This window comes from Prosopis cineraria, unplaced genomic scaffold (assembly GCF_029017545.1).
Source record: "Prosopis cineraria cultivar Desert tree isolate PC_DT_omini unplaced genomic scaffold, ASM2901754v1 PC7, whole genome shotgun sequence".
Lineage (NCBI taxonomy): Eukaryota > Viridiplantae > Streptophyta > Magnoliopsida > Fabales > Fabaceae > Prosopis > Prosopis cineraria.
In genome coordinates, this window is record NW_026555338.1 from 17,488,722 (window position 1) to 17,541,252 (window position 52,531).

Sequence of the window (52,531 nt, forward strand, 5' to 3'; positions counted from 1 at the left end):
ACTGGGTTGTGTTGGGCCTCTATATACACTCGAGGTGATTGAGGTATCTCTAGTAAGTGATCATAGATTTTTTAGGTATACACATATTACTTTATTCTATCGTATTCGATCATATATGAATTGAGATACTAAATCTAACACGTGGCATCAAAGCACAGGTAACGAATATTAATTTTGTAGTATCTCATTATTGTGATAAATTGGATAGAAGATCTTTTCACCTAATATGCTTGATTTCATGAACATGCTTATATATATATATATATATTATATGCTCGATTGTTTCTTTTCCTTGTTATTAAATAGCATTAATTTTTGGGTTGAGAGCTGAGATTATTGCCTTTGCAAAGATATGTCATGCAATCGTTTCTGTGAATCTCTCTCCCTACCTTTGTTCTCGATTTCATGATGGATTCTTTAGATCACAACGTTCAAGATTAAGTACTATTTGGAGGGATTTAGTGCTACCCTTCAGTTATCAAAATCGCCGGAGACGGCACTGTTTGGAGGTTGTAAAAGACTCTGCAAATCGCCGCATCATACACAAGTCACCGTTGTAGGTGACTACGGCATCGTCTGGAGCTAATGTGGAAGGGGTTCTGGAGTCGCCGAAGAAAGGGACAGCGTCGTGGTCTTCACGTCTGACCTCAGTCATCGATGTCGTCTCCCCTGTTCACGATGACGGCGTCTTTTTAGGTTTCCAACTCACGACTAGAGAAGACCTAAGAACAAGGTTAGGAATCGGATCATAAGGATCCAGTTCCACAAGTTCTGGGCCCATTTTCATATGGGCCCAGGTCTTAGATTATTAAAAAAAAGGAAAAGGGGAAGACAATTGGACTGAGTGGGAATTTGTAAGGTTTTTGGGCCGAAATTCCTTAGGCCCAGATATATATATATATATATATATTAAAAAAATAGTTTTTGTTAATTACATTTCAGCCCTAGTTTAAATTACATCACTTGGCCCATAATTTCTAGGATTTACAACGTGACCCCAAGATATTTCTAGAAATTACAGTTTAGTCCCTTAACTTCTAGAATTACATTTTGGACCCAAATCTCTTCCAGAATTATCAATTTACCCTAGAAACCTTTTAAAATTTTTCTTAAGTCCTAAATCTGTTCTCTAATTCTCAAAAGATCCCAAGAACTTTTGAAATTATTTTGTTTTATTCTAAAGTCATAAAATTTGTGATTTTATGAATTATTGATGATGCTTAGGATCTTGTAATATTGATAATGGACATATCCCATAGGTGTGACATTATTAATGTGATTTTGATGGTTAGTTTTGAGGAAAGGCTAATAACGCTCTTTTAATGTATTAGATATTTGTTGTACCCTATAAGTATAAAAATATTTAATGCATTATTTTGTATAGACTTTTGTATAAGCTAAATCTTTATGGTATTTGAGCCTTCTTGGTGCATGATTATAGTTGCATAATTGATAATCGCTTGTTGGGGAATTCTGGTTTATAATTATGTTGTGCACGCATAATTAATATTTTCCATTTTCTGTTTTGTGATTTCAATTTCTGCTTTTGCGCAACTATCATTTGTGAAGACTCTCAATGGGACTAACTATGATGACTGAAAAGAGTCCCTGAATATGTATCTTACCATTTCTAAGACAGATTTAGCTCTGAGAGAACCCAAGCCTATGGATCTCTCTTCTGAATCCAGTGCTTCTGAAATGTACTTCCATAAACAATAGAGTGAGTCCAACTGAATCTGTCTAGCAATCATCAAGTACACAATTGAAAAGGAAATTAGGGACAACATTCTTGAAAAGGATACTGCAGTGAAATACTTGAAAGCTGTTAGTAACAAATATAAGAAGCTCGACAAGACTCAAAAGAACTACTATTTGTCACTTCTTGATAATACTCGATATGACAGAGTTTTTGGTATCAAGGAGCACATTCTGAAGCTTGTTCATTACTATAACAAGTTTAAATCATATGGAATTGACTTAGGTGAAAGTACCTTAGTTTACCATATTCTTCAATCACTGCTATTAGAGTACGCATTCTTGAGGACTTTATACAACCCACAAGAAGCTAAATAGTCTGTTGACTAGATGATATCAATAGTCACTCAAGAAGAGGAAGCTATAAAGAAGAATTCCTCTCACTCAATAAAATATGTTTCTCATGGCTCTAGCAGCAAATTTGGAGGTTCGTATAAGAAAAAGGGGAAGAAGCATGAGGCCCCAAAGCCTAATAATCCAACTTTTAAGAAGGATGGTAATAAGAGTGAGAAGCTGAGAAAGAAACCCTTCATGAGGTTATGCAATTATTGCAAGAACTGGGTTATATTAAATCTAATTGCTTCAAACTGAAAAACAAACAAGAAAGTGAAGGTATAATTCTTCAAACTGCCCCTCTAGCTCTAGTTTATTTTGAATCTAACACCATTGAAACTTCCTTTGACTTATGGTGGCTGGATTCTGGTGCCACTATACATATTGTGAATTATCTACAGGGACTAAGAAACTAGAAGGTTCCAAGTAAGGCACAAAGGTCAATCTTTAGCATAGCAGGGGGCAAGGCATCAGTTGAATGCATTGTAAGTATTTCTTTATATTTAAATTCTAGTCATGTTTTAAATCAGAACAATGTTGTTTATGTATATTCAACTTCTACATTGGATGTTTGTGGCTATTCATTCTTCCAAAGAAATGAAAAAATTGATATTTGTTTTGATTCCATTAATGTTGGTTGTGCTTCCTGAATATATAGTTTATATCAATTGAATGATTGGTCACTTGAACTTCCAAATCTCCATATCAATGCTGGCATTGGGCATAAACATCAAAGGCCTAACAATAATTCCTCTATGTTATAGCATCGTCATTTGGGTTATATCTCTAGAGAGAGATTGGAGTGCATAGCCAAGCAAGGTGCCTTACAAGACCTTAATTTTTCAGATTTTAAGACTTGTGTTGACTATATAAAGGAAAAATTCCCTACTAGAGCTAGAATTAAAGGAGCAAAGAGGTCTGAAATCACTTTAGACCTTATCCATAGTGATATTTGTGGACTTATCACATCTCTAGCTATGGGTGGTTTCAAATATTTCATCACATTCATAAATGATTACTCTTGTCATGAATGGATTGAACTCTTACATGAAAAGGGCAAGTCCCTTAATGCATTTAAGACCTTTAAGGCAGTAGTCGAATTAAAATATGGCAAGTTGATCAAATGTGTGAGATCTAATAAAAGAGGAGAATTTTATGGGAGATATACTAAGACTGGTAGGAACCCTGAGCCATTCACTTTGTGCCTTCAAGAGCATGGTATTGAAGCTCAGTATACTATGCCCGGCACCCCATAGTAGAATGGGGTTGCAAAAAGGTGAAATTATACTCTCATGGATATGGTTAGAAGCATGATCAGTTACTCCTCACTATCAAAATTCTTGTAGGGTGATGCACTTAAAACTACTGCTTATATTTTGAATCAAGTTCCTAGCAAGTCAGTTTCAAAGAGTCTATATAAGTTGTATTTTGAAAGGACTCCTGCGCTGAAGCATATGCGAGTTTAGGGGTTGTAAAGCACAGGTAAAACCTTACAATCCACAACAGATGAAGCTTGATGCTAAAACTATTGATGGTTTCTTTATTAGCTATTACATCGGATCTCGTGGGTGCAGATTATATTGTCCAAATCACACTACCAAGGTTAGTGAATCTGATCGAGCTTATTTCTTTGAAAATGCCTTAGATAGTGGGAGCTCTGTGCTTAGGCATATCACTTTACATGATGAAAGCAGTATTTTTCTTATGCCTATCGTGACAACCCCTCATGTTAATAGAAATAATACCGTGGATCAAGATGAAGCTGAAGATGAACCACCTTTAGAAGGTGATGAGGATCTAGTTGTTGAACCAAGACGGTCCCAAAGGATTCACAGGTATACTATTCTAAATGATTACATGGTATATTTGCAAGAATTTGATTCAAATACTATTGATAGTTTAGACCCGATATCTTATCAAGAGGCTATTTTTAACTCGCATTCTTCTGAATGGTTGGAGGCTATGAGTGAAAAAATTGCCTCTATGTACCGCAATCATATATGGGAGCTTGTAGAACTACTAAAGGGTTTTAAGCCAGTGGGTTGCAAGTAGGTCTTTAAAACAAAACAAGGAATTATAGGTGAAATTGATAGATACAAAGCCAGACTTATAGCTAAGGGCTATAACAAAAAAGAAGGTATTGATTACACAAACACTTTCTCTCCACTATCCACCAAAGATGCTTTTAGAGTGGTAATGGCTTTAGTTGCACAGTTTGATCTTGATCTTCACCAGATAGATGTCAAGACTACATTCTTGAATGGTGATTTGTATGAAGAAGTCTACATGACATAACCTAATGGTTTTGTTGAATCTGGTAAAGAACATTTAGTGTGCAAATTGAAGAGATCCATCTATGGGTTAAAACAGGCCTCTAGGTAATGGTATTTGAAGTTTGATGAAGTTATCACCTTACTCGATTTTGTTGAGAATGTCTCACATAAATGTATCTATCAGAAGTTTAATGGGAACAATTTTACCATTCTTGTCCCCTATGTTGATGATATCTTGCTAGCCAGCAATTCAATAGATTTCCTCAATGAGATAAAACACCTATTGTCTAGCCACTTTGATATAAAGGACATGGGTGAAGCCTCCTTTATTCTTGGGATGCAGATTCATCGTGATAGATCTGGTGGTATTCTTGATTTATCACAGACCACCTATATTGAGCGAGTACTTAAGAAATTCAGAATGGATTCATGTTCTCCCTCATATGCTCCTATACAGAAAGGTGAGCTATTGTCAGAGTTATAGTATTCCAAGAATGATAAGAAGAGGGCTGAAATGAGAAAGATACCATATGCTTCCGCTGTTAACAGCCTTATATATGTTCAAGTGTGTATTCGACCAGATATAGCCTTTGCTATTGGAGTGCTGGGTCGATACTTAAATGATCCAGGTCCAGATTATTGAAAAGTTGCTAAGAAAGTTATGAGGTATCTTCAAGGTACAAAAAATTATATGTTGACCTACAAAAGGTCAAATTCTCTTAAGGTTGTTAGGTATTCTGATTATGACTTTAAGGGATCGAAAGATCTTGAAATTGTTGGCTTTTCAGGTTCAGATTTTGCCTCTTGTCTAGATGATCGTAAATCCATGACCAACTACATTTTTATGTTATCTAGAGGAGCTATTTCTCGAAAAAGTGTGAAACAGACACTTACAGCAGTTTCATCTATGGAAGCTGAGTATATTACTTGTTTTGACAAATATTTGACATGCGCCTAGTTGAGTTAATATCATGTCCTCTAACCATTTACTGTGATAACAAATATGCAATATACTATGCTAATAACCATAGAAATTCAAGTCGTACAAAGCATTTTGATATCAAACTTATGTTTATGAAAGAGAAAATTGTTGAGCCTCAGACTTGTGTGGTACACATTCTTGGCATGCAGATGCTTGCAGATCCACTAACTAAGGGCTTACCTGTAAAAGTTTTTCAAAATCATATAACTTGTATGGGTATTGTGAATTCTTTTAATGCCCTGGTTTAGTGGGAGTCTAAGAATCTTTTATGTTGCAATTTCTCTTTAGGCTTTGTTTTCTTTTGTGAGTTATGTTCAGTTCAGTTAGATGCATCTATATCATTTGTATCCCCATAGGATTCAATGATTCTGTTGTGGTACACTATGCATGTCACTTGTTTCCCCATAGAAATCAGTGATTTATGTTGTTATCTTACTAAGCTGTGTTTGAAATAGAATTTCATATTTTATTCAGATTATGAGACATTATATCACTTGTTTCCCCATAAGATCCAGTGATTTTGTGGAGTTTTATTTTTTGAATTTTGTTGTGGCTTGTTTATACTACTTGCTTAATTAATGTAATCTAAATGGGAGATTGTTGGAATATTTATTTATGGATTAACATTAGTTAATAAGCCCAAACAGATTAGTCTTTTTGATTTTGTGTGGACTGTGATAGGTAGACCACACAAGTAGGCCTAATGGGCAGAAGCCCAACCCACAACTCAGTAGCTGTTAGTTATTCGTTATCTCTTAACTGACTGAATCAGAGATAATGAAATATAATTATTTAATTATTTAATAAAGCAATTACTGATCTAATCCTTATAAGTCGATCAGTTGGTAACCACAAGACACACAATACATTTTCTTCCACTTCATTATCTCTGCATTCTCTGAAGACTCAGGGGTCTAATGGGTTATGCATCTGTTTACACTCGAGGTGATCGAGGTCTCTCTAGTAAATGGTCATGAATTCTTCAGATACGCACATATTACTTTATTCTATCATATTTGATCATATATGAATTGAAATACTAAATCTAACAGATTCCTCATGGTAGTGTTTGCATCAAATAAAATAAAAAATTATGTATCAAAAAATATCTATTTTAAGGTCTTCACCTTCTTTAAGTCTTCTTTTCTATCTCTCATCAAATAATGTGTGACCACAAATATCATTTTTATTAAAACATATTGACTCCTTTCAGTTTTATTAAAACTTTAAAAAATTTCAACTTGTTTCCATAACATTAACTTTAATGTAATTTTTAAAAATAAAAAATTAAAGTGTGTTAAAGGAGTATTCGGAATATTAAGCATCTTAAATTTATTTTATGATATAATATGTTTCTTTGAACATTTGAAAACGATGCAAACTCCAACATTAATTTTACAGTAACGTCCACCATTTAGTCATTGACTTATTGTAGGTCCCATACTTTTAGATTGATGATATGTAGTTGGTTTCCTCCTGCCATTTGAATGTAAAGGAATTGAGGTGTAAAGCGAAATTATTTAAAAAGCCCAATTTAATATTTAATTTTGTAGCTCGAAAAATTTAAAAGTACTCTCTTCATTTAAGATATTTTTAATCAAATCATATAAATTAATAAAAGTTAGTTATTTAATTAAAAATATAAAAATATTTTAATTTTTCCTCTAATTATTATAAATAAAAAATGAACTTTTTTTTAAGTAAATCAATGAGAGTACTTATCTTTTTCTCTTTCTAATTTAATAAGGGTATAATAGTTCATTCATTAAAAAATATGCTAACAACCTCTTATATTTAGAGACAAAAAATGTTTTAAAAAATCTCTTATATATAGGGATGGAGGGAGTAATATAAAGATATATAAATAATATTATTTTATAACATGGTTTATCTTAAGTAATATTTATGTAATTTTAGTTTTGAAGAACTTCTTTCAGCAATAGCAGTTGTTACTGATATTGTCAATAATATTTTATAGGGTAAATGGGCAAAAATACTTAGGAAATTGTTGGTCAAGAGCATCCAATAACTTAAAATGAGAAAAGGGATGAAAATACCTATAACGTTACCTAATCTTGTGCAAAAGTAATCAATCCATTAAATTCTTTAAATGTTAACCATTTAGCTAACACCTAAATAGAGGTTAAACATTTTTTTGGCTGACATCCATCATTGGAACCAAGAAACTTTAATTTTCTCCAAAAGGCTAACGCAATCGAACGCTTATTCACCTCTTCTCTAACAAGATTACTTTGAATGTTTCATATTCTAGGTGAAGTAGAAGGGGGATTTGGAGATATAGTATATTTGGAAAATGAGTAATATATTTATTTTAGACATAATTATTATAATTATCTAACTTTCTTAAATTATGTAAATTTGTTAAAATTACTTATATCTAAAAATGAGAGAAGTGTCTTTTTTTATTGTTTATAAGTGTCCTTATATTGGAGATAATCATATTTGAGGTACAATCAAGTACTAAATATGAATACATCTCTCAACAAAGGTTTGAACTTTAGTTTGCTATGTTATGAGGAACTAGTCCCTAAAATGAATAAAATGAAAGAAGTATTGAAACATAGTTAAAAATACACTTTTACATGTATAAATTTTTTGCTTGTGGACATTTTAATTAGTTCTCATGTGAAATGATGACTACTACCATTTATGATTAAACAAAAAATCAACTATTAAGAGGCTTCTTGAATGGATCATACAAACGTTAAATACAAGGTGGGGAATAATTTTAAAGAGCTAAAAGATTGATAATAAACTTATATACAAATAAAAAAAATTGGAAATAAAAATAAGGATAAAAGGTCCTTTAATAAATTATTCTAAACGTTTGCTACTTTTATTTCCTGATTTATAAACATCAAAGTAAAAATTTTCAAGTAAAATTAATTAATTTATAAAGAAAAAATTTGTTAAGTTTAACATTGTTATCGGTGATTTGCTACTTTCATGCACTGATTTACAACTCCAATAACACAAATGTACAAATGAGATTCAGGCCTATATAAAGCATTATCAAATTGGATTGGGCCTGTAGAGTAATTTTTCTTCTTTTGAGGACCTCATATGCTATTCTCCCATATATATTTTGGAACGTAGAAACATGGTTGGTAAACCTTTTCCACATATGGGATGGATTGTCCATTGATCAAAATGCGTTTATGAATGATTACATAAAGCATCTTTCATCACTGATTGTGGAAGCGGTGCTATAAAGTGATATTATCACTTTTCCAAAAAAAAGGAATCAACTACATGAAATATATGAGGAAGTTTCCTTGATCCATCCTCTCTAAATTTCTAAAAGTCTTTTCAATTTAATAGAATTTTTTTTCATGTTAGAAAAATAAAATGTCCTTATCTCACAATATTCTTAACCTCAAATAAAATGAAAACATATATATAATTTTTTTCTTTTCAACAAATTATTTTAAAAATAAAAATAACTTAAATGAATAGTACTATTTTTAAATATTATCAAAAAAATATTCTTACGTGTATAATCTCTTGTTTTTTTAAGGCCAAATATGATATCTTATATCAGAGATGACTATTACAAGTACAACTAAAAACAAAATAATATTCAATAAATGAAATTTTCTTATTCATTGACCTCTTGCCAAATGTCTTTTCAATTAATGAGCAAATTTTTCCACATAGGAAAAGTAAAAGATTTCGTGTGCTAACGTTCGCTTCAAATAAAATAAAAATTTATGTATCTTTTTTTTTTTTTTGGTCAACAATAAAAATTTATGTATCACTGTCACGACGATTCCTCATATCTCGGGTTCATTTTAAGATCTTTGTGTGTTAAAGTCTGCACCTTTTTGTATTTTTTAAAAATATGCAGATGAGAATGAAATCTTACAAAATATTATAATTTTTATCAAATCCTTAGAATTGAATAAGATATCTCTAGTTTAAAATAAAAAAGTAAATATTAATGAACACTTTAATTTAAACAATGATTTTTTTTTTGATAATAATTAGAATAGAATAAGCAATTATATTTTTTTTTGTGCAAATTACAATTTTAATGAATAAAAAACTTGCACAAAAAAAAAAAGTTGTGATTGCTAGTTTTATTCCAATCATTACTGAAAGAAAAGTAATCATTACTTAAACTAAAATAATCATAAATAGTTATAATTTTTGGATTTCAGTGAATCAAAAAATTGTACAGGAAAAGTTTTAATTGCTTGTTTCTTTTTAGTCATTGCTAAAAGAAAAATAGTCATTGTTTAAATTAAAATAGTATTAATATTTATTTTTTATTTTAAAGGTAAATGTGTAAATTTAGCCTTGAATCATTTTTTGAAAAGCCTCTATTAGCTTGTCTTATGTGATGGTGCAAAATAAATCATGAATTACAAAAACCAGAGCATTAGAGAGCCACATGTCTCCTCTTGATTTGATCCCCATTTGTGACTTTAATTTCACCCAAAAACCCCCCCCCCCCTTTCTTGCCGTCTCTTTGAAATAGAAGAGGATGAGGTTAAGATAAAAAAATTAGCACCCCATTACTAATAATAAAACACTAATATGATAGTGGTAATTAAGGATTCTAAATATTCACCAAAAAAAAAACGTAAGGTTTCTAAATATTCTCTCTCGTCACTTTTTTTAGTCTATATATCTAAATAATCCACGTATTTCTTTTTCCCCTTGGTCTCTAAACACACCCATTTTGTTACAAATTTTTATTTTTGTTTTCTGCTATTTCAATATCTATTCAATTGTTCTAAGCATATAATATTGAATTTTTTTTTTTTCACTTTCACTCCACTATTCCAGGTTTTTTATCCTAAATAATCCTGCTGGCAGCTTGCGTGCACCTTTTCGAGGGACATGTCTCCCACCAAAAATTTAGTTGTTTTTTTTTAATAATTTATTAAGCATCAGCCCAAACTAACAATTTTATGAATTGTTTCTTCAAGCCAAAAACTTGTTCGAGGTCTCTGTAGGGCAATATATATGTACATACATATAGCGAATTAGTTTGTATCGTTAATCCAACTATAAATGACAAATTCAATATTATTATAGATTTCACGAGAGATTATTTAATTTTGGTATGACGAATTAATTAAAGGACTAAAACGTGAGGCCATATATCTTTGAGAAATAAAATTATACATTTTAGACTGAAATAACATAAAAAAGGGGGATATCGAAGAATCACTAAACTGATTTAATATTAGACAAGAACCTGTGATCAAATGCTTGTCAAAACTTAAACTTTACTTGTTAGTTATTAATGTTTACTTTCTAGAAGTTCCTGTCTAATATTAAAGAGGTTTTTTTTTATTAATATTCTCCCTAAAAAGTACTTGTCCTACACTCCAACTATGCAACATCCTTTGACCATCAACTGAAATCAACATTTTTGTTTAAAGGGGAAAAAGAATATTACACATTGCGAAGTCCAAGTTCAATACATTTTGGAGACGAGAGTACCTATTGAAGTTTAATTAATAATTAAACTTCTATGAGAAAGTTTTGCAACAATCTTATGATTTTTTTTTTTAACGAAACCAAATAAAATAGTTATTCATCTTTCAAGAAAAACAACACTGATCTTAAAGAGAAATTCCGTATAACAAATTGATTCCAGTTTGATTTTGGTGGGCTCAGAAGATTGGTTAAATTAAAAATGATCCAAATAAATTTATCGAAAAAAGGAGGCAAAGAACTGAATTTTTTTTTTTTTTTTCACATTACAAAATTTGAACATTTAACACGCTCCACGCTTCACCCCACTCTTATCATTTTTATCATTTGAATGGATCTCATGTGACTAAACAATTTTAATTTAATTTAACGTAGATTTTCTAAGGAATAGTTATTTGAATTCTCATAAATAAACTTACTTAAAAATACATATATTTGATGATGTTAACTGATTATAAATTCTGGAATGTAGAAATATAGATGGCAAACTTTTTCCGCATATGACAGACTCATTGAACAAAACAGGACAAGTGACTTAAAGATTTCTCCGTCCGCGTGGAGTTTATAGGATTTTTTTAGAGACAAATTATTGAAATTTTCATAAAAAAATTTACTTAATAAGTATTTGTATATATTTTGATAATGTTAGATGACTATAAAACCTGGAAAGAAAAAATATAGTTGGCAAAATTTTTCCACATATCACTTTCTATAAAAGAGGAGTGAAATACACGAAATATGGTGTGGAGGTTTCTCAGTCCATCCTCTCAATTTCCAAATGTCATTTTCAATTTAATGGAAAACTTTTTCAACTTAAAAGAAAATAAAAGTTTCCTCATCTCACAATTTTCATCTCAAATAAAATAAAAACATATATATAATTTATCTTTTCAACTTATCTTATCTTAAAAATAATAATTTAAATTAATAGTATTTCAAACAATATCATAAAAATATTTTTACGTGTATAATCTCTTGCTTGCTTCTGATTTTTTTTGTCAAAAATAATCTTTATGGAATCTTGATTTATTATAATGTCAGAGAGATAGAGATAACTGCTATAAATAAAAACAAAATAATATTCAATATATATAGATATACTAGACACATGGCTCAAACAAATTAAATGGAAATTCTCTTCTCCATCCCACTCTTGCCAAATGCCCTTTCAATTTATGAGCAAATTTTTCCACATAAGAAAAGTAAAAGATTCCTTACAGTGATGTTTACTTCAGATAAAAAAAAATTCTATCCATAAAAAATAACAAATTCAATATTATTATAAATTTCAAAAGATTATTTAATTTTGGTATCGTGAATTAAATAAAGGACTAATACGTAAGGAAATATATCTTTGATTTTGGTTTGGCTCAGAGATTGGTTTAGTTAAAAATGAGCCAAATAAATTTATCAAAAAAAAAAAAAAAAGAAGAGCCAAATAACGAAAAGCGTTTTGATTTTTTTTTTCACATCAAAAAATTTTGAACATTTAATACGCTCCCCACTTTTATCATTTTTATCATTTCAATTGATCTCATATGACTAAACAATTTAAATGTTATTGAAATTTTAAAAGCACACATTTTAATAAAAAGGAAGAAGGAAAACAGAAAAATTTAACCTGGATTTTCTAAAGAATAATTATTTAAATTTTTATTAATAAGCTTACTTAAAATATTTATATTTGACTCTGTTAATTATAAATTCTACAATTTAGAAATATAGTTGGCAAACTTTTTCCACATATATAGACTCATTGAACAAAGAGTGAACTACACGAAATTGATTGTGGTTTTCTGGTCAATCCTCTCTTGATTTCTAAAGATCTTTTCAAGAAATCTTTTTCATGTTAAAAAAATTCATCATCTCACAATATTTTCTCCGCAAATAAAATGCAAAGGTATATATAGCTTTTTTCTTCAAAACTAAAATATTTCAGAAAAAAATAATAACAATAATTTAAATGAATAGTATTTATAAATATCATCAGAAAAAATATTTTTATGCATTTAATCTCTTTTTTTTTCTTGTTTTCCTTTTTTCCAATAATGTAAATCTTGGAAATGCTTCATGTCGTTATGTAAGAGATAACTGTTATAACTAATAAAAACAAACTAATATTCAACATATATATATATATATATATAGGACATTTTTTGAATCTTAGACAAATTAAATGGAAATTTTCTTCTCCAATCACGGTATGATAGTACTAATTGATCGAGACACTACAAGAATCATGGAAATTTCTACTCCATCTCTCTCTTTCCTAATGCCTTTTCAATTTATGAGCAAATTTTTCCACATGAGAAAAGTAAAATATTCTTTATAATAGTGTTTACTTTGCATAAAAGAACAAACTATAGATCAAATTAAGTCCATTTTGAAGTCTTCACATTAACAATTCACGTTTTTACAAGTCTTATTTTCTATCAAATGTGTGATTGTCAATATCACTATTTTTTTTTGGTAAAATACATTTAAATTCCTTTAAGTTACAAGAAGCTTAAACTTGTTTTCACAACCTTAACTTTAATCTAATTTTTAACAGGGTTATTTTTAAAAATATTTTGGTAAAAATTCTAAAATGATTTTTACTAATTAAATTTTATGTTAAAACATTTAAATTAAGTATTGTAACATTTAAATAAAAAATTTAAAAAATAATATATTAAAAATTAGTAAAATTAACGTAATCTATATTAACAAATTTAACCCTTATTTTAATTCCTAATTCATTGAGTTCTATTTTACTTGCATGTTTGAAAGATTTTATAGCCAACATGTGGGAGTTTAGGATAATTAGAAGCAAATATTGAGAGGTTAAGATGAAAAATCAACATTAACAAAATATCATTTCTTTTTTTTTTTCTCTTGTCTCAAAAAACACCTTTTTCATTACAATTTCTTTTCTATTTGGATTGACTTCTGCGTCATGTTTCTTTTTTTTTTTTCCACACAAATATCATTCTATTAGAAGCAATTCTAATTGAGACAATATCGAGTATTAAATGTGCCACCTCTCCTAGCAATGATTCGAATCTTGATTCTCCACATTATAAGGAACTAACTCATTTTACTAGACCCAACCCTATTGGTTTTGTTGTTGATTTTATTGGTTGAATTGTTCTTAGCATCTACCCCATTCTATTGATTGTTTTAAGTAAACTGACATACTTTGGAATTATTTCTTCAAGCCCAAAATTAACTTGTGCAGTTTGCAACATCCTTTCTGGAAGGAAATGTTCACGTATAGTAAATTTGTTTTAATTTTTTTTTACCTGCAAATTAGTTTTTAGTCATCACTAAGTCCAACAATAAATAACTAATTCGATATTTATGTATAGTCAATAGCCCCTTTAACAATTATATTTTTACTAAAGTCTTCACATGCGACCCAAAATGTTTGAGTAATAAATTGTGAGGCTTTATGAAAGTGTTTGAGTAATAATTTTAACACGTCCTCAATAAACAGGAAAATTTTAAAATAATGTTACGATTTAAATGAATATTATACTTCAATTATACATATGTTCACAAGTACATTAATTATACTTAATAAGTTTGAACCCTATACTTAAATTAACCCTATACATATACATATACATACATACATATATATATATATATATGTATGTATTTTGATTCTGCTAAGGCCAGAAGATATTGGAAGAGAAATCAAGAGATAAATATTTTGAGGCTTCTATATGTTTGGGTAGTATAATATATTTTAACATGTGTTCATTTAATAGATAAAATAATGAAAATATTTAAATGAATATTATATTTGATCGTCATTTTAAAAATTAATATGTATGCATATTGTTTCTCATAATAGACTCGTTTTCAAATTTCATGAAATATGAGTCAATTATATTGCATGAAGTTTTCTACTGTCCATCAAATTTTTGTGTTCCACTTCCACTTCACTTCCATGTTCACTTTCCCATCTCCAATTCCCTACTATCAAACAGGCCAATACAGTTTTTCTTGGATTCAGAGATTTCTCCATATATGTGTTGGACTTTATAGGATTCTCTACAGACAAATTATTGAAATTTTCATAAATAAATTTACTTGATAAGTATTTAAATTTGATAATGTTAGATGATTATAAATTCTGGAAAGAAAAAAATTAGTTGGCAAACTTTTTCCACATATCACTTTCCGTAAAAGATGAGTGAAATACACGAAATATGTGTGGAGGCTTCTTGGTCCATTCTCTCTTAATTTCCAAAGGTCTTTTTCAATTCAACTGAAAAATTTTCTACCTTAAAAGAAATAAAATTTCCTCATCTCACAATTTTCATCTGAAATAAACTGAAAACATATATATATATATATATATATAATTTTTTTTTCTTTTCAACTTTTATTATTTTAGAAAGATTAAAATATACAAAAATTTCCCTACATATTGAAAAAAAAAGATACATTTCTACTGTTATTTTTTTATTAGTCATAAACTAAAAAAAAGGATACATAGCAGCTAATATATGTGGCATTCAGTGTAAGTTAAAAATATCAATATTTATCTTTGTTATTATTAGCTTAAATTGAATGTCACATAAACTGTTGTCTTTTTAAAATGACATGATAACTTCTATTAGTATGATAACTAAAAAATAACATTAGGTAAAATTATGGTTAAAAAAAAAAAGTTAGCAAGGTTATTTTTGAACTTTTAAAGATAAAGAAGGTTCTGTACAATTACCTCAAAGTTCAGGGGAATGTTGTTTATTTTAGCCTTTTAAAATAATAATAATAATTTAAATTCATATTATTTTTAAATATTATAATAAAAATATTTTTACGTATGTAATCTCTTGCATGCTTTTGTTTTGTCTTGGCCAGCAATAATCTCTGCAAATGCTTGATTTATTATGATGTCATAGATAACTACTATAAATAAAAATAAAAAATTCAATATATATAGATATACTAGACATTTTGAGTCTCAAACAAATTAGATGAACATTTTCTTCTCCAATCAATGTATGATAATGCTAATTGATGAAGACACTACAAGAATCATGGAATTTTCTTCTCAATCCCTTTCTTTTTTAATGCCTTGTCAATTTATCAGCAAATTTTTCTACATAAGAAAAGTAAAAGATTCTTTATAGTGTGTATACTTTGAATAAAATAACAAACTCTATATCAAATCATGTCCATTTCCAAGTCTTCGGAGAAAATGTCTTCAACTTTTTATGAATCTTCTTTTCTATTTGTCATCAAATTAGTGTGTGATCGTTAGTATCAGTTTTTTTTTATGGTTAAAATACATTAAATTCCTTTAGTTTTTCAAAAATCACAAAAGCCTTGAACTAATTGCTTCCTTAAATTTAATCTAATGTTTAACATTCTTAATAATATTTTGGTAATAATACTAAAATAAATTTTGTTAATTAAAGTCTATGTTAAAAATTTAAATTAAGTATTGAAATATTTAAATAAAAAATTTAAAAAAGTTATATATTAAAAATTAGTAAAAATTAAAATAAACTACATAACAAATTTAACCCTTATTTTAATTCTTAATTCATTAAGTTCTGTTTAACTTGCATGTTTGAAAGATTTTTTAGCCAACATGTGGGAGTTTAAGATAATTAGAAGTACATATTGTGAGGTTAAGATGAAAAATTGACATTAACAAAATGTTAATTAGGATAAAATACCAACTTGATAGTGGGGTGGGTGGGTGGATGTGTGTATATAAGTGATGACAATTACAACACTGCTTTTCAGCGGGAAGCACGCGCAGAGTCGAGGCAGTGTTGGCTAATTCTCTTGTTCATCTTCTTCAACCTAATTAAGTCTATACATATCAAGAACCTAATATAAACATTTCAACCTATATATTCATATTCAATTTTACATATATATATATATATATATATTTTAAATTGTGCTCATTAATTTTTTATAGTGTAAGAATAATTAATTATCATGTTTATAATAAATTTTTTTGAAATTTCTTTCTCAATATAAACTATCATTAAATTGGCAAAAACTTCATCTTCCCCATAGGTATTGGATAATATAAATGTATCCTTGAAATTTAAAGTTCTAGTCAATCTAAAAAACTCTATTATTTGCTTATTGAATTTACTATTTAATTCTTTCAATTAGATAATTATAATGAATAAATATATCAACATGGTAATGATGCTCAGTTATCACAAATTCTTTATGTAGATGAGATCTAAGTATATCATAGTAAAAACTATTCATATAATCAATTTTAATAGCTTGGTTATTATAGAAAAGAGTGATTTTTTAAAGAAGAACTTATCTTAACCATAACCTCTTAACTTTTGAATAAATAATTTTATGATAGATATTAAGCACATAGCATTCAATATATCTTGAGATTTTTGTGGCAATGCTTTACAAAACTTGTTAGTAATAATTTTTATAATTTCTTTCATTAAATATAAAATGAAAGCAAAATCAAATGACATTAATGTTTTAAGAATAACTATAATATTATCTTATTAAAAATAAATAGATATTATGACAATAATATCTTTAAACTACTGAAATAGATGGTCTATACATGTATAAAAGACTATTATAGAATTGAAATTTTCTTCTCCAATCACTGTATGATAATAGCAATAGATGAAGACACTACAACAATCATGGAATTTTCTTATCCATTCCTCTCTTTCCTATGGCCTTTTCAATTTATGAGAAAATTCTCCACATAAGAAAAGTAAAAGATTCTTTATGGTAATGTTTACTTTGAATAAAAATAAAAATAAAAACGATTTTAAAATCTTCATCACCTTTTATAAGTCTTCTTTTCTATTTGTCATCAACTGAACGTGTAACTGTTAATATCAATTTTTTTTAGTAAAACACTTTATCTCCATTCGATTTTTATAATTAAATTTACAAAATCTTCAGTGCGTTTTCACAACCTTAATTTTAATCTATTTCTTAACATTTTTGATAATAATTTGGTAAAAATTATAAAATACTTTTTATGCATTGAATTTTATATATGTTAAAAAATTTCAAAGTTTAATTTACTTTCATAATATAATTATTTACTCCATCTGTCCCTACCAAATTTAATGAATCAAAATAAATTATGTATCATATTTAAATAAATATTTTAAAATTATTATATAAGAACTATATTATACCCATTATGTTAAATTTCTAAAATTAAAATAAAAAATTAACATAAAGTACAACAGACATTTCGGAGACAAGTATCTATTAAAGTTTAAATTAATAACTAAACTTGGCTAAATGGTAATTTTATATGAGGTTTTAATTTTACTGCTTAATTTTATAAAATATCTTTTCATTTTTCTAACTCTAAGATTATTAGTTTTAAATGATTATTTTTTGTGCTAATCATTAATATTTAAAAAATTAAATTTAAGATGTTGACATTTGAAAATATTTTATCAATATTTAAAAGTTTAATGTAAAAATTTTTTTACAATAAAACTAATAGTGTTAAGATTAAAGGATAAGAAATGCTTTAAAAAATTAATAAAATCTCGCGTAAATTTAAAGAACTAAAGATATATTTTAGCCATTAAACTTTTATAATAAAGTTTTAGAACAATCTTATCATTTTATTTTCTCAACAAAACCAAATAAATGTTTACATTCAACTTTCAATACAAACAATACTGATCTTCAAGAGAAATTTTGGAATGTACAGGAGCAGTCATTTTAGTGTGAGACTTCGCTAATATTGAATAATAGTGCCCACTATTTTTTTTTTTTTGCAATTATTTTAGTCTAGAAGGATTAGTAATTAGACATATCTAATCATTAATAACTTTTAGTTGGTTAAAAATTAAGTTTTTTATTATTTTTTGTACAGGTAGTTTTTTTTTCTAATTTCTCATTTCTGAATTTTTTTTAAATCCAAAATAACGACATTTTAGATTTTTCACGGAAAAAAATAATCTAACCAACCCGTAAACCCATTGGGTTAGTCTGGTTACGGCGGGTCAATCTCAAGTTGACTAGGTTGGCTCAAAAATATTTTTACGTTGATAATCTATTACTTGCTTTTGTTTTGTCTTGGCCAAATATAATCTCTGCAAATGCTTGATGTATCATGATGTCACAGATAACTATTACAAGTAAAAAAATATTCAATATATTTAGATATACTACACATTTTGAGTGTCAAACAAATTAGATGGAAATTTTCTTCTCCAATCACTGTATGATAATGCTAATTGATGAAGACACTGCAAGAATCATGGATTTTTTTTCTCCATCCCTTTCTTTCCTAATGCCCTGTCAATTTATCAGCAAATTTTTCTACATAAGAAAAGTAAAAGATTCTTTATAGTATGTATACTTTGAATAAAATAACAAACTATATATCAAATCATGTTCATTTTAAAGTCTTTGTATTTTGGAGAAAGAGGTCGGTTCACTAGTTGAACTAGTCAATTTGATTCACTTTTGCATTTCATGAAATTAACAAATTGATTCCTTTTGATTTTGGTTGGCTCAGAAGATTGATTGAATTAAAAATGAGCCAAATAAATATATATAAAAAGTTCAAATAACTAAAAGGACTTTGAATGTTTTTCACATTAAAAAAATTTAAACATTTAACACACTTCACCTCATACACTCTTATAATTTATCATTTGAATTTATCTCATGTCTCTAAAAAATTTTAATTTTATTCAAATTTTAAAAGAACACATAGTAATAAAATAGAAGGAGGAAAAAATGAAAAATTTAACATAGAATTTCCACAAAATAATTATTTATACTTGATGATGTTAAATGATTATAAATTCTGGAATGTAGAAATATAGTTGGCAAACTTTTTCTATATATGTAGACTCATAGTACAAAAATGAGTGAACTACACGAATTTGATGGGGGTTTCTTGGTCTATCCTCTCTTAATTTTCAAAGATCTTTTCAAGAAACCTTTTTCACTTTAAAATAATAATAAAACTTTCATCTCACAATTTTTCTCCACAAATAAAATGAAAGCGTATATATAAATTTCTTCTTCAAAACTAAAATATTTTAAAAATAAAAATAACAATCGTTTAAATTAATAGTATTTTTAAATACAATCATCGGAAAAATATTTTTATGTACTCCCTTTAGTTCAAAATATAAGTAGTTTTTAGAAAAAAATTGCATACCAATAAAGTCCTCATTCCTATAAAAATGTATATTGTTTTTCTCTTTTTACCCATAGTTTCAATTACCAAAGCATTCCATAATGAGTGAGAGATATACTCCCACAAATATCTAAATTAATAAATACAAAGGGTAAAATAAAAAAAATTTACATGTATTAGGTTGCTTATATTTTGAACCAAAGTTAGCTAAAAAAAAAATGCTTATATTTTGGACCCGAGGGAGTATATAATCTCTTGCTTTTCTTTTTTCTTCTAACCAAATATAATATCTTGTAAATGCTTCATCTGTTATTTAAGAGATAAGTGTTATAATTAAAAACAAACTAATATTCAATATATATATATATATATATAACATTTTTTGAATCTTAGACAAATTAAATAGAAATTTTCTTCTCCAATCGTTGTATTATAGTACTAATTGATCAAGACACTACAAGAATCATGGCATTTTCTTCTCCATTCCTCGCTTTTCTAATGCCTTTTCAATTTATCATCAAATGTTTCCACATAAGAAAAGTAAAAGATTCTTTATAGTAATGTTTCCTTCCAATAAAATAACAAACTACATATCAAACTAGAGTCAAACCCCGTGCAACGCACGGATAATAAACAAATTAGATTGCAATATCAATTCTAATTAGCATAGTGTTAAATAATTATGTTAAAGCATAAATATATCTATAAATCAATCATTAAAACCCTGATCAAACTTATTTAAAATCAACCCCTTTAAACTTCTGAAACATTAATTCAGTCCCCATGAGTTTCATTTGGGCAAAATAAAAAATTAAGTTTGAGAAAAATGATGCAAGTAATCACAATCATAATCCTCTACATCAGTTGTTTATTTTCTATACAGCACTTGTAAAGAACATGTCCTTCAATTTTCATTTAGAGAAACGTGTTAAAAAAATTGTTGAAATAAAAGTTAAACATAATAATGTTAAAAAATGCATAAAAGTTAAACACAATAAAGTTGAAAAAAATCGTCACCCATGAAATAAAGTTGCAATCAATTTAGTATATTTGATTATTAAGAATTATCATCCACGTTGACGGGGGAAAAATCCTCGTAGCATTGTGGAGATTTTTCAAATCGTTATCATATAACAAATCAATAGATGACTTTCACAAATTGATAAAAATTCTTAGAAAATAATATAACTTTAAAACCACACAAATATAAAAAGATATCAAGTCAATAAATAAGAATAAAATAATTATTTAGAAGAGGGAAAAATTATAATAAACTAAAGTAATGTAGGAATTTGTCTTAGGTGCACATTGTACCCATCAAATATCCAAATTAAAATAAATCAATTTCATAAATAAACATTAAAAAAATTGATGACATACAGTTCACAGTATTCTTGAAATTGATGAAATTAAAGAAAAATCAAACTGAGACAGAAAAAATTAAAATTGATGTACATGTGGACGGTTCTTTGGGATCAGAAAAAGACAACAATGTATAATATTCTTCAAATATGAAGCAATCTCAGCATCCACATTCAACAACATTCTAGTACTAAAATGCTAATTCTGGATTAAAAACCTAAGGCTGAACATAAGAAAGGAAAGTAAAGAAAGGAGCCAAGCAAATACAAAAAGAACAATATAAAGAGTAAGAATGTAATTAAAAAAAAAACAATTCTGCTTCTGCCCAGAAATTTCAGCAAATTCAAAAATTAAAAGTATGTAGAATACAATTAATAATTTGCACCAACACAACAAAAGAAAGAATGTGTACAATGCTCTATGTAAAAGAAACACATGCATCCAATCGCCAATTCCTCCATAATCATCCACAATCCACACAAGCATGTATTCAAAGCTTGCTAACAAAAGAAATTTGACCATGCATAGCTTCAATTTGATTCACTAACTAATAAACTACCTACAAGTTTCAACAATAAAATCCAATGCTTGCTCTTTAATTTTGATGTCCAGAATAAAATTTTACAGCTGAATCATATTTTTAGTAGAACCTATTCATGCATGATTCACAAAAATATAATTTGCGTTTTTTCAAACAAAACTCTAACCCACGAAATCAAAATTGAAGCTTCAATTTTCAGCAAATCAATGTAGCTGTGCCACCAACCTCTATTGCATAAATTCATTGCTGCATATAAAATGTAATGCCAAGTCATAAGGATTAGTTAATGAAATGAATAATAGATGAGTCGTGTTTAATATCCCTGACAATTTAGTAAAAATGAGTTTGGTTAGTTATGAGCTATTTGTACTAATTATGGATAGAGCAAATATAGCAATAGTGATCCCTCTATCATAAAATTGTAAGGGCAGCAAAGGCAGAAAAATAAAAGTTACTCTTATGCAAGGATAAAGAATCAGCATTACAAAGAAACCATAGATGGTGATGGCAATAACACCCTAATGAACTGAACTTTTGTGTATTTGAAGTGCAAGGGGAATCAAATAAAGCAATTTTTATTATAGTTGAAAGCATTGCAGGCTTGCTGCCCTCAAATAGCAGTTTTTCATATGATTTCACCATGCTAAAAATTTAGTATTGCAGGTTGTGCTTCGTGATGCTAAACAAATTAATCACGATGCTAACTGTCCTAAACCATTTTCAATTATGATTACCTCTCCAAAGAATGAAGATCAGATTGAGACAACAAAATCTAGAGAGTGGATATAATTTAAATCACAAATTAAGCCACTTATATTTCAACTGTAGCTAATCATTTTAAGTTGCAACCATCTTCATTATTCAAGTGAAAAGAGAAAAGAGAAAACATCAAAAATACTTATGGGCATTCATGATCTGAGAAAGAAGCTGTGTGTCACGCCCTGAAAATAGAGGGTGACCAGCACAGGTGCAAACTACAATTCTCGTAAGCCTTAACATGAAAATTCAATCTGTTTTCTAAAAAAATAATCAGATTATATGAAAAGTATAACACTTTTAATATTAGTTGTTATAAGAAAATTCAATGTTTTTGTAAAAATTTCAGCAAAACCTCCCCTATAAATAGGATCTCCCGAAAATTCTACAACAAAATTTTTCACAAAATACAGTATCAATTAGGAGCTTAGTTCCTTCTAGCCAGCAAAAATATATGTATAGATCAAAATAAAATCTTACAACAATCTATGTGAAGCACTAATCTTTCTTTTAAATTAAAAATACATATGACTTATATATTTACATCAAAAGTAATAGTACCAATAAAAATTTCCACCCAATATAACTATATTACCTTTTAGAGGTCAATGGTGGGATTAGCGTCAGCTAACAAATCTGAGGCCAAAATAAGTTTTCCAGTGAATAGCATTCCCAAAGTAGAATTTAAAAATTTAAATTAACAAACTCAAATAATAGTGTAAACTAATTAAAAAGATAATGATTCAACATAATAAACTTACAAGTCTGTAAATCATAACCATAAACGTACAATGAGAGTAAATTGAAAACAAATTATTTTATCATGCTTAAAGAAAACAATTTATTCACACATAAATCAGAGTAATATAATTACTAACTAAAATCATGTAAATTTCGAAAACACATATTAGTCAACATTTAAAATTTTTGATAATTCAACAGAACAAGTAACAAGGTGGACACATAATCCACGAAGGTAAATAACTAAAAGCGGCTTATGGCACGAAAACAAATGTGGACACACAGTCCATGAGAGTAAGTAACCAAACGTAGCCAAAGTTAAGAAACAAACATGGAGACAGAGTCCACGAGAGTAAAGCTAACCAAAAGCGGCTCAGGCCACAGAATCAAATGCGGGTACACCGCCCACGAATATCAAATGTGAGAATAAAGCCCACGAGACAAATTAGCTAGTTTTCAACCACAGCACGCTATGGGCTAATGGAACTGCCATTAGCAGCAGTGATCTGTTAGAGTCCTCTACAATCATGTTTCAAATATGGGAGAAAATAATCACTTCTGAAATACAATTTATATTTTTAATATCTACTCATATGAATCATTTCAACTTCCAGTATAATACCTGTCGAAAATAATGTCATAAAAACTATGCAAGCTTGCGTTAATTGAATAGCCAGACATCTCCTGAGTTTAATAAACAAAATAATTTCATAACTCTTCAAAATATATTTCTTGAGAAAATAATGCACATATCATCATCCAATTATCCATCATTAGTGCTCCATAATTTCCAAAACTAATGAAATTCATAAGAGTAAATTGTTACAATAAAAGTGTATTCCAATAAAATAAATTAAAGAAAATGCTATTTACTTACTAGTTGAAGTTTCAAATTTCCAAAATATTCTTTCTTCAATTTCTATCGGGATCTTCTTCTTCCACACGTCCTATAAAGATATTAGTAAACAAAATTTAATAAATCATCCTTTAATTTACAAAGACTTCCTTCCACTCCTAATATAATTTCCATCAACCATTATTATTTAAAATTTAAAACCAAAATTCATGCTTTAAAATTATTTCAAACATTTCAATAAGCATCCCGTTGATGCCAATATTCAAGTAATATATCAAAGCTATCATCTTCCAACCTTTCCTTAATAATTTCCTTAACATAAGTCAATCCAAATAAGATCTACCTAGCTTCAAAATTATAACTCATATACGTACATGTGTGTGCGTATATGTATATATTATTACCAAGCTTTAAAATAGGTTTCTATCTCAAATTTGAATATTCTCCCCCTACAACAGCACGGCAACAGCACTAACAGAGGCATAAATTTTGCAACTTCAACAACTAATCACATTCGTGCAGACTAAGAAAAAATGAAACATGAAGATCCCTCACCTTATCAACGCCACAGACCGAAAGAGGAAAAAAAAAACAGAGATGTTGGGGTTTATGGCTGAACAGGGGAGAGGACAAACAGCACTGTCACCATGCACAGCAAAGAAAAGAAGCCTGACTCCACAGCACCAATACGAGCTCACAGCAACAGCCCCACCCCAATTCTGATGCTTTGTGTTTTTTCAACCCAGAACGACACAGACGGTGCAGCAGAAAAAAAAAACAACAGAAACAGGGAGCACGAAGCAGTGAAGAAAGTGATGATCCTCACGGATGAACGAGGGAGGAAAGGACTTGCGAGCTGAATCTTCCAGCTCCAGTGACTCAACTCCTCACACACCAACGGTGCAAACGTGATAGGGAAGACAACGGGGAAGGCTTAAGTGAATCCGCACCGAAGAAACCAAGGAAGAGGAACAGCAGTGAACTTGTGGTGGGCTTGAGATCTACGCCAGCGACGATGTGATGATGGAGAAAAGGGCGGAAGGAAGCACTTACAGAAGAGGCTAGAGATCAGAAGACACACTCTCTCGAAGGTTCCTGGTAGAACAGTGAGCCAAGCAGATTTTTATTGCTCTCTCTCTCTCTTTTCTCTGTAAACCGACTCAGCTTTGTTGGAGGAGTATACATATATTCTGTCTTGAACCTACTTTATTGCATTTGTTATTGTTCTAAGGGCAAAAATGGTAACTTTCTATAGGCCAACACAAAAGAAAGAAACTTCTCATTCATGCTCCAAAAATGGTTCAAACTTGGGACCTATTGAATAACTGATTACATACTAGCCACTAAACCAACTCTTCTTGCTAAACAAATTCTCAAAATTAATATAATTACTATTAAAACAAAGTTATATATTAATTAATTTCATTAATTATTTATTTTTATTTTTATTTTTTTCTGGACCATTACACTGTTTTCCCATCATCCATCCGAGATTTGTACTGAAAAAGAAACACGTTTGTTGCCACTTACAGGTTGTGCTGCCTAATGAAAAACAAATTAAAAACTCATCAGTTAGATTCTATAATGCTAGAACTCAAATAGAAACTTACAATGAAAAGGCTGTCATGTTTCAACCAAGTTGAAAAAAATTTAGGGCCGCAACTCTAACATTACAAAAACAGGCTTGATATGATAAAAGAATATGATAAAGAAATATGGTAAAGAGACTTGATTAATTTTATCTGTAATATTCCTTTATCTGATGCATTCTCGAAACAGTGGTTTGCTACTTCATTCAGATTTCAGAAGATGCTGCCAGGAGAGTCTAAAATCAGTAAATTTGGAGACAGAAGACCAAAGTAAAGTAACATAAAAAACCAGACTTCATCCAGTAAGAATTGCAAACCATTACAAGATACAAGAGCAAAGAAAAGGTAAAAATCACCCATTTGAACCAAACATCCATAACATCCTTATTAAAACTCCAAATGCCAAAGCTATCTCACCTTGGCAAAGACATATTAAAAAATATCGATCTGAAATATTTGAAAGGCACAAGACATGGGTGGTAAGTTACAAGCCAATGGCCACTTATCCATGCTTTAAAGTTCAAAAATTCCATTCTGCCAAATTTGACTTTCAGCATGAGGTTGCAAAGCAGTCTTGAGAAGGGGAAAAAAAAATTAAAGACAAGATAATTGCTTACAGCAACAAGGAGCGCTCTTTCTTCTCAGAATAAAGCTTCCCAATTGCACTTTCTTGAAATGAAAAATCAAAAAGGTGCAATATAGCTATTCCATCTCTATGCTTAGCATAATTTGGAAACATCCTTGAAAATTGAAAAATATGCAACACATCATGGATGAGCCATCAATTGCAAATGTGCTATTGTAGCCATAATCAAGGAATATACGATTTAAACCTATCAATTGCAAATGCTCAATTACTATCTACGAAGTCAGTTCCTGCAAGTAGTTTAAGATTTTGGAAAATCAACATGATGAATGTGACTCCAGTCAATGGCCATTACATACACAACCATAAATTCACCTGTATGGGTCACAGTTTTTGCAAAACTCAATAAAATCAACTCATAAGCTAACCTATTGTGCTGAAGTTGTGATTTCCAACCAAGCTGCTGGATTACAGCCCTCTATGATTTTGCTAACGCCATCAATGCTCTGGAAAATAAGTTACATAACCATAACTAAATAAAATCAGACTATCATGTAAGCTAGATTCTATTTCCATATATTTCCAATCTCTGCTGAATGAAATATGCTTTGCAATACATCCCTGTTAAAACTCTGACATAGTTTATTAAAATATCTACAAGGCTAATGAAGGATTAGTTACAGCAGCCCAGCAAATAGGCAAGCATCAATAAGTTACTATTCTCCATCACCCAGTTTCTTCAGTCTATTTTGCTCACCTCTAACACACTGCAGACCACATATAATTTGGTTGTTCCTTGACCACAAATCATACGATAAATTAAGCTAATATATGAAGAACAATAGTGCAAGGGGCAAACACAACTCAAAATCAGTATACCAAATTTTTCTAAGTAGTAAAAATGAAACTATATTAGTATAACATATGGCATCAAACTATACAGATACCTACTTGTTCGCTACGAAAGAATGACCTCAAGCCATAATTACGAAAAAGCCGAAATCTGACAACTCAATTATAGACAGACTCTTGAATTACCTGCCAAAAACATGATCAAGTGAAATTGAAAATTTTAAAATAAAGACAAACAGCCAATTTAATTAAAAAAGAATTCTAAAATAGAAAAATAAGAAATGATTCCAGCATAAACATTAAAAAAAATCTGATCCTATATAATTTGGAATTCTCTCATTGAATCAATTGCATACTTTGGGGTCTTACGATTCAATCAAAATCACCTTGACTGTCAATTTTATATACTAAATCTATACATAAGGAATGAACCAAAGTAATAATTTTATATACATTGACTGTCAATTATTATTTTTTTTAACTTACCAATTCATTTATATCATTTCTTTCACATCAGACTCAAGGTATTGTAATGGCATTAACAAAATATAACAGTTTTTTAGATCGAACCATAAACTATGATACTGATAATGAGTCATCTTCAATGAGGGAAAGGTGGTGATCCTACTGATAACGCATAAGGTTAGAGCCATATTAACTTAAACTAAATATAATCATTTCACCAAAACCTCCAATGTTACACTTAGAATCAATGTTACTCTTAACTTTTACATCAAAAGACAACTTGGACGTCTCCCCATCATTGAAGCTCTTGACGATGTGAAAAGAAGTCAATAAAGGACTCAGGAAGCAAACTACCCAAAATGAGTTGTGCTATGAAATTTTGTGAATAGCAAAAGGAAGTTCCTATCCATGAAAAAAATAGCTTGATCCCCCAAGAACACCAAACCATATCGGATAATTAAAGCGCCTAATTTTCTGTAACACAGTCTCTACTAAACAATAGGAGGTTTCCACCAATCCAACCAACACAATAGGATCAAAACAAACACAGGAGAAAAAAAACAGCAATTCCGAGTAAAATCAAGCAACAACGCAGAGCAAAGAAAATTGTACCCATTCCCACAACAGGACAACTCTTTGCATTATTGATGGCACTTTTTAGGCTTGCACCTGTCACCTCCCCTGGAGACTCCCCATTGCAGAGGCCTACCACAACAAATTACATAGACAAAATAGACTACTAACGCTCCCGTGAAAGAAAAAAGTAGACTAAAATAAAGGAAAAATGGAAAAATAAATTGAATCCCAATACATTAATCAAATAAGTTGAAATATACATGTACCTTGCGCTGCCACCAAGCGGTGGTAGGACTGGAACCCCACCGTTGGTAGAGATGAAGCATCGCAGATCTCGAGTTTTTCTTGACTCGTGGCTCTGCATTTCCAATTGAAGAAGACGACTAATGGGGCTACTTCAAAAGCTAGATTCCGCTAATATTTCGAACCTTTTCTGGATCTAGAAGCGGAGTAGAAATCATTGCAAAGACGAGAGTTTCAGAGAGGGGGAAAAAAAAGATGAAAACAAGGGAAGTAGAGATGAATGCTAGGACGGGAGTTTCAATTTTAAGGTCTACAAGTAAAATAACAGCGAGGCAAGAAAGCAAAGAAGAACTAACTGAGTCGAGGAATGGAGGGAGTCGAGCGACGCTAAAATGTACAAAGCCATCCTTTTTTCCAGTCGAGCCATCCGTTTTTCCCTCTCTGATAAAATACGCACTGCAAGCAACGAAGATGTCACGGAAAGATGAAAGATGATTGAAAGAGGAAGAAGAAAAAAAATATAAATTCGAGCAAGAAAAAACATTAGAAAGTATGAATCAAACCTTTTGCGAGATATGGAACGTCGGAATGAGAACTGTACTCGGGGAAGAGCAAACGGAACGATGGGTTATCTAAAACCTGATTAATGGTGCAACAGTGGAAGAATCCGAAAAGGAACTGATATGATTTGAAGCCCGAAGGGAATGAATGAGTGGTACCTGATCATCGAGGCCCCTGAGAAAATTGCCACCTGCATGCTGCAGAAACGAAGAAACCAAATAGAAAACAAATGAATGAAAAGTAAGATAAATAATTCAAAATTCAAAATAGAAAATAAGAGGCGCTGGTTTCGATGAATATAAGAGAATGAATAATTTTTTTTAAATGCAAAAGAGAATGAACAAATGAAAGAAGAATAATGGGAAGCTAAATGGAAGGGCAACAGTTGAACAATAAATGGGAGAGACAGACAAAAGGAAAAAGAAATTATACATCATGATGAAGATACCATATAATAAATGAATTAAACCAATAAGGGGAGAGGAAAATTTCTAGTTGTCCAATGAGGGATCAGCAGTGGCTGACCAATGAGTTGTGTTTTACAAGATTTGTATAATAAGGTTGATGGTCCAAATAGTGGAGCGGAGGGATCCAACTCAATCAATTCCTTGTTTTAAAACTTTGTTACCCTCAACCAAAATGATAACAAAACTCTATAGCCATTTCTCCTTTTACTTTTCATAAAAGGGGTCCTTATCTGTCATCAAACCCACATCATCCAGTTCTCCATCTCCTTAGCCATCAATGGAGATTCAAATCCCATACTCTATCCTCATCGCAATCTCTTTCTTCTTCCTTATAATACTGAAGAGATCAAGCTCTAACAAATCCATCAAAACCCTACCCCCAAGACCATTCAAATTGCCCATCATTGGCAACTTACACCAACTTAGAGGGTCGCCACCTCATCACGCCCTGAGAGACCCAGCCAACCAGTACAGACCCATCATTCACCTTCAACTTGGAGAATTGTCCCACGTGCGTTGTCGTGTCTTCCCCAGAAATAGCCCAAGAGATCATGAAGACACATGACACAACCTTTGCTAATGGTCTCGCTCTTCTTGCGACCACCTTAATTTCCAATAATACAGGCATATCCTTCTCTCCATATGGAAGCTATTGGAGGAAACTTTGAAGGATTTGTACAATAAGAGTAGAGGAGGTGTCAGCACTTGTGAGGAACGTATCAGAACACGAAGGCTCCATCATCAATCTCACTAAGAAGCTTTACGAGCTCACAAATTTTGTAACTGCAAGAGCGGCCTTTAGTGCTAAGACCAAGAACATTGGACAGATCCTATCAACTATGAAGCGTGTTCTGGAGGTGTTGAGTGGTTTCTCAAATGCTGATCTCTACCCTTCAGTCAAAATCCTTTAAGTGATCACTGGCATTAAATTTAAAATCGAGAGGGTGAATAGGGAGATTGATATGATGGTAAGGAATATCATCAATGATCACATTGAAAAGAATAACAATCCTGATGGCCAAGTTGGTAAGACAACAGAAGACGATCTGATCGATGTCCTCCTAAGGATTCAAAAGGAAATTGACCTTAAAATACCATTGTCTGAAGAGAACATTAAAGCTATTATCACGGTGAGCATTTGTGTTACTTTATGATCCAATTATTTTGTCATTTAGTTACTCATTGGGCCAGGAGACTGTAGTATCTCAAAATTATATATATATATATATATATATTTTGGTAAAATTTGCAAGGTAAACTGATGATTTAGTGGCAAATATCCTTATTATTAAATTTATGCAACAGTAAAGATTATTTTGGCTTTTCATCCTTTATAAAATTACCATTATGCCCTGGCACCATCAATTTTTTTTTTATTTTTTCGCTTCCTCCTCAGATTCAGTTTGGCATTTGACAGCAAGTGAGAGAGCAAGAGAGAGATCGAGATCTAGAAGCTTCTTCCTCCATTCTTCATTTCGTCCTTCCACCGTTCCCTCTTGCCACTGGCACTGGCGACTGGAAAAGGAGGTCTTTTTCTTCTTCCTCCTCCTCCGTGTGCTGTCGCGTGGAAGCAAGGGGATTCATCTTGCTTCTATCTGCTTCCCTTCATCGATCGCTCACTGTCACGATCTATCACAAGCTTGTCCGATCCCTGTTCTTCTGTGTCGCCGGCGATGGGCCCTTCAACATTGGGCTGTGGTATTCATTCTTTGATGCTGAAGGTCCGATGCTCTGTTTTTTTTTTTCCTTCTCCTGTTCAGCACCGAACTCCTCTCCCTCCATCATCGTTGTTGCCTGTGGCTGGTGAGGGCCCTCTTCCTCCCATCTTCATCTCTGATGATTTTGTGTGGTGTGTATATATATATGTCGGCTTTCCCTGCTTCCTTTTTCTGAGCTTAAAATGATTTTGATGGGAAATTGGATTGGAAAAGCATGATGAATTTAATGATGAATGTATGGAATGTGTTGGGTAGGAGATTAAAAGCATGATTTTTGGGTTGATAAATTGCTTTTGCGTTGGTTGTTGCAGATAAATAATTTAAATATTGGTTTTGGAAACCGTTGGAATGAAATTTGAAGAGAAATAACTTAGATAAATAATTTAAATATTGGTTTTGGAAACCGTTGGAATGAGATTTGAAGAGAAATAACTTAGAATTTTAGTTTATAGATTAATGTATATAAGGTGTTTAATGAAATATCTAATTAGAAGAATTTGCTATATGATAACAAGATACATGCGGTAATTATATTATTGTTAATTAAATAGAAATTAGAAGACAATTCTCTTTAATAGAAGTTAAAAGATGATTAGTTCACATATTTAAGAGTATAAGAACTTGGTTTTATGGCCTAAACATTGTGTAAAATAAAGGATTTTTGATAAATGTTTAAAAGAGAAAATTTTGGATTAATAAAGATTTTTGGATGGTAAAGTATGTTTGAGGAAGTGATGATAATATTCTTTGAATATTAGGAAATTTGAGGATAAGGCATTGTCATTAGGAGACTAGTTCAGAAGTAAGATATACATTTGAGAACTTTACAAGTAAATGAATAGCATTCCTATTATTTTATCAGTAAAAGTAGTCTATTTTTGAAAATATTACCTTTTTATATAAATCATTTTTAACAACTATTATGATTATTAAGTACTTTGTTAATTAAATTATTTTGGCTTTGAAAATTATAGAATGGTGATAAAGGTTAATTAAATTATTGTTTGTGCATGTATTTTCTTTTAAAAGAAGTATACTTTCAAAATTGATAAATGCATCTTTGTTTATTTTACTTTGAAAATTCTTGGTTACTCAACTAATGCAAGCTTATACATTGGCTATAAAGTATTATTCTAGCAAGCTTTGAGATTTGAAACAATTTATGTGAGTTTGGCATTGCGAATGAAAATCTTATTTTAGTAATGACTATTTTTCTCGCATGTTTGAAATGTGATTTTTAAGAGGACTCTATACAAAACACTGGTTGCTAACGACAGTCTCTTTAGCCCTTGGCATGCCATGGTCAATAACTAGCTAGTTTGATTTTTGTGAGTTCTGTTCTCACGTCTGTTATTTATGGGTCTGATACCTGCGTCTATTTTGTGGCTTCAACCACGTCTGATTAGTTACCCTCATGGACTGTGTGTCCATGTCTGTTTCGTGGTTTCGATCGTGTTTGATTACTTACCCCCGTGGACTATGTGTCTATGTTTGTTTTTGTGGCATAAGCCGCGTTTAATTATTTTACCTTTATGGACTATATTTCACGTTTGTTACCTGTTTTGTTAAGTCCTCAAAAAAAAAATATAAAGTTTTTTTTATTATTTAACTAGTGTATTTGAAATTTTAATGATTTCAGTTAGTAAATGTGCTACTTTGATTTATATTTGAATAATTTGTTTTTTTCAGGTATGATTGAATAAAGCAATTCCAATTTACTTTGATTTTATGGTTATAATTAAAATTTACAGACTTATTAAGTTTAATATATTGAATTATCATCTTTTCAATTATTTTACATAATTATTTGAGTTTATTATTTTTACTTTTTTTTTAAATTCTATTTTTGGGGATGCTATTTATTAGAAAATGTTTTAGTCTCAGATTCATTAGCTGATGTTGAACCTCCTACCAATTATTGAAAGGCTTGACACTCAGCTAGGTGAATATTTATTATGAGATCACATTTTTTTATGTATATATTCAATTATGCACTATATTTTAAAACTAAATTTAAGTGCTCCACATTAACTATAGATGTGATTTCGGTTTGTAAATTTATATCGACTGTCTGTTGTAGAGAAGTAAAGCTTTGTATTATTAATTTGTCTGTAAGTGGTTATTGTAGAGATTCAAAAGGTTCTATTTACAGAGGAAAATTTTGCCGAAATCTCTACAGAAAGTTTATGAATCTTTTATTTTTATGGAATATGTTACTATAATTTCCAATCCTATTTCAAATGAATTAAGATATTAAATAAAAATTTTATTGATCAAGGGTTAAGGAACGTGCGTTTGTACATATGTCTCGTGCCGGTCACGCCTAATTTTTGAGGCGTACAGAGACCACTGATGTGCCTTTTTTTTAATGTCTTTTATAATGTCCCTAACTTTTTAGTTTCATTTTTTTTTTTGAGATTATTGGCTTCTATATAAAATAAAAGACATTTTAATATCTTGAAATCTTAAAATGGTAGAGTTGTGTATTTTTGTTTTACAATTTTTCCAAAATAAAAGAGTGTAATCGTGATATTTTTCTCTAAAAAATCATTAAAAAATACAAAATTTCACCATTCAAGATATTTTTTTATTTTATGTAGAAGCGAATAATTCAAAAAAAAAATTGAAAAACTAGGGTTTTACAAAGGATATTAAAGAAATATACATTAGAGGCCCTAGCTTGTATTGGGTTCTAATTCAAAACACGCATTGTTATCTCTGAACGTGAACTTATATATACGTATTTTCAGGATATTTCCTTGGTGGAACTGAAACATCAGCAACAACTGCAAAGTGGTCAATGTCAGAACTTCTTAGAAACCCCAACAAAATGCAAAAGGCACAGGAAGAGGTAAGAAAGGTTTTCGGAAGTAAAGGATATGTAGATGAATCAGAATTTCATCATTTGAGATATGTATCTACAGTCATAAAAGAAACCCTAAGGCTCCACCCACCAGCGCCATTGCTACTTCCTAGAGAAAATAGCAAGGGGTGTAAGATTAATAGTTATGAGATACCTCCTAAGACTAAAGTCATAATCAATAGCTGGGCCATTGGAAGAGATCCAAAGTATTGGGATGAGCCAGAGAAATTTGAACCAGAAAGGTTCCTGAATGCCTCAATTGATTACAACTTTAAAGGCACAGAATTTGAGTACATCCCATTTGGTTCTGGAAGGAGGATATGTCCTGGAGTCTCATTTGCTGTAGTTCTTGTTGAAATCATGCTATCCACTTTGCTTTACCACTTTGATTGGAAACTTCCGAATGGACTAGAGCACGAGAAGTTGGACATGACTGAGAAATATGGTCCCACTAGAAGGAAAAACAATCTTTGCTTGATTCCTATCAGATATGACCCTTAATTTGTCTGCGTTATTATCTGACTCCATCCACAAATGTCTCCTTTATTTACAAGCCTCCATTTTCCATTCTGTCATTGTGCAAACTGCATGGAACCGTATGCTTCTGATCAAATAAAGTTGAACAATATAATTCAGAAAATAATAGTCATTTTCTTATGTTTTCATACAGTTTTTATTGTCAATATTGTGTTTTTAGTGCATTAGAAGTTTAATGATGAAGCTTTAGATATTTTCAAATATTATTGTGATCCCTATCACACAATACCCCCCCCCACACATGTTTTTTTTTTGGTTGCATGAATACAAATCTGTATATTCAAGTCATCATTTTTATTTTAAACACCAGTTATTAACTTACTTACAAGAGCATGGGACTTGAGAGCAATCTATACATTTTGTGAAATTTTTAATAATTACAATCTTTGTGAGGGACTTTACAGTGATTCTCATAGGTGTTGGTTTACAAGTAAATAATTCTTCTAAAAAATATCACAGATTAACTAGTAAATACTCATGATTTACAAGTAAAACTTTTTACATTCATAAGTCAACCTCTTACAATATTAGTACTTTAATATTTATAAATTGAAGTTCACAAATCTAAAAGTTAAAAATGCAAATTAAGATGTTTAACCTATAAATCTGTAAAATTTATTAACTTGTAAATTTGCAAAGTTGATTGTAAATATTAACTTATTAATATTATAGGAGGTCGACTTGTAAATGTAAAAAGTTTGAGCAAGATTTACTTGTAAACATGTGGTATTTGACTTGTAAATATTAAAATATAAATAATTCAATAAAAATATTTTTCAAAAAAAATATTACAACACTTGCTGGTAATTGGTCGATGGCCCTTGGCCACCGATCATTGACCACTAATGGTCAGTCAACACTCATCAAAAGAGTGGGAGTCTAAAGGTATTTGTATCATTTTAAATGATAAATTAATTACAATCAAGTTTCATAGAACTTAAATGTATTTTTCTAAATTAATGGAACATAATTGTAAATAAATTTTTTATACGAGACTCATTTGTCATTTCCTAAAAATAATACACTTTTTTATGGGAAAAATAATACATTTTTAATAGCTCATGAAAATTTTTGTTAGAGATTTCTTAATTTTCTCATGATTAATATACATATATAAATTAATTAAAATTAAATGGATATATGACAAATAAAAATTAATTTTCAATTTTTGTCAACCTTTTTTTTTTAAGTCTTGGTTGATTCTAATAAACTGAGCAGATTATAAAAGCATGCATCACAGTTTAACACACTTTTCCCCCAACTGACTCCAATTTTTTGTGTCAAATAAGTTCACCTCTATATCAAAACTTCTAGAAAATTTACATTGAAGGATCTTCAAAGAATATTAATTACAATCTTTAGTTGGGATTAAATTTTTTCATTAATTTTTCTCAACACTCATCTTTTATATTTTCAGTACTCACTTTTCTCATTTAATAATCATTTTTAATATTTTCAGTTCTCACTTTTTATTTTTTTAATAGCCGAGTCATCTTATATGTTTTCAATGCTTATTTTCCATAGTTTTCGGTGCTAAAAAGAATTAAAGTTAAGTGTATTTCGGTACTAAAAATATGGAAGATCAGTATTGAACCATCTAAGATGACAACTAAAAATGAGAACTGAAAATATAGAAGATGAGCATTGAAAAAAAAAACAACTCAGAAAAATTTAATTTCAATTAAGGATAATGATCACTTTTTGAAATTTTAAAATTTCATGATCTTTAAATATAAATAATATTCTGAGAAGATCCTTAAATGTTACCCTCCCAAACTTCTATGGCAACATAGAGAGACGCCAGAAAACGCTATATATGTACACACACACACACGAAAGTCCATCCATTATTCAATCTGACTAATATTAAAGTTTGAACTTTGAATAATATATTATCATTCTATATATATAGACTAATGAGTGAATTCATTGTATCATCGTTTCTTGTTTCAATTTCCATTAAAAAGAAGAAGAAGAAGAAGAAGAAATGGATTAGAAGACTTTATGTAACGCTATCTTCTCTAAGACTTTTCTGCGAAATTTGTCGAGTAGATTAATGTTCTCTTTTAAGTGAAACAGAAGACTATTCTATTAACTAAAACAGAAATGTAATAAAATGTAATTGCTTTCGAGCTTTCAATTCTTACACAGAAGTCTTTCAATTATAAATGACAATTTATTGACAAAGATGGACATCCCTACACACTTCAATTGAGTTATGGCATTTTAAGGGACTAAACTATCATTTATATAATTTGAGGGATTTTATTTTCAATTTTTCATAAATTTACTTAATAAGTATTTATATTTGACAATGTTATATGATTATAAATTCTGGAAAGAAAAATTTTAAAGTGGGCAAACTTTTTCCACATATCACTTTCATTAAAATCTGAGTGAAAATACACCAAATATGTGTGGAAATTTATTGGTCCATCCTCTCCTAATTTCCAAATGTCTTTCTCAATTTAATGGAAAAATTTTCCACCTTAAAATAATAAAAGTTTCTTCATCTCACAATTTTCATCTCAAATAAAATGAAAAAATATATAATTATTTCTTTTCAAATTATATTATTTAAAATGTCTTATCAAATGGAAATTTTCTTTTCCAATCACTGTATGGTAATATTAATTGGTGAAGACACCATAATTAGAATCATGGAATTTTCTACTCCATCCCAATCTTGCCAAATGTCTTTTCAATTTATCAGCAAATTTTTTCACAATAGAAAAGTAAAATATTCCTTACAATAATGTCTACTTCAAATAAAATTCTATAATGCTACCCATATATTAAATAAAAATTAACTATCCTAATATTTTAAAAATATTATATTATAAATCAGTAAACTTTAAAGTTAAAAATTAACGTGCTTAAATAGCAAAGATGAGGCATACACATGAAAATAAATTTGAAATGAGCATATACAAAAAAAAAAAAGTGAGCATAGTATCTATTGAGAAAAAAATGATAAAATAAAATCATTTAAGATGATTTGGACATGTACAAAGAAAACTACAAGAAGCACCGGCGAAAAGAGTGAAATAGATAATCTTAAACATCTTAAAAAAGGGTAGAAGAAGAAAGAGAACACTTACAAAAGTTGATAAATAATAGAGTACAATGACATCATGTAATTTATATAACCAACCTCATCTAATGAAATAAGGCTTATTGGTGGTGGAGTTGTTGATTAGTTATTTGGCTCATTATTTAGTCAAAAATCGATTAGATATGTTTAATTACAAATCCACCTAAACTGAAATAATTGCCAAAAATATTAGGCACTTCCAAATATTGAAAAGATTATTATATTTATGGTATATGTCAGAAATCATTAGTCAGTTTATAATATAAAATCTATATCAAGTTTTACAAATAATGAAATAAATGTAACCTAATTTAGCTGACTTAGAAGCGCACAATTAATGAAGTCGATAGGGATGAAGAGTTTTTATGCAGACTCAGTTGGACTACAAATAATTGAATTAGTAATTTATAGTTGGAAATAATTAAGAAAAACTAATTTATACTATATGTATATATTTTCCTACAGAAAGGATGACTCGGACTTGAAGAGAAATCCAAAATAAAAACACTCAATGTTATAAAAATAATCAGCAAAATTGAATTAATATACAAGTCGCAAGCTAAAATCAATTAACATAGAAATAAAAAAAAATTTTAGTGACCGAATAGATGCATGAAGAGATCACGAAAAATGAAATAAGTGCATCAAAAATATGCTAAAAACTTGTTAAAGTCAGTGAAATCTTAAATACGAATAAATACTAGCAAAAACATTTATATACGGAATAAAAACTATGTAATGATATGTTAACTAACGATGAAGGAAACTAGAAGTGAGATAATATTTGGAATACTTACTCACAGACAAACGAAAAAGGAGGGAAAAAAAAAACATAGTTGTTGAAAGTTATGTGTCATTTGAGAAATAGAAAAGAAAACTTACAAAAAGTGAAGACTTTAAACAGACAAAAGAGACGGGAAATTATCGTAGTAGTGAAAAAAAATTATTTTATTCAAAGTAAATATTACGATGAGGAATCTTTCACTTTTATTACGTGGAAAAAATTGGGAATAATCTAAAAAAGACATTTGGAGGGATAGAGGAAGATAATTACCGCACAAGCTAACAAGCTAATTGCAACCACCTTAGTATTTTAATGAAATGACCATATGTCCATAACTCTTATTGTGTCTTGATCAATGATTCTATCATCAGTGATTGAAGAAGAAATTTATCCATTCAAAAAGTCCTATATATTTTGAAAATTATTTTGGTTTTGAAGCTCTATATTTTATGAGAATTTAAATAATTTCTATGAAGAAAGTCTTATAAATTCCAACATTGCTATATAGAGAAACTCTTTGAATCCAACAAAGACGTTAGGGAAGACTGAGGGGTCCCAAAGGGGTTTTTTTCAAGATACAAATTCAAATTCAATATTTGGTGCTTAGGCGACTATAATCCCTTCTATTAATATCAACCTCCGTTAATAAAATTTATATTAAAGTTAAGGTTGTCAAAACACATTGAAGGTTTTTGTAATTTTAGTAAAATTGAAGGAACCCCGAATGTGTTTTACTAAAAAATTGACATTGACGATCACACATTAGTTGATAACAAATAGAAAAGAAGGCTTACAAAAAGTTGAAGACTTTAATTTAAAATGGACACAAGAGATGATAAACTCGCATTACGATAAGGAGTCTTTTACTTTTCTTATGTGGAAAACATTGTTGATAAATTGATCAGTTAGTACAGTGATTGATGCAGAAGAAAATACCATGATTTTCTTGTCATGTCTTGATGAATTAGTACAATATCATACAGTGATTTTAGAAGAAAATTTTCATTTAATTAACTGTGATACAAATTGTCTTATATATTTATATTGAATATTTTGGTTTTATGTCAGATATTATATTTGAAAAAAATAAAAAAAAATCAAGTGAGAGATTATATATGTAAAAATATTTTCAACTTGCACATTTTGTAAAAAAAATCAAGTGAGAGATTATATATGTAAAAATCTTGCACATTTACAATTTGGTTAAGGTCATTTTCAACTTATAATAACAAGTTTTAAATACCCTTAGCCAAGGTGTAAAGTGTAAGATTTGAGACTTGAGAGTATTTTGTAAATTTATAAAACCTTCTTGTAATAAATTCTCTTCTGTGGGACTTAGGTATAATTTTTCAACAAAAAAGTTTTCATATTGGAGCCAGAGTCATTCTTGTCTTCTTTCATTCTAAACATGCTATATATAAATATACACATACTTCATTTGTAAAAATATTTTATCCAAACAAAATTTAAATTTTTCTGTTTTAAAAAACAAAATATTTTAAAAATAAAAAAACAAATAGGCCCTAACATTATTATTCTAAGTTTAATTTTTTTTATTTGCTAACCAGGAAATAAAGTACGTGGCATTTTAATGGCAGTGTCGTTTCACAAACCAGAACAAATTAACAATATGAGCCCTAAAAAGGTAAAGGTAAAATGATCTTTTTATTAAAAAAATTATTAACAAAGATGCCCCTAAGAACTTTGTTGGTATTATGGCATTTTGAGGGATCAAATTATCATTTACATAATTAGAAGAGATTTTATTATCATTTTTCAAAAATTTTATTTATTTTTGAACGGTTAAGAAATCTGAAGAGCTAATTGGGTGTTTATCCATTGAAACCAAGAAACTTTTCCCCAAAAAGTTAACTTCGTTGAACCATTGGAGAAATTTTGGCACCAAAACGAATCCGAATAAATTCAATTGACAAGATTATTTGAGAATATTATATTTCATATTCTTGGTGAAGTAGATGAAATATTTGGAGACGTAGCATATTTTGAGAATAAGTAACAAATTTAATTTCATACATAATTATTATAATTAACTAATTTTTGTTAAACTATATGAGTTTGCTGAAATTTACTTATATTTAAAAATGGAAGCACACATTTATATAGATTTTTCACTTATGAACATTTCTTATGAGTTCTTATGTAAAATGATGATAGCTACAATCATTTATAATAAAAAAAATCAACTATTTTCAACTATTTAATTATAGAATTCTTGAATGAATCTTACATACCTGAAATATAAGGGAATTATTTTAAAGAACTTTAAGATTGAATTAACTTTATACATGGATAAAAGAATTTTGAAATAAAATTAAGGATCAAAGGTCTTTTAATTAATAAATTAGTCTCAACTTTGCTACTCTTATTTCCTGATTTGTAATCATTAAAATAAGAATTTTCATGTAAAATTCATTAATCTGTAAAGAAAAAACTTGTTAAGTTTAATGTTATTTTCAATCGTTTGCTATTTCATATCTTGATTTACAATTCTCAAAACATAAATTCACAAATGAGACTTGTTAATTTGTAAAGAAAAAGTGATCATATAACCTGTTAAACAAACACACACACACATATTACTCTCAAAATCATAAATTTTTTTGTCTAACGCAAAATTTCAACACAAGAATAATAATAAATCTATCCTCATAATCTTGGATATATAAAGTCTTCATTGGATCCAAAAAGTTTGGTCTATAAGCGTGTTTTGGACCTTACATAATTTTTCTTTTGGCAAATTATTCAAATGTTTAGAAATAAATTACTTTAAATAAGTTTGAACTATAATTAATAAATTAATCCTCGGAGAAGAGCGTAGGGTGACACAATAATCAAGACATGACCAGAGTCATGAAGAAACAAAAAATCATAAATAATAAGAAAAGTCCAATTACTTACAATGAGATATCTATTTATTTATAAGAGAGTCCATTTGTAGTTTACCCTTAAAGAATACAAGAAGCGTAGTTCTATCATTTCAGTTACCCAAAACAAATTAACAACCAAAGGTCTATAAATTTCTAGGGTGGTATATTCTTTTTTAGTCATCAAGAGTAGTTCTATCATTTCAGGTTGGAAATTAATTGTGGATGAGTCCTTCAAGAATGGAGAGCATTATCAGATTTTATTGGGCCTGCAGAGTAATTTTTCTTCTTCTAAGGACCTTTTATGCAATTCTTCCATATAAATTTCGGAATGAAGTAGAAACATGGTAAACTTTTTCCACATTTGATGGAATGTCCATCGGGCATTGATCAAAACGCGTGTGATTACATAAAGCACTTTGATCATGGATTCTGGAAACCGTGCTAAAAGTGACATTATATTTTCATAGACATGTTATCACTTTTCCAACAAAATGAGTGAACTACATGAAAAATGTGTAAAAAGTTTCCTTGATGCATCCTCTCTTAATTTCCAAATGTCTTTTCAATTTTGTAGAAAAATTTTTCAACATTAGAAAAGTAAAGAGAAAATCACAATCCAAACGTCTTTCCAAGGGCAACTTTTTTTTTTTTGTGAAAAAATGACCAAAAAAATTTGATTCAACAATGTCGAAACTAGAGATTAAAATATAAATATGTTTGAATGTAAAATGACAAAAATACTCCTTTATTTTTTTTTTAAAAAGTCAATCCCACAACTAGACTGCTGCCAGCAGTTGATCATAAGAGATGATCAATTAATTTGGTATTTGGTAATTGGTAAATAGGTGCCCAAGGGGTCATGGGTTTGACCCCTTGGCCACCTAGCAAGGCTTGTGACAATCAAGCTACCAAGCCAACTAAATTAAAACAGACCAAAAAATTTATATGCAATCACCCAAGCTTTTAAACCACTTCCATATTATAATATAATAATGACTTGTTAATTCTCAAACGACATGTTATTTTTTTAACTTGTTAACCTAACATGGCTAATTACAAATTAAGAGGCTTAAAATTTCATGTATTTTACAAGTTCTCACTTATAAATTAACATTTAAAAGTCATTAAAATAACTTGTTCATATAGTAATAAATTTAATTTCAAAATCACTTGTTTGTTATAGCATAATGGTGACTTTTTAATTCTTGAATGGCGCCTATTATTTTCCTAACTTTACTTGTAAATTTGACATTGTCATTTATATTACAAATTTCTTAGCTTAAAAATTCATGTATTTTACAAGTTCTCGTCTGTAAATTAAAATTTCAAAGTCATTAAAATAATTTGTTTATATAGATAATAAATTTAGTTTTAAAACTAATTTTTTTACAGCATAATGGTAACTTGTTAATTTTTGAATAACACTTTTTATTTTAATAATTTTTGTTAATATAACGGTGGCTTGATACTACTAATACTTTTATAAAATAACAAATAAAATTAGGAAAAAAGGGAGCTAGAGTAGTTGACCATGTCAAATGTATAAGGAAAGTTAGAAAAATAACAAGTCATTCAAGAATTAACAAGTTACTGTTTTGAAACTAAATTTATTATCTATATGAACAAGTTATTTTAATGGCTTTTAAATGTCAATTTAAAAGTTAGAACTTGTAAAAAACATAAATTTTTAAGCCTTTCAATTTGTAATTGCATGTTAGATTAAAAAGTGAAGTTAGGAAAATAACAAGTATTATTAAGGAATTAACAAGTCTCCTTTATTTTATCACATGGAAGTAGTTTAAAAGCTTAGGTTATTTTATATGTGTGTGTGTGTGTGTGTGTAATTTTTTTTTCCTATTATCATGCACCAAGAAGTCCCATAAAGAACCTTAACAAAAGATAATTGCTCAAAACATGAAAATTAAAATTGCAAAATAGAATATGAGAAAAAATAATATATGCATGCATAACATAATTATAATAAAAAGTTTCCAACAAGTGAATTTTAGTTATGCAACTATCACCATACACCAATAAGGCTCTCATACCACATAGATTTGGCTCACACAAAAGTCTGTACCCAAAAAAATGTGCGAAATATTTTCATACCTATAGGTTATAACAAATATTTAATACATCAAAAATGCTATTTGCTTATTTTTAAAGTCAACTATCAAAATCACATTAATAATGTCACACCTATGAAATATGTCCATTACCGATGCTACGATATCTTAAGCATCATCAATAATTCACAAAATTACAAGCTTTATAACCTTAGAACAAAGCAAAATAATTTCAAAGTCTTTAAGGTCTTTTAGGAATTAGAGAACAAATTTGAGGCTTAAGTGGAATCTTGAAAGGGGCCGAGGGGTAAATTGATAATTCTGGAAGAGTTTTGGGTACAAAACGCAATTCTGAAAGTTAAGGGACGTAGATACAATTTTGAGGAATTTCCTGGGGTGAGTGTAAGAATTGTAGAAATTATGCGCCCAAGGAGGTAATTGTAATCTAGGACTAAAGAATGCAATTTACAAAACCTTTTTTTAAATCAGGATGAAACCGGATCCTTAGGACCCAGTTTCTGATTCATGTAACCCATTCCCTTCTTCCCCAGGCGCCGCGAACCAGATGCCTGGAGAACAACTTCTGCTACCGATGACGCGATGGCAAAGACGGCAGCTTCAGACAATCACACGACCCCAGCTTCCAATGCCACACCAGCAGCCATCTCTGATGATTTGAACGCCATTCTCCTGCAACTTGACAACAAAGAGGTCAGCAGCTTCCACCGAACACACCAGTCATCTTCGGCGATATACAGCTACGAACATGACAGCCTCCCAATGTCGTGAACCAAAACAATGGAGGAACGATTGTGAGGATGGGAGAGAAATAAAGAGAGAGATTCCGGTCACATTGCATCAATTATTCTCCCGCATTGCAATGCCTCTCGTCATTGTGAAGAGAGATCCACCAGCGATGAACGTCCATGAGCCAAAGTTTGATGAGAAACATCAAGAAATAATTTATCGTGCTTAGCAGGGCTGTGTCAAGATATTTTGAGGCCCCAAGACAAAATTATTTATAAAGCCTAGCATGTGTAAGTGTCCCTTAAAAAAAAAATCCACTCATCATTTTTTTGAATTTTTTACAAAATTATATATTAAAATTTTATAATATAGTGATTCTAATAAAATTCTAAATTAATTCAATAGTTAAATGAAAATTAGTATTAACAAAGTGCTCCTACCTGATCTTATATATTGAGATAGAGTAACAAAACTAATATGGGATGGCAATACATTTTTAACCAAAAAGATATAATTAAGACTAATAATATCAATGATTAGTGTGAAAAACTAATAATAATTATATAAATTATAAACAACATTTTAATAAGGCTTATATGTGCTGTGGTGATAGTTTAAAACTATACAAGGTCTTGATACTGATATCTGTCAATGTTTTAGGCTTTAGAATAAGAAAGGAAGAAAATGAAAAGTGAGACTGTGAGAGGAATTTGAAACAAGCTAATATAGTACAAATTAGTATATTATAAATCTCACTATTCTTTTGTTACGTAAATAATGAACTCAGCTTAATAATTAATGTTATATAAGGAATGATTGGAACTTTTCAACAGGAAGAACAATTAATACTTTTTATTCTTTTTTATCTACAATTAAATATATAATAATACAAATATCAATTACACATATATACAATGAGATATTAATATTTTTTTTTTAGGCCCAAGCCAATTGCCTCACTTGCCTTGGGACATGCACAGCCCTGGTGCTTAGGATAGAATTTATATGGTCAAGTGGAGACTCAATTTTAAAATTGAGGAATCAATCTAGAATACAAGCATCTTATGAAATATCATTAAAAAGCACTGTCAATATACTATCACAAATGATAAAAGATATATCATGTGAGTGAAAACAAAATCATATAGAAGAATGGAAACTCATTCAAAAAGTTTCAATTTATTTTCACATGATATTGATGATTGATGAATATGTATAAACCATAAATAATTGAGACACTGCAAATCAAATAATTTGAACCTAGCTCTAGTGCCACATGTTAACTTTAATATTTCAATTTATATAAATCAAATAAGATTTTAGTAAACTAACGTGCATGCCTGAAGAATCCATGACTGATTATGGTACCTCAATTATCTTGAGTATAGAAAAATACACAACCTACTAGACCCTTGCAGTTAATGAGTGTAGAGATAATGGAGAAGATGGAAAAGAGTCGTGTATATTAGTTATTAACTGATCGCATTATATGGATCACATCAAATAATTGCCTCAATAATTAAATAATTAATTAATTAATTAAATCACACATTATCCTTGACTCAATCAGTTATGAGATAAAAACAATTGATGGCTACAAGATTGTAAGTTAGGCTTTTATCCATTGGGCTCACTTGCGTGATCCACCTATCACAGTCCACACAAAATCATAAAAACCAATCTGTTTGGGCTTAATTAATTAATGCAAATCCATAATATTTATAAATATTCCAACATATTTAACAAATTCCACAAGTGTAAAAATCATAAAAATAGTTCATTGGCATGCACACAAAGTAAAAGAAATAATTTGTATCTAAATTAAGCTAGAATCAAACTTCTCCCATGCATAGTGTCACATCTTGAAATTAGAGGGTGACCAGCATGAGATATGAACTATATCACACATCCCTTAAGCCCTAAATTGAAGAAAATATTTTCATTTTAGAAGAAATTATAATGTACTAGAAAGAAAAAAATCATTACAATAAAAGATTTAATATTTTTGTAAAATTTCAACAAAACCTCCTCTATAAATAGAATCTCCCAAAAAGTTTTACAACACAATATTTTGCACAAGATATTATATCAATCAGGAGCTTAGCTCTTTCTAATCAACAGACAACATATATTAAAATAGATACCTATCTATTGGCTATGTGGAGCATCTAACCTTTCTTCTAAAATAAAATACATGAATTCAAATATTTATATCAAAGGAGATAATGCTAAACAAAATTTCACCCATAACAGCTGTATGCCCTTCAGAGGTCAGTATTGGGATCAATGTCAGCTAATTAATCTGAGACTAAAATAATTTTTCAGTGAATAGCGTCCCAACAATACATAATTAAATGTGCATAAAAGGAAAATATAGAATAATTATAAGTGCTAGAGATGACAATTTTCGCAACCAAATATTTAATAAAATTTGGCATAAGAGAATTCTATATAACATTAAAAAAAATCTTGATTCATTAAAGCATCATATCGAATGTCATCATCATTTATTTTTAATAAAACAAATAATTATATTAAATAATTATAAATATGTTGTTAATCAAAACCAATAAAAAAATTCATCAAATAATTAAAATCTTATAATTATGGGGACTTATCAGAACAAATAACAAACATGGACACACAATCCATGAGGGTAAATAACTAAATGTGACTTATGCCATGAAATCAAATGTGGACATACAATCTACAAGGATAAGTAACCAAACACAGCCGAAGCCATAAAGCAAATGTGGACACACAGTCCACGAGGGTAAGTAACCAAATACAGCTAAAGCCACGAAACAAACATGGACATACAATCCACAAGAGTAATACTAACCAAACGCGGCTTGAAGCCACAAAAACAAACGCAAGTATGAGACTCACGAATAACAAATGTGAGAATGGAGCTCATGAAATTCAAACTAGTTAGTTATTAACCAAGACATGCCAAGGGCTAACGGAACTATCGTTAGCAACCAGTGTTTTGTTTAAAATTTCTATCAATCTATTTTCAAACATGTGAAAAAATCATTGCTACAAAATACAATTCCCATTCTCAAAGTCAAACTCGCATACATAATTTTGAGCATTAAAACTTGTCAAGATAAAATTTCATAACTGAAACTCATGTTTGGCATTTATCACATAACTCAAAATAACCGGAGTTAATAAAAATAATTTCATCCATTTTGAAAGTATTCATTGTAAGAAAAAAAAATACACATGCCATAACTCAATTATCTTTCAATACCTCTTTATAATTTCCGAGGATAAGAATTTAAATAACAAAATATTCAATAATTAACATAGTTGTCATTAAAATGATTTATATAAATATAATATTTCAGAAAATAATTTTATGGTAAAGCAATTGGGACATTATTCACTTACCTGCAGTATTCCCAAGTATTGGAATTTATTTCTTAGGATTTCATTCAAGTCTCCCTTCCTCTAAGCACTCTATTCAACATAAAGAACAATTTAATGGTCTTATTCTAGCCAAATATACTATCTTCTAATATTGGCGACACTATAATCAATCGGTTTCAAATCATTATAATTTAATCAATCCAATCTCATTCCTTCAATCCTTCCAATACTTTATAAATCTTCCTTTTCTATGCGACACTTTGATTAGATTTTTAATTTCTCCTTCCAACTATTATACAAAATTTTAGTCAAGAATGTGTGTGCGCGCATGAGCGCGTGCACCCAAAAATGTAATCCATCAAACATGAAAGAAAATCTTATCATCTCCCTATTTTATATACTTCATGATTCATTGTAGTAGCCCAACTTCAACCACTTCAATATATATTTAGTTTTCATAACTTCCAAGTCTCAACATTACCACTTCATGTGGGTCCAACTTTTATTATTTTCATCATCAAGTACTTCATTAACATCCGAAAAGCTAGCATAAGCATAAACCAGCTTGGTCCTAAATTTATAAATTCCAAAAATCCTCTAATTCTATGTTCAACCTCCATAAAAATAGTTGTCTCCTATAATAATTTAATCAACAACAATCAACCCATTATTTGTTATCAAAGAGCAAGATCCACCTCTCACATTTTATCAAGCACATTACAAGCATTCAACAATTAAACCATAAAACAATCATTTTATTCTTTAAATTCCTCTTTTTTTCCAACAATTTCCAATTGTTAATATCTAGATTTATCATGCTTCTCAGATTCAATTCCTTTCCAAAAATCAATTTAAACCCAAATAAAATTCAAACCCATACCATCGATCATTATCTTGCTTTTAACACTAAAATCATAATTGGATTTAACTTTTCTTTTCCTTGTTTAGCACAGCGTATGACAGTACAGGGCAAGGAAAATTGCAAGCTCAATAACTTAACACCCACACACATGGATCGCACAAGGGGGAGGATTCAAAACTCCCTATGTCAGACCAGTCAATCAAAGCAAAGAGAAGAAAGAGTAAGAACCTGACGCTATAAACCATGGCAGCTCGAACAAAGGGAGGAGATGAGGATTCTGTCAACGAGAAACAGAGGAACAAGGAGATCCAGGCATCATCGTTACATGAAGACAAGACCAATGGATGAACAAGGGAGCGGACGAGTTTGCGAGTTTGGCCTTGATAGCGGCAGTTTCACAGCGATCACGAACACCAGCAACGGACTCAACGGCTGGCCTAGCTCCACTCGTGCATTCCGACGACGAACAAAAGAAATGGACAGAGAAGAACAAAGGACCGAAGACTCAATCTTTCTCTGGTCCACACTCATACTGGGTCGGCAACCATGGCAGAGAAGGTGGAGGGGAAGGAAGGGAACACACCCACTCGATGCAAACGAAGGAATGAGATTCTGGCGCACCCACAGCTACTGGCGGCGGAATGGATGACGAAAAGGAGCCTCTCGATCCATCTCACTCTCCCTCTGCTGACTGACTCTGCATTTTTATTTCTGATCCCTCCTCTTTTTTTTTTTATAAGGGTAAAAGGGTAATTTAAAGAGGCTGTGGGAAAAATAAAATCCCATCCTTACACTACCAGGATTCGAACTAAGGACTTAGACGTACACACCTAAAACAATTTCCACTGAGCCATTTACACATCATATCAAATTTGTTCTAAAAATATTTAAAAATATTCTTAAATTATATTATTATTATTATTATTATTTTTAATCCAATTTAAATTTTGAGTTGTTACACATAGCTACTTCATTGGCATCGTCCTCATGAATGGCTTTAGATAAGAACTCTTTAAACCTCTTCTTCTGAAGCTGAAACTGAGAACGAAGGCAAGAAGATTGAAGAGATTTATGTGTTATAGGTCTCATAAGTATCAAAATTGATGGGAAGGTATTGGATGGTCTATTTTTTATAGTAAAAGCTACCCAATGTTACTCAAAAAATAGTTCCTAACTAAATTTACACCTTTATATATGTTGATGTAGAGTTCTCGTGGAGTGCCACATGTCATTATGGGCCCCACATAATATCCGTCCATTGAAGTTAACGATGAGCTATTGAATGTTTTAGTTTTAAAAGTTCATGGTTTATATTGTACTATCTAATAATTTAGATTATTAGATGCTCCTAAAAACATACTAAGTGGTTAAATTTACTACTTTATCCTATAAAAAATGAGTGGCATTGCATAATGTGAATGGAGTTAATAGTTAGATGAATGAGGACAACAATGGGGCATGGCATATGTCATGCTTGGCTACTTCATTAATGGCACAGTCTAAAACTGGCAGGGAATCGATGGCTTTTATGGTTGAGTGGGAAACACCAAGGCTTCAATTTCATTATGTAGTGTTTAATTGTTACTATTAATTGTACTGATTAATTTCGTGCAGCCTATTTCACTGTTCTAATTTGGATTTCAATACCTTGTTTGATATACTTTCACACACACATACAAGGACTTGGGTACTATTTGATTGTATTAAGCAAAGGCGTGAGGGCTATGCAATGCCACTCTTATTGCAATAGCCGATAAAAAATGGTTAATATTTAGAATCTTTTTTTGGAAAAGGTTAATATTTTATTATCATTTAAATTTTTTCCAGGCTCCGTCGTCTCTATACATACACATGCACAATCGTCCACCATGGCCATCTTCGTACGTTCTCTCTCATTAGTCTCTTCGTCTCTCTTTCAACACTCAATTCCAAAACATCCCAAATATTTCGATGTCTTGTTTTCTCATTGCTTTGGCCGTCTTCTTGGTTCTCTCTGGTATGCATAGATTCAATTATATCTCTCTTACTTTATTTTTTTTTTTTGGGCCTGACTCTCTTGCTTTAATTACATTTTAGTTTTCTCTTCATTTTTATATTAATTCTCCATATGGTATTTTCACATATATATATATATATATATAATGTTATCATCTACATTTTTTCATGCAGGTACAAACTCTCGCATTTTCATTGGGGCAGCAGATTTTGACTTTCAATTAGGGTGAGGTTTAATTTCTCATCTCTAAATAATTTATTTAGCTTTTGCAAAAAAATTTTGAGTAACAATCAATCTCGGTAACGTTTAAAGCGAAAGTTCATTAGATTTTTCAAAAACCAGCGGTGATTTATTATATAAATAACCTTTGATTATTTATTTATTAAATAAATAAAAATTATTATAGATTGATATATTCTATAACCACCACTTTTGTAAAGGGCCAAAGAAAGGCGGCGATCAGCCACCCCTTTTGCTCTGTATTCTATAAAACTATAATCATCTCTCTGTTTTTTTTTTTATATATATATACATAGACAATATTCAATAACCATCTCATAAATATTTTTGACTTTTTTTAATATTAAATTAAATTGTTCTGATTTAATTGAAGAAGATACATTATACATTAAGTTTTTAAATGACCAGCACCTAATATTTTTTAATAACAAATACCTAATTTTTTTATAATAAATTATGTAGAATTACATGCCATTGAATATTAAAATTGACAAGAGGATAGGATAAATATTCAAATTTTTATGAAACTTAAATTAATATATAAATAAGATATAATTTTTTTTGGCATACATAGAGTAATCTTAAAATTGATATATACTTCCGAATGATGATATTTAAAAATAAAAAAAATTGACTAACAAGCACATATAAATATTATGTATATATCATTATTTTTTAAATTAGATACAGGGCAGAGTCCAGAACATTGTTGTTGCATGAGGAAGTCGTTGTATACTCAACACAATACAAAACTCCCTTTACTTAATGCTAACCTTGGCCAATTAACCAATCAGCAATATCATATTAGTATATACTTAAACATATGATGAACTAGATCAGGAATAAAAAAACTTTTGTACTAAATCAACAATGCTAGATTTGTACACTAGTGCATGTATAATTAGTCATTATAAACCCAGGCGCTTAGGGACTGATGAATATATACAGAGAGGGTCTTTTTGATAGCACCAAAAAACAGAAAGTTTAAATATAATTACTTATTTTATCCTATGTCAAAATTATGGGTGTGCAATTAAGAACACCCATGATATAATACTATTAAAAAATGTATTGAGTGTTGACATACTAATAAATTATATATTTTATAATATATATAACATATAACATATATAATACATAATAAGTATTTCATATGTAATAGCTAGGTATATTTTATGATAAGTGTAAGAGGAATAACATAATATTTAAGCATATGGTACATTATCAATGTTGTATTTATAATAAAGTTTATAATATATAGAATATAAAAAAAAGTCTATAATATAAAAAGATGAAATATTACATATATTTTTCACTCCAAGTTAACTTTCAAAACGCAACTCTTTTTTCATCATCCCCAAAAAAAAAAAAAAATTACCTCCCACTTCAATCCTGCGTCAGAAAAATCCTTACATGCACATATAATTACAAATCTGTGTGCTCACGATTAATCTTTGTCTCTAAATAACAAGAGTTGAGAAGATTCCCGAGGGAAAATGTGACAAAGATTACATGGAACTCTCATATCATTTTGGACTACAACGTGAGCCTTATTTTGACGATAAGCTTAAAAGGATGTGGGAAAAGCTCCAGAAGCGAGGCATAATAAAACCCTCATCATTATTGATTCTGGGATTTACAGGTTCATTATCCATTCTTTAGTTAAGATAATTGTTTTTTAATTGTTCGTTGAGTCACATTTTTGTAATAATCATACGATTTTTTTTTTTGGGTGGGGAAACGATAGAGAGAAGGTAACGGTGAATTTGAGCAAAGCAAATTTGATATTACAAGATCAATGATATCTAAACACTGCCATAG

At 29.6% G+C, this 52,531-nt stretch overlaps 1 protein-coding gene and 2 long non-coding RNA genes across 11 annotated transcripts; 1 reads left to right on the forward strand and 2 right to left on the reverse strand.

Annotated features, from left to right (window-relative positions):
• Window positions 1–21,699: 21,699 nt before the first annotated feature.
• Window positions 21,700–29,462, reverse strand: LOC129315994 (uncharacterized). Of its 9 annotated transcripts, XR_008594647.1 has the most exons (10): window positions 29,076–29,462; window positions 28,869–28,968; window positions 28,536–28,708; window positions 28,306–28,398; window positions 27,328–27,414; window positions 26,805–26,882; window positions 24,757–26,013; window positions 24,223–24,292; window positions 23,200–23,240; window positions 21,700–22,094 (listed from the first exon to the last, which is right to left on the reverse strand). It is a non-coding gene; the product is annotated as an uncharacterized LOC129315994 (long non-coding RNA). The 9 variants fall into 9 exon arrangements; XR_008594648.1 differs by having other exon boundaries at window positions 23,200–26,013; window positions 29,076–29,151; window positions 29,232–29,462; XR_008594646.1 differs by lacking the exon at window positions 24,757–26,013.
• A 1,505-nt stretch (window positions 29,463–30,967) lies between these two features.
• LOC129314984 (cytochrome P450 71D10-like) lies at window positions 30,968–34,739 on the forward strand. The gene is made up of 2 exons (XM_054958477.1): window positions 30,968–31,343; window positions 34,009–34,739. The coding sequence occupies exons 1-2, from the start codon at window positions 31,214–31,216 to the stop codon at window positions 34,620–34,622; spliced, it is 744 nt and encodes a 247-aa protein (XP_054814452.1). The 5' UTR covers window positions 30,968–31,213; the 3' UTR covers window positions 34,623–34,739.
• Window positions 34,740–43,773: 9,034 nt separating this feature from the next.
• Window positions 43,774–49,141, reverse strand: LOC129314793 (uncharacterized). Its single transcript, XR_008594275.1, has 2 exons — window positions 48,703–49,141; window positions 43,774–44,180 (listed from the first exon to the last, which is right to left on the reverse strand). It is a non-coding gene; the product is annotated as an uncharacterized LOC129314793 (long non-coding RNA).
• Window positions 49,142–52,531: the final 3,390 nt, after the last annotated feature.

Coding starts and splice junctions, on each gene's coding strand:
- LOC129314984 (XM_054958477.1), top strand. CDS start 31,214: ATGGGCCCTTCAACATTGGGCTGTGGTATTCATTCTTTGATGCTGAAG. Junction 31,344..34,008: donor ATCGTTGTTGCCTGTGGCTG/GTGAGGGCCCTC, acceptor ACGTATTTTCAG/GATATTTCCTTGGTGGAACT.